Raw genomic sequence first — 72,089 nt, forward strand, 5'->3', positions numbered from 1 at the left:
ATTATGGCAGATAGCCTGTGACTAGATCAAGGGTAGGCTTTGATAATTAGTGACCTTTGGTATATCTGGGTAATAAAAAGAAATATCCTAATAGATAATCTCTTCAGCCCTCAAAGTAATTTGAGGATTGATTTTTCCGTTTGTTGTTTGGGTGACACAGAGTTATTTAAGGTCTCTACCTCACTGACTTTTCCCCTCAATAAAATAAACAATCCAACCTACTGTCATCCTCTAGCCTTCCACTTCCCCTCCCTTGACCTGAAAGAGTCACAAGGAGGTGAAAGATTATTTCTACTTGGTTGTTTATCATGCCTGAACTTGCTTTGAAATGGTGCAATCTGAATTAACTACCAATAGATTATTTGATACTGGTAACTTAGACTCTGCAGTTTGGGGCACATCTGGCAATGAATTTTATTAGTTGCCTGAAAGGTATTGCCCTATCCAATTATGCCAACCTTAGATGACATTTTAGAGCACATTGGGGAATTTGACTTCTTCCAGAAACAAGCCTTTGGCTTTCTATGTCTGCTATCAATTTTTTTTGCCCCCATCTATGTGGGGATTGTTTTTCTGGGCTTTACCCCGGATCACCGCTGCCTCAGTCCTGGAGTTTCAGAGCTAAGCAAGCAATGTGGCTGGAGTTTGGAAGAGGAGCTGAATTACACAGTGCCAGGCCTGGGCATACCAGGAGATGCTTATACCAGTCAGTGCCGGAGATATGATGTGGACTGGAACCAAACAGCCCTCAGCTGCACAGACCCGTTAGCCAATTTTACCAGCAACAGGAGCCACATTCCTCTTACCACCTGTCAGGATGGCTGGATATACGACACTCCAGGATCCTCCATTGTGACTGAGGTAATAAACTAGAATCACCATGCCTTTTCTGGTCTGCATATGGGGACCAGTGGGAGGGTTGGGTCTCCTGATAGAGGGGAAAATGAGTTCTATTTTCTAGTTTTGGTTTTGAGAGAGGTAGCCTGGTATAATGGCAGCCAGGTGGTACAATAGATAGAAGTCAGGAAGATTCATTTTCCTGAATTCAAATCTGGCCTCAGATACTTACTAGCTATGTGACCTTGGGCAAGTCACTTAACCCTGTTTGCCTCAGTTTGTAAGTGAGCTGGAGAAGGAAGTGGCAAGAAAACCCCAAAAGGAGTCACAGTCAAACACAACTGAAATGATTGAACAACAACAAAAGCATGGTGTGGTGGCCAGACAGCTGAACTTGGAACCAGGGAGACCTGGGTTCAAGTCCCACTTTTGACATATACTTAATGTGTAATCCTAAGTAAGTGACTCAGGAAATCAGTGTACCTATCTAAGGAATAAAAATTGCAGAAAAGGTTTTAATCTGCATTGGTAGACAAGTTCCCAATGTCAATGAAATCCTAGGTTCAGTTTCTATCTCTTCAGGGTCTTTTCCTCTCAATGAACAAGACTGGAAGGGTAAGGGTTATTGTTTCCATTTTACAGATGAGGAAAAAGAGGCTAGGAGAGAGGTTTATTGACTTGCCAACTATTAAGTGTCAGAGACAGATTGGAAAGCAGGTCTCTTGACTCTAACATTTTTTCCCTTGAGTTATACTGCTTTTCACTGTTAATAAGGATTAGTAAGAGTGAATATATATTCAGCTTGTTGCAGCACCATGCCGAGTCACAGGACCGAGTTTGTGTGTGTGTGTTTCTGCATCTGTGTGCATGAATGTGATTTGACTACTTGTCAAAGGGAGATTGCTTTAAAAGGGAAATAAATGCTGTAAATTTCAAAATCCCAGACAGCTCAGGCATAGAACTGAGATTTTTTTTTGCTCATTTGGAAATTTACTCCTGGACAGTAACTCTAATATTCATCACTTTGAGTTTCAAGGGAGTTTAAGGTTCTAAAATCTCATTTTTCATTTTTTAATCCACATGAAGCACTGGCCCAGTTCTATGAGTCAGAGCAGTTGCATACTTTGGTAACAGGTTTAGAACTCTGAGAAAAGCAGACAACTCAGCCACAGACTCCTCCACATGAAACATTACCTTAAGGGCTGGTGTTTTACCTGTTGACTCTACTGATTTCTGTTCTGATCTCAAATTTCCTAACTTGCATGTAGTTGAAATACTCAGCATAATGAGTGGTTCTCCTTGGGTATGTATGTCCAATCATTTTCAGTTGTGACTGACTCTTTATGACCCCATCTGGGATTTTCTTGTCAAAGACCCTGGAGTGGTTTGCCATTTCCTTCATGAGCTCATTTTACAGATGAGGAAACTGAGGCAAATTGGGTTAAGTGGTTTTCCCAGGGTCACGCAACTAGTAAGTATTTGATGCTGAATTTGAACTCAGGTCTTCCTGACTCCAAGTCCAGCAACTCTATCCACTTTACCACTTAGCTGCCCCTCCTTGTGTATGGGAATGTGTACCTCTAGACTTCTTGATACCTAACAAAGGTTCCACTTCCTTAAATAACTTGCTCTCAAGTCTTTTCCCTGATCAGAATGGATCCTGGCAGGGATTCCATACACTGAGAAAAAATTCTTCCACAATACTTTGGTAACAATAGATACTCTCTAGCTCCTAATAAACCTTCACATCTTTTGAAATGATCAGGCATTACTAAGATATGGCTAGCATTCTTACTATTTTCTTAAAGCAATAAGAAATTGATGAAACCATGTTTCAAAAGGCTGTTAGTGGTTTATTTTCTCCCAATGTACGGCTTAAGTTGGCAATTTTTTTTCTTTGTACAAATTAGGCAGAAGTTTCACACTTCTTAGTAACAACTGCTACCATCTCGGGCAGCTAGATAGTGTAGTGGTTAAAACACCATGCCTTCCTAAGTTCAAATCTGGCCTCAGACACTTACTATGTGACCCTGTCACTTAAGTGGCAAGTCACTTAATCCTGTTTACCTCAGTTTCTCATCTGTAAAATGAGATAGGGAAGGAAATGGCAAACTACTCCATTATCTTTGCCAAGACAATTCCAAATGGGGTCACAAAGAATTGGATACAACAGAAAAACCACTGAACAACAACAAATGATCTTGGGTCAGAAAAATCTGTTTTTTACTAGTTTGAAGGTCCTTTCTTGACCTACATGTCCAAAATATCCTATAGAAACTACGTCGCCACAGAGTGGCTTCCTTTGGACCCAAATTAGGGAACTTTTTAGGTCTCTGAGAGGGAGACTCCTTTTCTTTGCTTCTACATCTTGAAAAAATATTCCTGGGTCAATTAAGGTTGAGCCTTTCTTTGCAAAAATTATGGTGTTCCTTCATCTCTGTTAGTATTTGCCTCACCTTGACTAATTGCGGCAATGATACCCATCAGTCACGATTGGTGATGTGCAGTTATAGATCACAGTTGTGTATCTGCATATTTACTGCTAACTATATCAATTTTCTTAGGGACAACTGTACCTATCTACATTAATATTTGTAATTGACAATTTATAGTAGAAGGATTTTCTTTTTTCCTTCATACAGAACAATAGAATTGGTAAATATAGGGTATGCTTTTCCAAGGGTCTCACCATCACCACCATATAATGACTGTTGTTTAGTCTTTTTCAGTCGTGTCTGACTCTCCATGACCACATTTGGGGTTTTCTTGGCAAAGATACTAGGATGGTTTGCCATTTCCCTCTCCAGCTCATTTTACAGATGAGGAAACTGAAGCAAACAAGGTTAAGTGATTTACCTCAGAGCTAGTAAATATCTGAGGCTGGATATGAACTCAGGTCTTCCTGACTCCAGGCCAGGCACTCTATCCATTGCACCACCTAGCTGCCCCATATAATGATTCTAGGTTTTGCAAATATGTTTGCCATATAATTCAAATTATCTAGCCTTCACAAAGGCAAGAGCTTCCCTATAAGACTCTCCACTAATTTACTTCTCTTTTCTAATTCTGTGTCCTTCTAACGCTGTAGCATATCTAATACTAGGTTAATTTAAGCTTCCTGTGATTATTCTCCTGGATGAACAAATGAAATAATACTTGTAAAGTGCTTAGAACAGTGCCTGGCATGTAGTAGTCAATATGTAAACATTTATCACCTTCCCTTCCCCCTGGATAGCACAGTTCTATCCTAAAAAAGTTCCCTCTGGGCAGCTAGGTGATGCAGTGAATAGATCGCTGGCCCTGGATTCAGGAGGACCTGAGTTCAAGTCTGGTCTCAGATACCTGACACTAGATGTATGACCCAGGGCAAGTCAGTTAACCCCAACTGCCTCACAAAAAAGGTTCCCTAATTTGGATCCATAGTGTCTCACTGGCACAGGGGATGTGGTTTTGGTCTTACCTACAATGAAAGTGTTCCCTTTTGGACTGAAATATCACTCAATTTCTTTGTGAGAATGCTTTTTCTGCTCAGGAGACCTTCTCCTCTTTAAGTAGCCACCTCACCTGTTCATAGGATCATAGATTTAGGGCCAAAAGGGATCCTAGAAGCTTTTGAGTCCAAGCTCCTAATTTTGCAGATGAAGAAACAGACATGAGGGCATGAAGGGACTTGGTCACAATATCTGAGGAAGATATGAACTTGATTCTTAAAGTTCAGTGTCCTAACCAGTTCCTGCGACTATTGTCAGTTCATTAAGAATGTTTGAAAGAGTTAATGGTTCAGGTCCTTCACAGAGCATTTCCTGAGTGACCTTACATGACTTTGTTACTCTTCATCACTCTTCAATCCTCCAAGGATTCTTTACAACATTTTTATAATACCCTCCGTCTTATTTTTCTCCACTTATGTTAGGCGAGAGGCCTCTCTGAATCTCAGTACCTATAACATGACAATACCTTTTAAGCTTCAGTGCTCATTTTTCGAAGAGATTGCTCCATGTTGAAGATAGAGCAGAACTAGTAGCACTAACTTAATTAGAAAACATGTCACAATAAGCCTTTAATAAACAGTGAATAAACAAACAATACACAATATACCAATGGGTATCAATGCATCAGAAATGAACTCAAGGTAATGAAAAACATCTAATCAGAGAGAAATAACCACTGCCTGAGAACAGAGTCCAAGTGATCATCAATAATTGACTATGAGGAGAAAGAGAGATGACAGCACACTCAGACTTGAAAAGTATTTCCCAATGGGTTTTAAAAGGATTCTTAAAAACATATTTAACTTTAAAGAGCAAAACCAAATGACAACACTGATGATGGGAAGGTTGGGGAAAGTTTCCTATAGAAGATGGTACTTGAGGTATGGTAGGAAAAGGCAGAGGTTTGGAAAGAGAACCTTTGAGATGTATGCAAAGAATTCCAGCGATCATGTGTCTATCAATATCTTCTTGGCAGCTGCAGGGAAGATGGATTAGAGAGAGGCGAAGGGATAAAGTAGTGTCTGGGAGACCAATTAGGGAAATGTTTTAAGAGTCTTGGTGAAAAGGGAGAAGAGCTTGAGCTAAGGTGAATGGAGAGAAGGGGATAGATAGGAAAGATCTTTTGGAGGTAGAACTGGTAAGATCTGGCAATTAATTGGTTATATGAGAATAAGCTAGAACTTAGAGCTAAGTATGACAGGTTATAAATGGGGTAACTGGGAGCATGATGTGTGTGCAACAGAAGTAAGGAAGATAGGAAGAAGGAAGGGAGGTTCAGAAAGGTCAAGTTCATATAGAAATGGATCTCTGACAGCAATATCCTGACTTAGGAAACAATACATTAACATTACCTACGCTGTACTGTATTTGTTTTGTAAAACATTTTCCAAGTTTATTTTAATCTAGTTCACCACCCGCTTGCCCTTGGGAGTTTTACCTTGCCCTCAGGGTGACTTTGACATCTCTAACTAGTTGTTCAATCATTTTTCAGTTGTGTTCAGCTCTAATTCATTTTACAGATAAGAAGACTGAGGGAAACAGAGTTAAGTGACTTGCCCAGGGTCACGCAGTTAGTAAGTGTCTGAGGCCAAATTTGAATTCAGGTCTTCCTGACTCCAGGGCTGGTGCTCTAACCACTGTGCCACCTAGCTGCCCCTAGGCCCTTGCTTTCGATCATCCTGAAATTTACAGAGCATTGTTTTAGTTGAGTAGTACAATTGGAAGAAAGATTCAACAGAGATTAAGATGAGGGAGAGATGAGGAAGAGGAAGTAGTGAGTGTAGACAGATTTTTCTAGCAGTTTGGTTAAGGAAAGGGAGAAAAGATATTGGAAAATAGTAAAACTGAAAAGAAAGGACCAGATAGAATTGGTAGAGTTGGTGACCTTTGCCCTATTCCCACCAGCAGCCCAAATCTCTCTACATTTGTCCCCTGAATATCATTATGTCTAGTGCCACACTCAATACGGACAGAAAACAACATTATTATTTAGTGAATCATTTGTTATTAAGAATATGACTAGAAATAATAGAAGTGTAGCCCTTGGGGTGGGCGGGTTGAAGGACAGGGAAGGTACCCATAATCCCTCCCCAAATGTTCCCTGTTTTCCTTCTTTACCCCCAGTCTCACTCGGCACCTACACCATCCCCCACACCTACCATGTTATCCCTGAAAATAAAGGTTAGGTTACCTTCTGGTCTTTTATTGAATCCTAGGTTCTTTGACCTTTTTCCATAGTTACTGTTTTCCACAACTTGAATCAGTTTTGTGACAACTTGAAACCTGAAAAAATTATTTCTCAGGGAAAGTATTACAAACACTGTACCTACATAATTTCTCTGTTGAAAGCACTCCTGCTACTGTACCAGAAATGAGTAGAATCTAACACTGTTTCCACTTTGCCTCTGATATTATTGTCTTAGCTGATAGGATGTTTATCTGGATTATACTTTAAAAGAAATGTAGTTACTGATGTGAGAAATATTTCAGGAATAATAATGGCTAATATGACAGATACTGCTTAATGATGGTAAATCAATATGGCTTAATCTATCATTTTAATAAGCAGTAAGCCTTTGAATTATAAACAGATGTTATTCCATTTAGAAGCAGATGGTTTAACGGAAAGACCTTTGAACCAAGACTTAGGTCCCATTCTTGCCACTGACTATTTAATTGTATGGGAAAAGAAAGCAAGAAAGTGGGTTTTTCCCCCCAGGATACAGTTATTATGGAAGAGAATAAACACCAATAACACTAGTTTGATCTTAGCCTCTACTTCAGATTTCTAGCATCTCACATTTGTTTCCTCAATAACAAAACAATGTTCCATATGGCCAGAATTTAGAAATTGTCACTTCCTGATTATACACCAGTTATGACTATGGATTTAATTATAACTGTTCAGTTCAATTAGTTTCATTCAGTTCAATGAATATTAAGTGCTTACTACAGTAGATGGAAGACATTGTAGAGTTGTGTAGAAAGAGTCAATTATAAATAAAACACCATCATCCCTGTTCTGGCTACTCTCTCCTCCCTTCCCAATCTTCACTGTCAACAGAGTAATAGTTGGTTAATTATCTCAGCTCAATGCCACCCTCTACTCTCAAATCTCTTGCTTCCTTGTCCTATTGTGGTTCATGATTTACTAAATCCCAGCCTTAGGTTATTCCTGCAATCTGCCTTTTTGCTCCTGTGCTGCTGAGTAATTGATATGACTTGCCCTTTCAATCTCCACAACATTCCTTTAAATACATACTTTTTACTCTGTTCACCCAGTAGCTGTCCTAGTCTGGTCCCATATTACCTCTCACCTAGACTATTACAAGAGTCTCCTACTTTGTCTTTCTGCCTTCAATCTCCCTCCTCCAATTCACCCTTTAGATAACTGCCAAACTAATTTTTGTAAATCATCATTCTAACCATGTCACTCCAGTGACAATAAACACCAGTGACTCCCTATTGCTTGTAGCATCAAATATCATGTTTCCCAAAATTTCTAGCACAGGTTAAAGCTTTACTAGCTTTAAATGAAGCTTTAATCTGCACTAGAAATCTTGGGATAGTCTCCATATAATCTTCTATTTGGTTTTTAAAATCCTCTAAACATCTTTCTGACCTACCTTTCAATCTTATGCAGTACTCTCTTTCCCATATCACATATAGCTCTTCATCTCCTGACTTTGTACAGGCTGCCATCTGTGTCTGCAATGTTCTCCATCTTCACTTCTGCCTCTTGGAGCCCCTGGCTTCTTCTGGCATTCAGTTCATGTCACCTTATGCATAAGGCTATCCTATATCTTCCCAACTGCTACTGCCTTCCTAACTCTGTAAACCCTGCCTCCCACCCCGGTTACTTTGTATTTGTTTCACACTTGGCTTATTTATATTGATATGTGGAAGTGTTCTGTATCCTGGTAGAATGTAAGGGCATTGGGAGCAGGAACTCTTTACTGTATGTCTTTGTGTTCGTAGCACCAAGCTCAATACCTGGCCTAGAGGCATTTAATAAATGCTCGTTGGTTGTTATAATTTAGTCAAGTGGATAAAACTTGAACATAAATGACTATAATAAAAAGTAGATTAAAAGAACTCAGGGGAGATGAAAGCAAACAGAGATAGGTTCTGGTTCTTTAAAGATAAGAAGAACATGTTGAAATCCTGGTAAATATTGCAGAGGGAATAAGTACTCCATTGTCCAAGTGCAGGTTAGTTTATAGCATCTTTCTCTACATTTCAACTGAGTCCACTTCTCAACTCCTATTCTTAAGTAATTTTAATGAGGTTCTCTGATTGATTTGTTTCACTTATCTTTAGCTTTGTAGCTCTTAGACTGCTCTTCCAAAGCTTGGAACTATTTTGATTGGTTTTGAGTAACCCTTAATGCTTTCCTGCTTTTGGTAAAGACTGATATGAGGATAAACCCATACATGTGTAAACAGATTAATTTTCAAATTTAGATAATTGAATAAATTCATTAAATACCCATCGTATCCAGAGCACTATGCCATGCTGATGAGGGAGGATAGAGTTTAGATAAGATACTGTTTCTGTCCTGGAGGGTACAGAAGAGATATAAACTTGGCTATTACAATAATAAATCATAATTAGAGCAGAGAGATGGAAATGAGAGTGCTAAGTGAGGTTGGGTCATTTCATAATTTTTTACACTGTTGTTCTGGCTTTGACAGTCAGTCTCAAAAAGACATCCAGTGTCCAACTTTGGGCTAAGCTATATTTTAACTGAAAGGTACTCATATTGTATGTGTGGAAAGAGTTGATCAGAATAGCCTTGGTCAAATTGATTCTCTTTCAATACCTCAACCCATTTGACAAAATATTTTAAAATAGGGCACAGCTAATAGAGGAAGCAAAGATATTTGTTTAAATGAAGCATAAATTAGTGTAAATGAAACCTTATGCTTTGTTATTCTTGCGAGATATGAAGTTTTCTAAGACAAAATAGAATTAGAGGGCAGCTAACCATTGGTTGGTTAAAGATAGGTCACACTGCTATTGGCCCTTTGGAAAATAATTCATGCTTTCTCAATTTTCAGTTGAGGCATGACACTTCTCTGAGAAGCATAACCTCTGGCAGCAAAAGACAGTCAGCTAGATATAAATTAAGAATTCTGCTTTGGAAAGGAAAATTCCTTGCCTCTCTGGTGGGAAGCACTTTCTCTATCTTCCATTCTTCCCACTTCAGTCATAACATCTTTTTTTTTCTTGCAATTAATAGTATTTTATTTATTTTTCCAATTACATGTAAAGGTAGTTTTCAACATTCACAATATAAGATTTTGAGTTCCAATTTTTTTCTTCCCTCTCTTCCTCCCTCCCCCCTCCCCAAAACAGCAAGAAATCTGATATGGGCTATACATGTATTAAACACATTTCCATATTAGTCATGTTGTGAAAGAAGAATCAGAGCAAAAAAGAAAAATCACAAGAAAGAAAAAACAAAACAAAGGTGAAAATAGAATGCTTCAATCACATTCAGACTCCATAGTTCTTTCTCTGGATGTGGATAGCATTTTCCACCATGAGTCTTTTGGAATTGTCTTTGTACATAATTAGCCATTGCATTGCTGAGAAGAGCCAAGTCTATCAAAGTTGATCTTTGTACAATATTGCTATTACCGTGTACAATGTTTTCCTAGTTTTGCTCACTTCCCTCAGCATCAGTTCATGTAAGTCTCTGCAGGTTTTTCTGAGATTCGTCTGCTTATCATTTCTTATGGAACAATAATATTACCTTACATTCATATACTACAACTTGTTCAGCCATTCCCCAATTGATGAGCATGTCCTCAACTTCCAATTCTTAGCCACCACAAAAAGAGCTTCTATAAATATTTTTGTAAATGTGGGTTCTTTTCCCATTTTTATGATCTCTAGGCGATGCAGACCTCATAGTGGTATTGCTGGATCAAAGAGTATGCACAGTTTTATAGCCCTTTAGCATAGTTCCAAATTACTCTCCAGATCAGTCATGACATCATGCAGCAGGTCTACTCACGCAGTGGCAGTCTATGTACTTAGCAAGGAAAAGGTTCATGAGTTAAATAAAGTGATAGCTCTGAGGAATATGCCTCAACTGAACTGTGAGTTGAGAAAAGAGTTGAGCTTGTAAATGAATGGGTCCATAAAGTCTTACAGAGTGGTATGTCATTAGAGACACTGTATCAGGAGGAGATGTATGGGCATATCATGAAAAGGGAAAGGACATTGGTTCCCTATGGTGCCTTTGAGTTACCTTGGTCACATGTGGTTGCCATGTGTGTTTCTACTAGTATTCACCATATTTGTACCCACTGTTTCCAATGATTCTATGTGTAGTTGTGAGAGAGTGCTAATCCACAGTTTTATTAGAAGTGGTGGTGGTGATTTGTTGCTTTGTCCTTATTGTCCTTATAAAGCCGTGTCAATAAATGTCTTTGCTTTGAACTAATTCTTTCTACTAACTGACTATTAGAGGTAAGTGTATGGGTTGGGGCTCATGAACTGTAGTGTTAGAAATGCAAACTCATCTTAAACTTTGAGACAGTCACTCAACACAATCTTCCCTATCCTTTGGGACACATCCTGTAATTTAAGTTGAGAGATAGCCTAAATGGAACACTAAATGCATGCATACATATCTGTATATATGTATATGTATATATAGATATATACATATACATACATACATATGAAACACATTCAAAACAAATATAAGATAACATAGAGTAGGGGTGGGAAGGTACTAATAGCTAAGAAGGATCAAGAAAGGCCTCATGCAAAAGGTGGGACTTGAACTGAGTTTAAAGGAAACTAGAGATTGTGAAGATAAGGATGGAAAACACCACCAGGTGCTGAGGACATCAAATGCCAAGGCCAATTGTGTAACAGATATAATCAGGGCAATTTCTGATTTTCTGCTTTTCTCTTAAATCTTGTTCTTGTTCCAAATTTATTGTTGCTTCTTCTAATAAGGACACCATGTCCTTCCATCTCTGATAACACGTTTGGAAAATAAAGTGCTTCCTTCATGATAAGTGACATGACATAGTCAAAAGGTCAATGGATTTAGAGTCAGAGGACCTTAGTTTACTTACTAGTTATGTCATCCTGGGAAGGTCTCTTTGCTTTCCTAAGGCTTAATTTCTTTGTCTGTAAAATAACGGGGTTAGGTTAGAGGATAGCTAAAGATTCCTTCCAATTCAAAATCTTGTGGAAAATATTGTCTGGCAAATGTAAGATGTCATATATGCCGGAAGCAGAGAAATTCTTTAAACAAAATTTTAAAAATTTATGTAGCATTTTATTTTCCCCCAGTCACATGTAAAAAACAATTTAACATCCGATTTTAAAACCTTGAATTCCAAATTCTCTCCCTTCCTCCCCCCACGTTTGAGAAGGCAGGCAATTCAATATAAATTATATTTGTGTAGTCATGTAAAACATAGAAGTCATGTTGTGAAAGAAAATATAGGCCAAAAAAAAAAAAAATCCCCAACAATCCAACAACAAGAAAAATAAAGAAAGTAAAAAAAGTAATCTTCAATCTGGATTCAGACACCATCAGTTCTTTCTCTGAGAATGGGTAGCGTTTTTCATCATAAGTCCTTCAGAATTGTTGTGGATCTTGCTTTGCTGAGAATATCTTAGTCATTGCTGTTGCTTTGTACACAGTACATTTCACTTTGCATTAGCTCATGTAAGTCTTTCCAGGTGTTTTTGAGAGCATCTTGCTCATCACTTCTTTTTAGCACAATCATATTCCATCATGATCACATCCCACACTTTGTTCAGCCATTCCCCGATTTATGGGCATCCCTTCAATTTCCTATTCTATGCCCCCAGAAAAGAGCTGCTATAAATATTTTTATGCATATAGGTCCTTTTCCTTTTATTAAAACTCTTTTGGGTTAGTAATGGTATTTCTAGGTCAAAGAATATGCATGATTTTATTGCCCTTTGGGCATAGTTCCAAATTGCTCTACAGAATAGTTGGAGCAGAGAAATCTTAAAGAAACATTTTATAATATTGACAACAACAAAATCTAGTAACAAAAAGAGAAGATAAAGATAAGAATGGAGCCCACAAGATATGCACAAATGATGTATAACAAGATGGCTTTGTGTGAGCCCTGGGTTACAAAATGGTTTTCATTTCTTTGGAATTGTATTTCTTCTAACAATGGTTTGTCTCCTCAGTTTAATCTGGTGTGTGCAGATTCCTGGAAACTGGACTTGTTCCAATCCTGTGTAAATGTGGGATTCTTTCTTGGCTCGCTGGGAACTGGTTATGTTGCAGACAGGTACGTAGATGTTTCAGTTTCCTAATTCAGTTAAAGAAATATCTGCTTCATACAGTCATACTAGATGCTGTGAAGAAATGCACAAGAAATTTGACATAGTCCCTGAATTCAAGGATTTGTGGCTACTATGTTTTAAGCAGAAATAGTGGAGTTGATGGAGTATTGGAAAAAAAAAATAATGGATTTGAAGTCCGCAGAATTAGGCTCTGATATCATTACCATCTTGATATTTTATAAAATAGTGCCTCATAGTTAATGAAGGGCTTTTATTCTAGACTAGGGATTACTCAGATCACTTTGGTGATTCAGGCTTGGGACTTGAATGATATGAAATATTCGTGCACCAGAAGATATAATTAAAAACAATTTCATTTAGGATAAGGTTTTTAAAAACCCAAAATATTATTTTATTAGATCCTCACTATACTTCTTAGAGGTACATACTATTATTATTCCCACTTTACGTATGAAAAACCTGAGGTAGATGTATTAAGTGACTTGCCCAGGGTCATACCACTAGTAAGTAAATGATATTATATAATATATTTATATAATGTATCATAATATATAATTATTACACTATTATAATTATAAATTATTTATATAATATATTATATATTTTACATATTATATCTTATATGTAATATATGTTTATACAATATATAACATATGTAATTATACAATGTATGTTATACATTATAGATAATTATATAGATATCCAAGTTAACATTTGAATTCAGATCTTCCTGACTCCAGGTCCACTGCTCTATCCACTGTGCCAGGTAGTTGCCTACTTAGGATAAGATTAAAAAGATCACATTTCAGACTATACCCCTCTACTTTCAAATTCACCACTGCAATTGACAACACTGTCAGGAAGGCAAACCTGACTTATCGTGAGACGCAATATGGTGTGATGGATAGAGAGCTGGTCTTGTATCCAGGAAGCCCTGGCTTCAAGTCCCATCTCTGGCATGTATTGGTTGTATGATTCTGGTCAAATAACTTAACCTCTCAATATCCTATGCAACTCTTTAAGAACGTGAATTAAAGAGAAGGTGATGATCTGTATCTGTAGAAGTAATTTTCTTATGAGGGAAATCATGAGTCCTGTTCCTATCCCTTTTCATAAGCAAAGACCTTGACCCCTTTTATTACCTGCTTTCCAATCAATATTTCTTCATCAGTTCAATGGGTCTGTGATCTCATGGATTATAGGATCATAGATCTAGAGTTGAAAGGTATCTTACAAGGTCATCTAGTCTGATCTCTTTATTTTACAAATGAGGAAATTGAGGCTAAGAGATGATATATGACATACCCAAGAACACATAGGTAGTAAGTGACACAGAATATTTGAACACAGAGACAGCTAGGTGGTGCTGTAGTGGATAGCATGCAGGGCCTGAAGTCAGGAAGACTCTTCTTCCTGAGTTCAAATCTGGCCTCAGACACTTAGTAGCTGTGTGACCTTGGGCAAGTCATTTAACCCTGTTTGCCTCAGCTTCCTCATCTGTAAAATAAGGAAATGGAGAAGGAAAGGGCAAGCCAAGAAAACCCCAACTGGGATCATGAAGAATCAGATATGATTGAAAACTGACTGAACAACAAACAAACTTCTGAGTTCAGGACTCTCTCCATAATACCACTTTGGTTTGGATGCCCACCCCTGCCCTGGCATAGGCCACAACCTCATTCTGGGAGACTCTTGTCCCCATCTCTGTGCTAAGATCTAAGGATACGAAAAGACAGTCCTTGCCCTCAAGGAGCTTATAATCTAATGGGGCAGATAATATGTATGTAAATATCACAGAAGTGAACAAGAAAAAAAATCCCCCAGGTCACTTCTTGTGCCCCAGTCACCTGGGTTCATGGCAGTCATAGAAAAACTAACTAAAATGCATTCCTGGTTTCTTCCAGGTGAGGATGGGACATGTATAGATGTACACATGTATATATATATGCACATGTGTATATATACATACATGTGTATATCACTATATATACATATATTTATATATCGTATATCAATATATCAAAAATATGCATCACATATATCTTACTGATTTTAGTGGTTTCATGCATAGCAGTGACTAGCAGATCTAGGATTCTAATGGCAATCCCAAGTTCTGTCCTCTTTTCAATACAGTTTTGTTTATGTACCTTGTCGATGGGCTGAATGCTACTGAGATCAGAGCAAACCAATGTTTTTCTCAATGAGCTTAATGCACCTTTTCTAGATAAAGCCACAAAATCCCATAGAGCTGAGCAGTCCTCAACTCTGTTCATACATTCTGTTGTGGTCTGTCATATTGCCCTTGCTTGAATTTTCAAAAATCTTTTTTCTTGATCTTGATCTCATTATTGTGCTTATTTCATCCACAGATTTGGTCGCAAAGTATGTCTCTTAATTACAGTCTTCATCAATTCTCTCTCTGGAGTCCTCATGGCCATCTCACCCAACTATGCATCGATGCTCATTTTTCGTTTGCTTCAAGGACTGGTCAGCAAGGGGAGCTGGGCCTCTGGATACATCTTGAGTAATTATTGATGGTTCTATCAGCTCCAATCAGGACAGTAATTATAGGATAAGATAACTTTGGGAGCAGGCCAGAGAGATTATTGTTTCTGATCTTGGTGAGGGATGCTGAAAGAGCTCCTGCTTAGTACAGTCTGAGGGGTGGGGTTAAGATGAATACTGGAAAAGACCTGAGCTTCAATCCAGCTTCACACACATACTCTCTGTGTGGCCCTGGGTAAATCACTTAACCTCTGTGCATCTTTACAGTATTTGGGGACAGGACATGGGAGAAGATAAAGGGAAGGAATGTTATTAAAGAAGTTTTTAAAGTTTTTAGAAAACCCCACAACCAACAACTAAAAACTGAGGAATGGATAAATATCTGAGGAATACTATAAAATAATACTTTTCAAGTTTCTTTTAAAAATTGAGAGGGAAACCCCCAAGTCACAAGATTTTATAGGACTTTAGATTTAAATTTGGAAAGGATTTTAGAGACTATCAAGTCCCGTGCCTTCATTTTACCCATGAGGAAACTGAGGCCCAGGGAGGTTCAGTAACTTGCCCAAAGTCACATAGGCAGTAAATGATAGGAGATGAATTTGGAAAATTCAGTACTCTGCCCAATGTGCTATTTGTTCTCATTCAGTCGTTTTCAGTTACGTCTGATTCTTTGTGACACCATTTGAGGTTTTCTTGGCAAAGCTACTGGTGTGGTTCACCATTTCCTTTTCTAGATCATTTTACAGATGAGGAAATGGAGGCAAACAGGGTTAAGTGACTTGCCCAGGATCACACAGTTAGTATCTGAGGCTGGATTTGAACTGAGGTCTTCCTGAACCCAGGCCCAGTACTCTATCCATTGTACCAACTAGCTCTCCTACCCCTGTAGCCACTGCACCATAGTTACTCTCAAACTCAGCAAGGCTTTGGGGAAGGGAAACAAAGCAGATTCAATTTTTCTAGCTTCAGTCCAAGGCTGGTTGACAGTAGCAGACATGAATCATTTTCTAGGCGGCAAAGGATGAGAGATAATCCATGCTTTGTGTACTTTTCTAGGAAAGGAGGTACAGGGGTCTGCTACCTCCTGCAAATTCAGTTTGGCATCTTGACAGTCAGGGAAATTTCAGGCTTCCTAGGAGGAGGTGATCTAATTATGATCTTACTTTGAGGAAATAATAAAAAAAAAGATTCCAGAAGCCCAAGGCTTCTGAAAGCAGAGGGTCTAATATTGTCTTCTTGATTATATATGACCATTAGTGTTTGCAGGCAGCTAGATGGCACAGTGGATAGAGTACTGGACCTGGAGTCAGGAAAACCTGAATTCAAATCCAACCTCAGACATTTACAGGCTGTGTGACCCTGGGCAAGTCATTTAACCCAGTTTGTCTCAGTTTCTTCATGTGTAAAATGAGCTAGAGAAGGAAATGGCAATCTACTCCCATATATTTACCAAGAAAATGCCAAATGGAATCATAAAGAGTTGGACCTGACTGGAAATGACTGAACAACAACAAAGTGTCTCTATTTTAGTCACAGAATTTGTTGGCGCAGCATACAGAAGAACAGTGGGTATTCTCTTCCAGATGAATTTTACAGTTGGCCTTGTGATACTCTCAGGAATTGCTTATGTTATTCCTCATTGGCGATGGCTACAGCTGACTGTTACTGTCCCAACCTTCCTCTTTTTGCTCTATTACTGGTAAGTACCACCTTCCTCCTTTTCATTTTCAATGCCAATAAAGCAACTCACCCAGGATGAACAGGCATAGATGAGTTAGGATCTTCATTGTCCTTTCCCACAAACCTATACCTCCACTACCCTTGGCTATTTCTTTCAAGGGAAGAACTCTCCTTCCTTCACCAAAGTTCATAATTCTGGAGCCATCTTTAACTCTTCACTCTCACTTCACATATCTAATCAGGGGCCAATGATACACGAACCAAATACTGATAAGAGACCAGCACCAAGCCTTGGTCTTTGTACCTCCACAATATTTCTTACATTTATCCCTTTCTCTCTACTCATGCAGACACAACCCTAGTTTAGGCTCTCACATGTCTCTCCAGGACCAGTTCAATGGCTTCCAGAACGGTATGCTTTCCTTAAGTCTACCTTCTCCAAGACATCATCGACACAGCTGCCAAAATGATTCTCCTAAAGGACCATTCTGGCCATGTTGCTCCCTAGGCTGAATAAACTCCAAGGACTGCCTATTGAATATAGGATACAATGCAAACTCTTGTTGTTGTCCAGTTGTGTCCTATTATTTGTGACTCCATTTGGGACTTTCTTGGCACAGATACTGGCATGGTTTATCATTTCCTTCTCCAGCTCATTTTACAGATGAGGAAACTGAGGCAAACAGGTTTAAGTGAGTTGCTCAGGGTCGCTCAGCTAGTAAGTGTTGAAGGATAAATTTGAACTCAGGTCTTTCTGACTCTAGGTCCAGTGCTCTGAGCCACCCAGCAGATTCTCCCTAAATAAAAGATTAAAGGAAAAAGGTTAAGAAAGGATATGTATTGTTTTTCCTGGCAAGAAGCCTAAGACCAAACCAAAGCTGGTAAATGATTATAATAGACTAACATCTGCACTTTATTTGAACAATTCAGAGCCAGCGAGGTCAGGGGGAGAGGTTGGGAATGTACTGAAGTGATATAACTTTGATTTGGGCATAATCCATGGGAATTCTCTCTCTCTCTCTCTCTCTCTCTCTCTCTCTCTCTCTCTCTCTCTCTCTCTCTCTCTCTCTCTTCCTCTCTCTCTTCCCTCCCTCTCTGTTTCTATCTTTGTTTCTCTCTTTTCCCCCCATGCCACTCTAGATGCTTAAAAAAAAAAGCCCTTTCTTTGACCCATTGATAGGCTCAAGCTCTTACCTCTTCTCCCTCCTTCTGCTCCACTGCCTCGGAGATCATTGTCCTGTTCCACTCTTCCCCCTATCTGGCACACCTGGAGTGTTTTGTATAGTTCTGGGTCCCACATTTTAGGAAGGAAACTGATAAACTGGAGGAAAGTAACCAGGAGGGTGAAAGTGCTTTGGCTTCATGGCACATGAGGACCTATTGAAGGAAATGGTGGTTTTGCCTGGAAAAGAGGTAGGGGAGATAGGCTAGAATCACGTATTTTAAGAGAAGAGGACTATACTTGTTCTATTGGGTCTTGAAGGCAGAACAAGGCCCAGTGGGTGAAATTGACAGACAACAGTTGGGATTGTTGTCAGGTAGAGACTTCCTAATATCGCTTACAGGTGATGGAGGAGGGATAACTGTTCCTGTGTCTCTTTCAATTCTGAAGTTTCATAATTCTTGTGAAACTCCTGGAAAGAATACTGTCTATTCCTCCACTCATTGTCTGCCTCTATACGACTCCACTCCCTCGCTTCTCAAATCTGGTTTGTCAGAGCATCATAGATTGAGAGCTAGAAGGGACATTAGAGTTAGACCTTTCCTTTTACAGAGGAGGGTGGTGCAGCCCACAGAGGGATATAACTGAGGACACACAATTTGTGTCTGAAGTGAAATCTGAACTCAAGTCTTCCTAATTCCATGTTCAGAGCTCTATGCATTATGCCAAACTGCCTCTTGACCAGGAGGTAATAATACCTTGGTATCTTCTTTATTCTTAATTCGATTTAATTCATCTCACAGTTTAAAAACACTTACTATGTTCTAGGGATAGTATTCTAATCATTATTCTAGGTGTTCCAGATATCGTTCTACAGACCCAAAGACAAAAATGAATGAAGCTCTACCCCTGAGGAGTTAATATTCTAGCATCTGTCTGACAGGGTTGTTATAAGAATCCAAGGAGATAATATTTGCAGAAAGTACTTAGCACAGCATATAGTAAGCATTATAGAAATATTTATTCCCTTCCTCCTTCCCTCCTATGGGATATATCTAGTTTGAGGGGGTCTCCTTTGTCTCCATCCCATTCTAGGTTATATCCTATTTTATTTGTGTTCTAGTCATACTCCCCTCCTTTAGATTATCAGAGTTTTGAGTCCACGGAGGGTATCGTCTTTCATCTTTATCTTTCCACAGATTAAGTCCCTAATAAATGCTTGCTCAGTGGAGTTCTCTTAGGGTCTCAGGTGCACTCACTCTATATAATAGCAATATAGGTTATTATACTGTGTGCCTCTGGAATTCTGGTCCAGTGACCCTAAGCAAATCAACTAATCTCTTGATGCCTGAGATGATTCTCTAAGACAGGGGTCTTAACTTGGAAGGCAAGGACCCACCATGGATAGATTTCAGGGGGTCTGTGAAGCTGGATAGTTTAAAAAATTACGTCTTTATTTTCACTGACATCTAAATGAACTTCAGCATTTCCTTCAATTATTCTGAGAAAGGGTTCAAAGATTGCCACATGGGTTCTTGACAAAAAAAAAAAAAGGTGTAGAAACCCTTGATATAAGACTGTAAGTTGCAGAGCAGCTATGGATTTGCATTGATAAAGAGAATTTCTTCAATAGCAGTTCCCCACAACAATGAAATCACAGGCCTATTTCCTTTCTTCCCTCTGAAAAAAAGCTATTATTACTTTTAATTGATCATTGATTATAACTACAGGTGTGTGCCCGAATCTCCTCGGTGGCTGTTATCACAGAAGAAAAGTGCCAAAGCAATAAAGATAATGGACCTCATTGCTCAAAAGAATGGGAAACAGCTTCCTGCTAATATCAAGGTAATTGTTCAGTTGTGTCTGATTCTTCATGAACCCATGGTCCCCATTGTCCATGGGGTTTTTGTGACGAAGATACTGGAGTGGTTTGCCATTTACTGATCCAGGGGTTAATTGTGTTAACAGAGGTTAATTGACTTGCCCAGGGTCACTCAGCTAGTAAGTGTATGAAGCAGGATTTGACTTCTGGTCTTCCTGACTCCAGGCCCACCACTCTATCCTCTGAACCACCCAGCTGCCTCCAATCTCAAGGTAATAGAAATAGGGACAAAGGAGGTGATGGGCCTAGAAGTATAAAGCTATAATTGATTGTGTTGTGTAGGTTTGCTTCATATTGTGTTCTTGCCTTGAAATTTCCAAAGGCAATAATTATATTTCCTATTGAGTAGCAGTCATGTGTTGCACTGACCTCCCAGGGTGGATAACTTGGAGCATTTTCCTGGTGGAGTAAAGGTCCATTGGCCAATCAGAGAAAGGTTTGAAACTTGCCCCACACCTAAGCCCTCTACCACATGATCTTGTGCTTTCTATTCCCAAGCTGCTGATATGTCTCTTTCCTAGACCCTCTCTCTTGAAGAAGATGATGACACAGAAAAGCTGACTCCTTCCTTCAGTGACCTATTCCGAACCCCCCAGATGAGGAAGCACACTTTCATTCTGATGTATATCTGGTAAGGCAAAGTTAGTACCAAAGACTAAGTAAATGTTGATGACCCTTTGGCAGCAGGATATGGGGAGTAGAATTCTCCAGACTGAAGAGAAAGCTAAGTAGCGCTTTGATAAGTTGTATGTGTGAGCTATTTTGACAAAGAATACAGTAATGAGTTCCTCTGCATATTCTGTAAGGAGTGAACAAGAGGAAATACACTCATATTTCAGTGGGCAAAATATGTGAGTTATATATGGAACCTGTGTGGAAAGCACTCAGGGCCAACATGGAACTGATCTGCCCCCCATTCTCTCTTGGGAATTAAAGTCTATAGAATTCACAGTACCAGTGTGTGTTTGATCTTCCACATCATGACTTTCTCCTTTGCTCCTACTTCTTGGCACCAGTTCTGGTTTGATCCAGAAATTGCTCTGCTCAGTCCTCTTTCACCTGGGGCTGGTTGCTCAATACATATTGTTCCCTGAAGGGACTTCATGTATATTTAGGAAATTGAGTGCAAATCAATGGGGTCTCTCTCTCTTTTCTGTATTCCTTTGTCCCTAAATACCTAGTCTCTGTCCCCTAAGTCAAGTTGAGTAGCACCTACTATGTGCTAGGTGCACTTAAGCACTAGGAATGCAAAGAAAGGTACCCTGTAACTTTCCCTGTCTACACACACCAAAAAAGCCCCCCAAACCAGTCCCTGCTCATGAGGAGCTCACAGTCTAACCTGCAAATAATTTTGTACATGTAACAAGTCTAGTCGATGTGTTAGGCACTGGGATACAAAGAAAGGCAAAAGACGTTCCCAATTCATAAGGGACTCACGGTCTAATAGGGGAGATAAAGTACCAACAACTACACACAAAAAAGATATATACAATATAAACTAGAGATAATCTCCAAAGGAAGACATTAGAATTAAGGGGGATCAGTAAAGTCTTCTTGTAGAAGAGGGGATTTTAGTTGAGACTTGAAAGAAAACAGAGAAGTCACAAGTCAGGAGGCAGAGTTGAGGAGGGAGAGTGTTCCAGGTATAGGAGACAACCTGTGAGAATGCCTGAGTCAGGAGATGGGGGATCTCAGATCATGTGCAGGGAAGTGAGATATAAGAAGCATGGAAAGGTAGGATTGGGCTAGGTTATCAAGAGCTTTAAAAGCAACTTGTCAAGGTTCTAGTTTCTAAACTAGACCTGATCAGTCTGGCATTCAGACATACCAGGCATGTGGTAAGCCAGGAAGATACAAATGAAAGGCCCTGCCCTTAAGGAACTTTGATGATCTTTCAGTTTTCTGTGTTGACAATTTAGAGATTTTAAAATCTACCTTTTAAAATGTGTCGACCCCCGCTTTTTTCGTGAATAGAATAGTTGCCCAGTAATGCACAGAGTAATGGAGAGGCAAATGGTTGGTGTAAGCTGACTGCAACATATAACCAATGAGGGATGTCAAAGAAGAAATGGAGTAAAAAAAAAATGTTATCAGTGAAATGGAAAAAGAAGAGCTGGTCACATGATGAGAGTGAAGGATGATCGGTCAAGCTTTACTGGAATCTTGAATTACCAGAAGACTGAATGAATGACACAGGATTTATTAACTACAGAAGCAAATGCCAAACACTGTGCTAAGCACAGGAAAGACAAAAGCAAAGCTGAGAGAGTCCCTGCCCTCAAAGTGCTTATATTCTAAAAGGGGGGAAGAGCACATAGAGAAGAGTGGTGGCCAATAAAGAACATTTTGATTTGGAAAGTTATGGGTATGACAAATAGAGATGTCCAGAAGCAATAACAAAATTGATATAACTATGGTTCCAAAAATGGAAGTGGAAGTGTGATGAGTAGGTAGCATATAGTAGCCTAGCCAGAGAGAACTAGATCTAAATATAGCAGGTGACTTAGACAGTCACCAATCAGGAGAACAAGGCTGTATTGCAGGAGTCCCAAGGATGAAGTCTTCTGGGGTTTGATTTCTTGTCTAAGCAGTATGGTGACTGGTGAGAAGGTTGGGAACTAAAGCCATTAAGGAAATCCTAGCAGATTATAGGGACTGCCTGTGGTAATTTATGGGAGAACATGAACAAGAGTGATAAAGGGTGGGCAGGCATGGGTGGATTTTCATTTGTGTCACTGAAGGGAGCATCCACATTGATGAGATCACAAAACTACATGTATTTGAGTTGTATGAGAGGTGTGCACAGTGCTAGGAGAAGTATGAGGAAGAAAGAGATGATCCAGGGACATCACATAAGAAATCATGAAGAAGAAAGCATTTATGAAGAGCTTTCAAGGATGGGTAGGATTTAAACAAACAAAATAGGGAATTGGAAGGGTGTTCCAGGAATAGGGAAAGGATTCAAGAAAAGGCAGAGGTGGGAAAGTAATGTTATTGATAATAATAATGGCATTCATATAGTACTTTCAGGTTTGCCATGCATTTTAGCTATGTTAGCTCATCTAATCCCAACAACCCTGGGAGGAAGTACCTTTATTATCCCTATTTTAAAGAAGAGGAAACTGAGGGTGAGAGATCTGAAATGATTTGTACATGACCATCACAGCTAATTAGTATTTGTACTGGGCTTGAACTCACGTCTTCCTAACATCAGGTTCAGGGCTCTATCCACTGTGCCATCTAGCTGCCTCAAGGGTAGGAAAAAAGATCATAGACACAGAGCTCACTAGGTGAGATCATCCAGTGAGACCCCCCTCATTTTACAGATAAGAAAACTGAAGCAGAAGGTTGTTAAATGATTTGCCTAAGGTCATACAGATATAAAAGCAAGCACCTGGACAGACAGAGGAGGCCTTGCTGCACAGGTTCTTAGATCTGCTTTTCTAAAAGGAAAAACAACTTTTGAGGGGTCAACAATCACTTTAATCAAGCACATGTGTCATTCACTTAGTTCAAGGGAAAAAGTAAGCATCCCGAACTTCAGAGGAAATGTAGAGAAATACAGACAGGGCTGCCTGACATAAGCAATACGTTCATCATAGAGCAATAGACAGATGCAACTATCTGACCATACATACATAGTTACCAGAGAGAGAAGCACCAACATCTATCTGGGTTTTCTTTAGCGGCTGCCCAGAGTCTCCTCTGGCCAAACAAACACTTCCAGTGAGTTAGCCCCAAAGTAAAACCCCACCTCAGACTACTTATACATTTTTTCAGAGCCAAGGGGCATCACAACCCTTGGGAACCAGTGCCTCATTAACAAAAGGTGTGGGCCTTCCTACAAATCTTCCCAGGCCCACTAATGGGTGGGGAAGATCTTCCTATTAAGAAGCAAAATTATATTAACAATAAGCAAAAATACTTTATCAATATAACAGGTAATAAATGACAGGGGGATTTGACAGGAGTCCTCTGACTTCAGGGTCCAATGCTGAGGGAAAGCAAATGGTCTAGTTGGCTTTTAGCATAGAGTATTTTAAAAGGAAAAATTGAAGTTTTATGAATTTTTATAAAATCAAGGTTTCGGAAAATAAAGGTTATGTTAGATTGAAAAGGGATTTGCATACATGACTAAGAAGTCTGAACTTTGTTTAGCAGGTCATTGGTTAGTTTTGAGCCAGAGAGTAATAGGACCAGATCTATGGATAAATAAAATTATTTTGCCAGTGATATGAAGAATAGATCAGAGGTGGGAATGCTGGTTGGGAAACTCACATACTAGTTTGAGGTGGTAAATGGGGAGGGTATAATGGTGGCCTGTATTAGGGTGGTAGCCACAAGGAAGGGGACAGATTTTATAGAATTTTGAAGAATCAGCTTGATTTTATATAGCAGGGTAAGGAGAAGTCCTGACAAGCATTGGGCCTCCATTTGAGTGGTACATTGGGGAAGTAAGTGGTATGAAAAGGCAAACAGGTTTTGCTGACACTTGCTAGTTTCCTTCATAATATGCTCTCCAATTCACCATGTCCCTCTATTTCAGACTGCTTCTTTGAATTCTGCTTTTTCCTCCTTGGCTATACTTTGGTTTAATCTGGCATGCCCTATGGTTTACTTTGTTTTGATCGCAAGGTTTCAGGCCTTGATCTTTTATTTCCCTCAGGATCCCTTGGGTCCTGATCATTTAATCCACAGCCTATTCCACTAGCCCCTTCTCCCCAATCCTGGGGGCACAGATTTTGACCCTCTATTTTTTTTTCTCATTTGTGGCTTAGCCAATGATCAAATTGTTGACTTCCTTGAAAGCCCCATACCAGGAGCTTGTGGAGGTGACCTTGACCTTGAGCTACATACCTTGCTAATTATGTGTGAACATGAGAAAATACATTGTCCAGGGGATTCTGGACTCAAAGAGGTGACTGAATTGTCTCTGGTACCAAGTAGACCAACATCGTTTTGGGCCCCAAAGAAGGACATGGGAGCCAATGTGCCATGTGCATATCCTAAAGTGGAGGCCTTCTACTGATACTATCCTGCCAAACCATGGTCTTCAGTTCTTTGGAGGATAGTGTCTAGGTCAATGGCATCACCAATATGGTGAAGCCACATAGGGGTATGATGAGAATGCTCACCCACTGCAATGTTCACACGATACAGTGAACAGGAAAAATGTCTAGCATCTACTGTGTGCTACATAAGAGAGCTCAAGGTGTCAAATATCATACCTGGTACTTCAACCTCCCTCTGTCCTTCCCCCTCCCCCACTCCCCCATACAGGGTTGCTTTCTCCTTTGGGCGCTAGTGACTGTTCTTACCATTGATATGTGAACGTATTGAGTAGAATTAATATATCTGGTGAATGATGTGGGATGTGAGTAATGATATGGGATGTAGAAAGTAAGAGAATAAGAGTGAATAAAAAACATTTACTTAAAAGTGTTTACTCTATGCCAGGTACTGTGCTGAGCAACTTCAGCATTGAGAACCATTTTAAAATTTCTGAAGTTATTCTTAATTCTCCACTCTGATGACTGTTATGTTCTGAATAGTATCTAATACCAATTTTCTCCCCAATTGTTCTTGTAAATCATGTTTAAATCTCTCTCCTCTATGAGGAGACAGCAAGGTGGCATTCTAGAACACAGAGCATTGGGTTTGGAATTGAAATTATCTGAGTTCAAATGCCACTCATGCTTACTAGTCATGTGACCTTACCTCTTAACCTCTGTTTGCCTCAGTTTCCTTAACTGTAAAATGGTGATAATAATAGCACAGGGTCATTGTGAGGATCAAATGAGGTAATTTTTATAAAATGCTTAGCACAGTGCATGGTGCATAGTAGGTGCTTCATAAATGCTGATTCCCTTTTCCTTCCCTTAAAAAAAAAGCCACAAATTTCTCATCTTTCCAAAAGTCTAACTTTAACTTAGAGCATCTTTTTTGTTCAGGTTCTCAGGCTCTGTGCTTTATCAGGGTGTCATTATGTACATGGGGGCCACATCTGCTAACCTTTACCTGGATTTCTTCTACTCTGCTCTGGTTGAGTTCCCAGCTTCCCTGATCATCATGTTCACCATTGATCACGTTGGACGCCGTTACCCTTTGGCTATCTCAAGTTTTATGGCAGGGGTAATTTGCCTTGTCATGATATTTATCCCCAAAGGTGAGTTGTCTGTTTTCATTCTCTTCCCTTTTGTCCACTTTGGGAAATCACGCTATATCTTTGATAAGCTTTTGGAACTAGAACAGAGACACATTGTTGTAATCCAAGATAAATAGAGCCAGGCAAATTCTTCCCAAATTTAAGCCCAGCAAATAAACCTCCTCCCACATTCTTTGCCAATTCTAATTCTTTCAAATAAACATCAAGATAAATTTGTTATTTTTCTAAGTTTTCATAAACTGTTTATTGGACCTGGTAGCACCCCGGGTCATTCAATATAGTTTCTGTGAACACTATTTTAGAAACTGCCTCATAAAATTTGAATTCTTGAGAACTTGGTTATCTGGGGCTTCAGAAGGAGTGTGGTGTAGTAAATAGAGATCTGGATTTGAAGTGAGAAAGACAAGGGTCAAATTCTGCCTTTGAACATATAATGACTATGTGATCCTGTTGCCACAGACAACTTTGTAATGCTAAAAAGTTACAGAGCAGATGCTGATTGTCTGGTAGGAGAACTGGGACCAAAGTTCCCCAATACTAATGATATCAAAGGCATAGACAAAAAAAAAAAGGTAGACTTGGAGGTAAGGGAATTTAGCCCAACTCAATTTCAAGCCTTTCTGTGGCAGCTAGGTGGTGCAGAACATTAGGCCTAGAGTCAAAAAGACATGAGTTCAAATCTGGCTTTGCTGGCCATGTGACCCTAGGTAAATCACTTAACCTTGTTTGCCTCAGTTTCCTCAACTCTAAATGGGGATAATAGCATCTACCTCACAGGATTGTTGTGAGGATCAAATGAGATAATACTTGTAAAACACTCAGCACAGTGCCTGGCACATACTAGGTATTTTATAAATGCTTATTCCTTCCCTAAAAAAAGCCACAAATTCCCTTCCTCTTCTCTCTCTTTCAAACAGAAGTTGAAGGAAGCAATTCAGTAAGCATTTATTAAGCACCTCCTATGTACAAGACACCACAAAGAGGGGAAACAGAGCAGAGGGTGTCCTGGAATGGTGATTACCCAAGCAGAAGTAGTAGAATGACATTAAAGCCCTCTTAAAAAATTAGGAACTAATTTTCCCTATGTCATCTTTCTGTAGGCACTGTAGTTTCTCTTTGGAAATTATAGTTCTTGGATTCTGCACAATCAAACATTTATTCAGTACTTACTGTGTGTAGGTACTGTGCTAGGTGCTGGGGAAAAACCAAAGGTTAGTTGAGATGGTGCATGTTGCCTTTGTGGCCCTGACTGTCCTAGATGACAAATTAGTGTAGGCTTAGAATTGAATATACATTAGAGAACTCTGTAACACAGAAGAGAGTCTGCTTCTAGAGTTGTTTACTTCTCTAGTGCATTGGTTGTATTTTTAATTAAGGATCAGGGAGTTTTATGTTCTAGATGATACAGTCCAGAATTTCTAAACAAATATCTCCCTATAAATCCTAGATTTTAAATGTCTTATTTCTGCCACCTACATATGGATATAGTGGATTGCTGTTTGGGTCATTGTCTAGTCCCAATCAAGAGTTCTCAAGCCTTTGATTTGTCCATTAAATTCCTTCTTGGATAGAAAGCAAAGAAAAGAAGGCAGATGAAGTTAGAGTGTGCTGAATTCAGCAGAGTAAAGAAATTCCTTAGACACCATTTCCTCTCTCAAATGAAACGTTGAGCAGAATGAGCCAAGTTTTACATCCTCAATGGGTAGCTGGGGCCAAGGAAAAAAGGTGGTATGATATCTAGTACCCTCTCTATACCTTATGAACGGTCATACTCTCAGGGCTACTTGGCACTTGAGTCCTGATAATCATGATAATAATTTATTATTTATTGCTCTTATTATAATTTATTAACATAATCAATCTGTTATAATTATTATATGTTAATTAATTTATTACTATTATTCACATGCGTTATCTTATTTGGTCTTTACAACAGCTCTCAGAGGTAGGTGCTATTCTTATCCCTACATTATAGATAGAAACACCAAAATATGACTTACGTTAAGGTCTCTGCAAAATTTTAGTTCATAGTCTCGTAAATAATTGATCACGTATTTGAAATAGGATTTAACTCAGGTTTTCCAGACTTCACATACAATATTATTCAATGTGTTACTTAGCTACTTTGAATCAGTGGAGAAATCTTTCTGAAGAAATCAAGGAGGCCGTTTCTTAGTTCATAAATCCTTAGGTTCTCTGACCCAGTTATGAAGTATTCTTAGTAAAACATGATGAATATAACCCAAAGGGCAGAGTCCTTGCTCACCTTTCAAAGAATCTCTTTGTATTTTCTTTCCAGATATACACTGGTTAACAGTGACTTTGACATGTCTTGGCAGGATGGGAATTACTATTACAATTCAGATGATTTGTTTAGTGAATGCAGAACTATACCCCACATTTGTTAGGTGAGTAATTTTCTTTGAACCTGTACGGAGCGAGGTGTGGCTAGTGAAATTGTTGGAAAACCTGGGTGCTATTCAGATTTCATGCTTTGTACTTAGATTTCAAGGAGGACAGATGTCTTATGTTTAGTGCTTGCTTTCTTTCCATAATATATGTATATATTTGTGTATGTATACATATGTGCATATAAATTTGTTTTCTCTTCCACATATATGGTATTTTATGTTGTATGGTTTGTCTGTGGTTTCAATGGACAAAATAAAATTCACTTGACAAAATTTGAGGACCTGTTGTGTTCCAGGGCACCATGATAGGTATTCTATAATAAAGAAAACATGGTTCCAATTGAGGGACTTTATAATCAAGTATGGGAGAGAAAACGTTTACACAAATAACTGATCTCAGATCCATGATCTCTGATATGCAACCATTCTTTTCATTAATGCAGATAGCAACCCATCCATGTCTTCTCGAATCCTGTATAATCCTTGTCCATGTTCTCCCATAGGGTTTTTTAAATAGAGCTACTGAAGGCTCTTATGAAGGTTTTTTCTTTTTAAACATGTTGTGAGTATCAGTGCCACACTTGAGCTGCTCATCCATATCTCTTGATCTCAGTCCATGATTAGTATATCCCTTCTCCCATGTAGGTCATCACTGAAAATGTGCCATAGCCAGCTTATAGCTATCATACAAATACCTATAATGCATAGTAGATGACATGTATATAGTCCTTTACAGGTTATACAGTGCCCATAATTCATTATATTATATGTACCAAAATAAATCAATTCCTGTGAGGTAGGTTGTTCAAACATCATCCCCCATATTACTGAAACACAGATAGGCTTAGTGACTTCTGGAAAGCCACATAGTGAGCAGATGACTGGGCAAATGAACTTGGACTTGGTGCCAGAAAGGTACAAACAAAATCCTATTATTAGTAAGATTGTCAGTTTGGGGAAAGTCCATTTATGTCCATTTATTAAAGCATCGTTGAGTAGGCTCACATCTTCTGTGTTATGCTATCACTTTGTGAACTTTCTTTTAAATTAATATTTAGTTTTCAACATTCATTTTTAAGATTCTGAGTTCTAATTTTTCTTACCTTCCTCTTCTCCCCCTCCCCAAGACAGCACACAATCTGATATAGGCTACAATCATATTAAACATATTTCAACATTAGTCATGTTGTAAAAGAAGAATCAGAACAAAGGGGAAAACAATAAGGAAGAAAAAAAGAGAAAATAATATGCTTCGATCTGCATTTGGACTCCATTAGTCTTTCTCTGGATGGGGATAGCATTTTCCATCATGAGTCTTTTAGAATATGAGTTGTCTGGAAAACCAGAAGAACTTATAATGGTCAACTGTGATCGACTATCCCTGCTTTCAATTTTTGTTTCTATTAACCTTCTCCCCAGCTCCCCCCCTCATCTAGTACAGCAATAGCGTATAGTAGACCTATTGAGTCCATGTTCTGCTGCTGATTAGCCCTTTGACTTTGCGCATGTCTAATGAATAATATCTACAAGGCTTTCCAAATTTCTAAGCACCATGTAAATGTTATCTATTTTATTATTATTATAATATATTTAATTCATCTCTGAGTTTCAGTTTCCTTGGCTGTAAATTGGGAATAACAGTGCTGGACTAGCTACCTTGCAGAGTTGTAGGGAAGAAATAATGTCATAAACTATAAAGTATCATTTGAATGTGAATTATTATTACTAATATTTTTCTGCCTCCTCTCTATCCCTCTTTCAAGTGCTTATGAATGGGAGGAAAGACTGACTGGAAACTTACAAAGTTAAAATAAAAACAAAAAAATCTCTCTTGAATTCAGTGCCTCTCTTGCAGATCTGAGCCAGAAGTCTAAAAGTAGCAGAGCAAAACAATTTCATTGTCATAGACACTGGTCCCCAAGGGCTTGTTTAAATCCTAAAAATCCAAAGGTTCCTAGAGCTTAGTCTTATAAGGAGAAAAATCAAGTAATCCAGTCCCTTGAAGGACTTTAGAACATTTGTGAAGAAAGTATACTGATGTCTAGATTTCACGAGGATGCTCAACACAATGTGTAGTATTTAATATATAGGCTTTCTTGAAATGGAAATTTATTGCTATGTATTTTTAAACCTCTCACGTTCTGCTGTGTATATGATTTTTTCTTTTTCTTATTTTGTATATAAGCTTCAATATTTAAGTTTATAATGTTTCTTTTCTTATTATGTATTTAAGTTTCAGTAATAAACATAAATAAAATGTAGGATGATAATAACAGCTCATATTTTTTCAGCACTTTATGCTTTGGGGAATATATTACTTCTGTTACACTCTTTATTACAACATTGTGAATTTGGATCATAGGATGCAGAGTTGGAAGGGACTTTGAAATTCATCTAGTTCAATTGCTTGTCTCATTTAAAAATGGAGAAGGTAGTACCCAGAGAGAGTAAGTGAACTGCTCAGTCACATCAGGTAGTAAATCTGGGAACGGAGAATAGGTCCTTTGATTTCAAATCCAGTGCTTTTCTCAGTGCATTCTATTGCCTTAGTAACATATGTATTATTACCATTATCATTTTCCAGATGAGGAAACAGACTTATAGAAGTTTCTTGTCTTGTCCAAAGTTACATAATGAGGTACATAGCAGAATTGTGGAGTTTTTTTTGTGTAATTTTCCCTGATCATTAGGCAACCATTCTTTATTAAGCTTTCAGCTCATTTTAGTGGTAATTTTCTACCAATTATCATATCTGCTTTTCAAAAGTATAGATGGTTTCTTTACTATAGTATAAGTTTGACATCTGGGTAACCTAAAGGGCTTAATATTTTTTGTTCTTTCATTTTATCAGGAACCTTGGAGTGATGGTCTGTTCTTCCTTGTGTGATGTGGGTGGAATCATAACCCCCTTTATTGTCTTCAGACTGACAGAAATTTGGCATGAGTTACCCCTTATCCTATTCGGTAAGATTTCATTTAATGCCATGGGCTTTCTGTTCTACCTAGTATGATTGACGAAGCTTAGGGAAGTTTCAGGTAACCAGGATAGTCATCAGAACCATAACTAAGGTGAGGTGGCAGTGGCTTTTCCTCGGTGCACTGAAATTTAGAGGGTGCTGATAGCACTTGCAATACTGCAGCAGCATAGAAAAAAACAACAACCCTGAACTTAGCAACTAGTTAGCAAGAATAGTTTGTTAATATAGGAACTAACCAGATGGTACATGTCTCTATATGAATATCCTGAGGTTACCTCAACATCTCCAACTTCACAGGTCCAAGACAGAATTTATTATCTTCCCTCTCCTTTTTATTTCCTTATTTCTGTGAAGTGCTCCACTATTCTTTCAGTCTCCTAGGTTCAAAGCCTTGAATCTATGCTCAATTATTTACTCTTACTTAATTCCCATATCTATTCGGTTATTGAGTCTTGTCAATTCTACCTCCACAAGATCTGTTGTATTCAATCTCTTCTTTTCACTCACACCATAAGTAGCTTTATCCAGTCCCTCACTACCCTGACCATTGTAATGGCTTCCTAATTGGTGCCACCACATCCAGCCTCTTGTCTCTGAATGCCCTCTTCTGCACAGCTGCCAAACTGATATTCCTAAAGAATAGGTCTGACCATGTCATTCACTTGAACAAGAAGCTCCAGTAACTTCCTGTTACTTCCAGGATAAAATGCAAACTCCTTTGTTTGACACTTAAAGCCAAGCAATCCAACTTATATGTACCTCATTTTCCTCATCTGTAAAATGAAAATAATAGTTTAGTCTACCTCACAGGATTGTTGTGAGGAGCAAATGAGTTAACATATGTAAAGTGCTTTGCAAAACTTAAAATGTTATATGAATACTAGCTATAAAAATATTATTCTGTGATCTATTGATTTTTTGGGTAGAATTGGTCAATGAGCTAAAAGTCAACTTAACTATTCTCATTCAGCCTCTGTTTCTACATTTTGTCCACAAGCATATCATAAGAGAGTTGATCAAATGTGCTAAAATTAAGATAGCCTACCATATTCTCTGATTTGCCATTCTAGTAACCCTATCCAAAAACCAAAGGGAGATTAGAGGAGTTTGGCATCACTTATTCTTAGTGAACCTGTTCTGGGTCCTGAGAATCACTCTCTCCTCTCTTAATTGTTTGCCTATAGTCTTGAATTGTTTATTCTAGAATTTTCCCAGGAGCTGAAGTAAGATCTTGTAGGTTCTGAACTATTGTATACTTATTTCACATGTTTGAAAGTCAGGAAATTTGCCCATCTTTAATCTTTTTGCACCTCTTTCTGTATAATTAATTCCTCAAAGTTAAGAAGTAATAGATTTACAATAATATCATCTAGTATTTTCAGTCCCCTCTGATGTAATCCATTCACTCTCAGAGACATGAATATATTTAAGGCAGTTAGACCTTCACTGAACATTTATCTTTCTCATTTATCTTGGCAGAAAAGTCTTCTTTACCTTATTTGTCCTACTAAGAAATAGAAGAAACTAAAAAACTCTTGTTGCCCTTAGCATTTTCCACAGTCTTGGTTTATTTTGGAAAGCTCTCCTGGCATTATTTTTATAGGATTATGCCAGTATTCTGTCTTTGTCCTTGATTATATGAATCTAATATACATGTCCTTTCACAATTGGAGTGCATCAGATAGCAACCTTTATAGCCTCATTAGATTTTTCAGAATTCATCCCTCTATCCCTCTCTGTCTGTCTGTCTGTCTGTCTGTCTGTCTGTCTATCTATCTATCTATCTATCTATCTATCTATCTATCTATCTATCTATTTATCTGTCTGTCTGTCTGTCTGTCTGTTTTATTGGTGTCTTTTGTTTTATCACACTCATTTCTATGTAAATGTCAGCAAGAGAATGAGTTAAATAAAACTTAATATAGCAACCATCTGATAGCATGTGCCATTTTCTGAATCCATCATCCCCCACATCTCTGAAGAAAAAAAGAAAACATGTGCTTTTCCTCCCCTCTCCTTATAGGTCATTACATTTATAAAGTGTCCAACACCCCCCTCCTCCATCTTCCTTTCATTTACATTGTTGTAAATGATTTTCCTGATTCTGCTTATTTCACTCTCTATCAATTTATGTTTCTCTAAATTCTTTATGTTCACTTATTAATTAATAATACTCCATTATATTCATATATCACAATTTGTTTTATTGTTCCCCAAACAATGGATGCCAACTTTATTTCTAGTTTGGTTTTTTAAAAAATTCCTATACAAAGTGTTGCCCTGAAAATTTTGGTTTATTCTTTCTGTCTTTGTCCTCCTGGGGCAGGGAGTGGGGAAGGGGCTGGAGCAGGGAGAAATTGGATTATATGCCCAGATGTGGAATCTCTGGATCAGATCAACAGTTTTGTGACTTTTCTTATATAATTTCAGATTATTTTCTAGAATATTTGGACTACTTCACAGTTATACCAACAGTTTATTTGCGTACCCATCTTCCAACAGCTTTTCTGGAACTGGTTATTTCCATATTTTGTCATCTTTGACAATTTGCTGGTTGTGAGTTGAAACCTCAGAATTTTTAAATTTCTCTTGTATTAGTTATTTGGAGCAATATTTCATTTGGTTATTGATAGTTCACTGTTATTCTTTTGAAAACTTTTAATATTTCTTCTTATCATTTGGAAAAAGGGTCTTGATCTTATATATTTGTGTCATTTCCCTATATGTCTTAGATATATATATATATATACATATATATCTTAGATTTTTATCAGAAATATTTGCTGTAAAGATTTTTTCTCACAATTGAAAATTTCCTTTGTCTCAGTTGCATTTGTTAGTCAAACTTTTCTATTTTCTCTTTTATAACTGCTTCTCTTTCTCATTTGATTAAGAATTCCCCCTATAGTCAGAGATGTGAAAAATACTGCCTTCCATTCCCCTCTAATTTTTTAATGATATGACTTTTTATATTTAGATCACGTATCCATTTGGAATACTTTAGCATATGATATAAGATGCTGATTTAAACCCATTTTTTTTCCAAATTGCTTGCCAAATTTTCAAGATGTCCTTCCCCTAGGGATTGATTTTATTACATTTATTGAGCAATGGGCTCTGATATTACTTTCAAATTCCTGCTTATGTAGTCTGTTCCTTTTATCTGCTTTCCTATTTTTAATCTCCATCAAATAGTTATCATGTTTATTGCTCTACAACAAAATTTTAAGTCTGGAAGTTCTATGTCTCCTTCATTCCTACCTTTCTCATTATTTCCCTTAAGATTTAGGAGCTTTGGTTGCTTCAAATGAATTTTTTTTTTTGGGTCTAGGTCTATCAAGTAAGCTAAGAGTAATTTGGTATAGTACTAAATCAGCAAATTAATTGAGTCATTATCCTTCTTAAAAAGTACCACGTTGGTACAGCCTAACCATGAGCAATAAACATTCCTTAAGTCTGTAATTTAATTTGTCTTCCATTTAGGTTCAATACTGGTTTAACAAACATTTATTAAGAGCATGTCATGCTCTTGTGATACCTTGTTCTAGGCTTTACAGGAGTTAAAAATGTAAATAAGAAATGATTCCATTGCTCAAAAATTCTTATTTTTCTTTTTCTAGGATAATTTTTAAATTGTATTGCCAAAATCAATAAGATTTGCCAGTTGATTGGATATTGAGGGGTAAGGGATAGAGGGCACATACATGAGAGAAATGGTGAAATCAAAGATTATACACAAACTCTGAACCTGAGTGACCAGAGAAATGATGGTACCTTCAACCGATAGAGGGAAGTTTGGTGGAAAGTTCACTTGTAGCTTTACTTTGGACAATTTAAATTTGATTGTGATTTATACAGATAGAGATGTCTAACAGGAAAGTGGCAATGTGTGACTGGAGTTCAGAAAGTTCATGAGAGAGATTAGGGCTGGTTACCACAGATTTGAGAGTTATTTCAATTGAGAATATAATTGAATCGTGGGAACAGATTAGATTGCCAACAGAAAGTGTAGAGAGAGAAAAGGGGAGAGAACAGATTGCACGGGACTTGAATGTTTATGGGGTGGGAAATGGATGTCGAATCAGCAAAGGGCAACGAGGAATAGTTAGACAAGTAGATTAGGAGAGGAGAAATATAACAAAAACCAAGGTAGGGAGGATGGTTGAAAAATGCAAAGAATTCATGAAGGATGAAGACTGATAAAGGGTCACTGGATTTAGCTATTACAAGACTATTGGCAACTTTAGAAAGAGAAATTTCAGTCAGTTGGGGTTGGAAGCCAGATTGAAAGAGGTGAGAAGTAAATGGGAGGTAAGAAGGTAAAGGAAGCAAGTCTAGATATTTCTTTCTGGGAATTTAGCTGTTAAAGGAGGTTGAAGAATTGCTTGAGAGGATGGATAGGACTAAATGATAAATAGGTAGAGGGTTATTTTTTTCAGAAAGGAGAAGAACTGGACATGTCAACAGACATGGACATTGTAGAAGGAACTAACATATAAGAAGAGAGTGAGAAGGAAAGAAAGAGGGAGTAAGAGGGAGGTAAGGAAGGGAAGAGAATTATTGAAAGGACAAATACCTACAGGAGATGGAAGAGGCAGGGAACAAGGCCATAGATTGGCTATGGCAAAAAGGACATCTCTTCCTCAGAGACTGGGGCAAATGAACAGATGATAGGGAGGGGAGATGTAGAGAAGGTTTGAGATGCTTAATAAGGGAGAGGAGGAAGTTCAGGGCAAATTGCTTCAGTTTTATCCAGTAAAGTTGGAGACGAGGTCCTTAGGTGCCAGAAACGGGAAAGAAGAGCATTGATGCGACTTAAGGAAGTTTAGAACAAACCTTGTTGGAAATGAGAAATGTAGTCATTAAGAAGAAAAAGACCACAACGTAGCAGTGAGGCTCAGCTGAGGTTAGATGAATAACATTTCTAGTGAATCTAGTCCCAGTCTCAGATTATAGAACTTCGAGGTGTTCAGCAGCATGGGAATGGGAACATAAAAATAAAATCATGGGGGGTGAATCAGGGCACAGTGGATAGAGTGCTAGGCCTGGAGTCAAGAAGGCTCATCTTTCTGAGTTCAGATTTGCGTTCAGATACTTTCTAGCTGTGTGATCCTGGCTAAGTCACTTAACCCTGTTTGTCTCAGTTTCTTATCTCTCAAATGAGCAGGAGAAGAAAATGTCAAATTACTCCCATTGCCATCACTATCTTTTCCAAGAAAACCCCAAATGGAGTCACAAAGAATTGGACACAGTTGAATAATAACAAGAGTCAGGATTTGGATTCAGTAAGATGTGGATATGATAGGATAAAGGGAGGAGTTCGTGGGTGGAGGTTAATGCATAGTTGAGTATTTGGTTAGGCTATGAAGGAAGGAAATAGTTGTGAGAGTAAGGAGGGGTAGAAAGGGTGGCAAAGAGGAAAAATAAATTTAGAGGAATGAGGCAGAGGGAGTGTTGGAAGGATAGTAGATTATTACCAAAAAAAGAAATTTCAAAATTAAGGATGATGGGGGTATTAGCATGGTTATTTGTTGATTATGGTGCTGTCTAATGCATGACCAACCTTGTAGGTGACTGAGATGGAGTCAGGATCATAGAAATTGAGGTCATTGATGAAATGAGAGACTAGGACATTTGAAGGGACATCAGTGTGTTTTTGAAATCTCTAAGTATAAAGCCAGGATTTGGGATGGAGAAGTAGATTGTGAATCACATCCTGAACTTGAGAAAAGAGAGAATGACCTGGTAGATTACAGCAACAAACTGTAATGTTGCAAGTTTCCAATTGTTTCCTCTTCTAGGTGTTGCATTGGATAGAGTTCTGGACCTGAAGTTAGGAAGACCTGAGTTCAAATCTAGCCACAGGCACTTATTAGTTATATAATCCTGAGCAAGTCACTTTATCTCTGTCTGTTTCAGTTTCTGTAAAATGAGGATAATCATAATAATAATACTTGCCTCCCGGGGTTGTTGGGAGGATAAAATGAGATAATATTTATAAAGCGCTTTGCAAACCTTAAAGCACTCTATGTATGCTAGTCACGATAAATATTACTATTTTTCATCAACTTGGTTTTTTTTTTTTGGTTAGAATTAGGTACACAGTAACAGTTCAACACATGGATTGTTCAACCTTCTGTAGCATGTCAAATGGAGAATTTGTCAATGATCTACTTTTTTAGTGGGGTGAATTCCTAGTAGATATTCGGATGACTAAAGTCTCCTATCTCTACTTTCCTTTTTCTCTATGCCAGTTTGAATGAAGGAAGCATCATGCGTTTCCTCCTTCTGGCTTAACAGTTTCAAGTATACTCTGACATTAATAACAATGTTTCTCTTTCCTTTTATGCTCAGTTGCTTTTGCCAAGTTTGTGAATTTCCATTAGATATATTAATTCCTAAGACTGAATGCTGTTCTTCACCCCTTTAATTGGCCCTACTTATTTTGAATAAGGTATACTCTTTCATTGCCATATTCCACTCACAAAACTTAGTGATACCTATAAGATCAAATTTATCTTTTACTAAAATGTCAAGTTAAACTTGTAATTCTGCATTGGTTCAGAGACATCAGATGCCATGAGTGCTGTGTCCAACCTTCTTTCTTGTTATTCCTTCATGAAGATTATTATTTACCATTGTTCTTAAAAAATGAGGAAACTGAGGCTCAGATGGTTGAGTGACTTGTCCAAAGTCACATAGGTATAATTAGTAGAGTTAAAACTTGAACCCAGGTCCTTTGACTCCACGATAGGATTTGAGTATTGCTAGGTAGGCTCCTTTGTCACAAATATTTTCCCAGCTAATGCTTGAAATTTCACCGTGAACAATTCTTCCGTTTGCGTTTATGGCATCCTTTTTACAATGCTTCTGCCTTGAAGATGGGTGATGCCTTAATGACAGAAAAGATGGGGCAATGGATACAGAGATGAACTTGGCCACAGGAGCACTGGTTTCAAAACCTACCTTGACTACTTTCTGGCTGTAAGACCATGGGTAAATTCCTTAATTCTCAGAGCCACAGGTTCTTCAATAAAGAAAATAATAGGCAAATGAACATAGACAATTTTCCAGTGGAGAAACTATACTTTGGGTATTTTGTTGGGTACTCTGGAGTGCTGGCTTAACTCTTAGACCTGGGAGACCCTGGTTCTTAATAAGTGACTTGACAGCTAGTCCTTGCAGAGGGAAGGGACAATGAAGAAAGTACACTTTGCCCTCACAAACTTCATCATTAGAAATTTACCAACTCTAGTTGGGTAGGTATATGAGCTAGATGGATTTCACTGTCTTTTTAGCTGTTTACAGGGAGAAAGGGGTGAGAGGTGGGACGGCACCTCCTTCACCCTCTCCTTATTTCTTCTGTCTCCTTTCCCTGTGAAACAAAAGACAGAGTTGTCCCTAGGATATTGAGAAGTAAGATTAGAAAGAGGTAATGTATTATGGTGCAAAGAGTGATGAATTGGGATTCAAGAGACCTGGATTCATAGGATCATCAATTTAGAACTAGAAGGGAACTTATAGGTCATCGAGTTTGACTGTCTTCTTATACAAACCAGGAAACTGAGGTTGAGAGTTAGATGATTTGCCCAGTCATACAAATACTAACAGGCAAAGCCAGGATTTGAACTTGTCTGCTAATCCCAAATTTAGCACCTGTTTTCACTGGGTGACTCATCTATGTCACAAATTAACTACGTGACTTCAGGCAAATTACTTAACCTCTCTGGTTATGGTTTTTAGTTCAATCTCCTCAGCTGAAATGGAGGCCCCGTGGGCTTAAGTGAGTTGCCTAAGGTGACATGACTAGTAAGGGATTTGAACCCAGGTTCTTTGACTACATAGTATGATTGGGTTAAAATTGCATGATCTTACAATTACCTATATACACCTTGAACCTACCTTACTCTATTCCCTCCTTACCTGGGCAGTCATTCATCGAGGCAGTCAGTGCTGCAGGGAATATGGAAGCAAGCATTTATTAAGCACGTCAATCCCTTAACAAAGTCCTTTACAAATATTATTATCTTACTTGATCTTTATAAAACAAATAGTATTATCAACCCCTTTTACAGTTGAAGAAACTGAGGCAAACAGAGGCTGTGTGATATGCCCAAGATCATACAGATAATGAAGGTCTGAGGCTGGATTTGAACTTGGGTTTTCCTGACTTCTGATCCAGCTGTCTGCTTTACAGATAGTTGCACTATGCTGCCTAGCTGCTTCTAGCTGCCCTGCTCCCTGGTACTAAAGAGACCTGAGATTCATGTATGAATAGAACTAGCTAGAAGGAGCATAGGTCAGGAGTCATAGGAGTACAGATTTAGAGCTGGACAGGAACTTGAGGTCACCTAGTCCAACTCTAAAGGGCAATGAGTTGCTCAAGGCCCCTCAGGGAGTGAGTGGCACAAGCTACACTTCAAAAGAAGGTCCATCCTCTGTTGACAAATCGATTGATCTTTTGGCATCCCTTCCCTGCCTTTCCCATCCTCCCCACCTCCCCAAAGCACAGCTTGAAGGCAGATCTCCCCTTAACTGGTTCAGCCAGCTTTCAGACTTCATATAACCCTTACCTTACTTCCTTATTTCCCCTTCAAGTTGCCTACTGTTTTAACCTGAGTTCATTGACATGCAAACACTCCAGAGAAGCACACACAATTCTACAGTAAGCAGGGCCTTACATATGGCAACAGTGTTGGGATATTTTCCTCAGTTGTGCAATATTCTTGCTGTTTACTTCACTACATTCAAATATTTGGTAACCATAGTAAGTAACATTGCAGTGTTTTCTAAGACATCTATAAATTAAAATGCTAAAGCACTAGGATCAACTCCATGTTTAAAGAATTATTAACAATATGATACACAGTGGACTATGAATATATTCCAGTCTTCCCTACCAAGACTATTAATGGGTTATCATAATTTGTGGTTATTACCTTTATTATATTAATTTTTCCCTCATTAGCTGATGCTAATTTAGATTGAAGATAGAGAAGGGAGGATATTTAGCCAGAGACTAGAAGATGTGCTGGGTCCATGATAATGATGCTATCTGCAGGGTTCTTAGGGCACAAGAGAGATTAGCTTTATTCTGTTCATCCCTAGGGGGCAAAATTAGGATTAAAGAGTCGCATTTCATCTGGATTGAAGGAAAAACTCCACAGCGATTGCCATGATTCACATGTAGCACTGGCTGCCTTAGGGCTCTGTTTCTTGGATTTCTTTTTGCTTAGAGATCTTTAAGCAAAGGCTGGCTGGCCATTTCTTGTGTGTGTCACGGAAGGGATGGCTTTTCAGGTGTGGCCTACTCTAGATGGCCTTGGAGATCCCTTCTCCAAGCATCCTCCCCAGCCCTGATTCTGAAATTTACTGAGGGCAAATTGGAAAGTAAGATGTTTATAGGCTGTGGGCCATGTTCTGGAGCCTTGACTTTGTCCCTTTTTATTGCTTGCTTTGGTATCAGGGAAGGCCAGGCTGAGAGCAAGGGTGAGCCTTTTTTAGAGCTGTCTAAACCTCTTGGGTTTGAGCCTATCTAAATGTTAAGGCCAAGCATGCAAAGAACTTTCATTGGCTCAGACATGCCAGACCTTCTATGCTCAGCTGCCCTTGAGTGTGATGAATTATGTTGAGGATATTGGCTTATCCAGCCTTGGACTTGTAAGGATGCACAAGAGGTATCAGACTCCATGGTTTGATTTCCTAGCATTTAGGTTGCTAGAGGACTTCCTCATTATGTGAGAGGGAGAAAATAACTTGAAATTGCCTCTTCTAATCCCCAAACTGTCTCAGTTATCTCCTTGTATGTTATCATAAAAGTCCTCTTTTGGAGGGAAGGAACAAGTAAAACTTTCTTATCCACTACATACCCTCCTCCTCACACCTTGTTTCAGTGACTTTAATTCATAGGTAAGAGGTGAGGTTCAGCCCTCCTCCTTGCCCCCTTAATTAATTTAATGGAACTAGTGTAAGGGCCTGATAAAACTTTAAATGTCTAAATACAATAGTTCATATGTGATCCACATTTTTATCATCAAATCTAAAATGATTTCAGAAATATCTGCTGCTCATTGGTTCTCCTAAATGTGCTTTGTTTGAAGCTGCGATTGGCATGGTTGCCAGTGGAATGATATTGCTCCTACCAGAGACAAAGGGGAAGACGTTACCGGAGACCATTGAAGATGTTGAGAACCTGAGGTGAGATGCTACTACTGTGGTCCCCATGAACAGGAAGCCCTCATCAAAAATGCCATCTGCAAAGGATCAGACTTTAAGTTCTGAATCTTTGGTTCTCTGCTTCCTTTGTGGAGAAGGGAGACAAGAGTCTCTATCTAATTCCATTAGTGATATGGGGCAAGGGGTCGGGGAGAAGAGAGGGTGGAGCTGTCTTTGTGTCAAGGCAGGAACGTACATTGATGGATGGCAATCGTTTGCAATCAAGGCAACGGAGTGAGAAAGTTCACTGAGAATTTTTGTTTTCTCCAAGTGGGTAGGTTTCCTCCTGATTTATAGGAGGCTATAAATCTGTGGGAAAATAAAACAAAACAAAATCCCTCTGATCTGCTTTGAGAATGACCCCAAATGTTTGTGAAACTTCATATCTTTTTTCAAAAGAAGCTTATCTTTCAGGTCCCAGAAAAAGTAGTTGTGGTTTTAGTATTTCAAAGGAGAATGCATGTGTCAAAGTGGGGAAAGACAGTATTTATAATGTGAGTATGTAGAGAGATTATATCAATCAGTTAATAAACATTTATCAAGATGAATGTAATATTATTTATAATATTAATTTATCATTACTCATTTATTATTAAGTATGTGCCAGGCACTAGGGAGCTTACATTCTTAAAAGTTTTACTAAGTTCTGAGTTGGGAACATTTTTGAAATGACCTTCTGCTTCAATTTTTAGAGTTATTCCAATTCCTTCATCTATACTGATTGAGATCTTTTAAAAAGCTTCATTATTACTTTTTGTTTTTATAGCTATTATTCAAAAATGAACACCTCCTTGTAACAAAACATTTACTAAAACTCAGCAGATACAGTGACATCTGATAGCATATATCATATTCCACACCTCAATCCTTTACTTGTCTTTTGAAAAAGATGTATGTTTCCCCATCAGCTCTCTAGAAATGAGTTCATTCATTAGAACTGAGAGACTGAATTTATTGAAGACGACAGTAAATTCTCAACTTTTCTATCAGAACAATATATATCTAATGATATCATTGGAAGGTCATGCAAATTCTATGGTGATGTGTTGTGGGAGAATGAGAATAGAAGAATTTCTATTTTAATGATTAACTCACTTCTTAGCATCTTTCTTGTGTGTGACACAGAAGTGGGCTACTCTAGATGGCCTTGGAGATCCCTTCTGTGGTCCCTTATGGTGTCTTCCCCAGCCCTTGTTCTGAAATTTACTGAGGGCAAACTGGAAAGTAAGATGCTAATGCATCTTTCTTCAATTCATATGTCTTTTTGTTGTATGACCTAGAAATAATTTTTAATGATAATTGCTAACATATATCACTATGAGGTTTGAAAAGCACTTTCCATACATTATCTTATTCGGTCCTCATAACAGCTCTGGGAAGTAGTTTCCTTTGATAGATGAGGAAATTGTGGATCAGAGATAAAATGACTACCCGACTGCCTAGTTAGTGCTGGAGGCAGAATCTGAACACAGGTTGCATCATTGGTCTAGAGCTGGAAGCAACCTTAGAGGTCATCCAGTCACGACCCTTTATTCTACCGATGTGGTAAATCAGGAGTTAAGAGACAAAGTGACTAAAGTGACTAAGGTCATATAGACAGTAAACATCAGAACCAGAATTCAAAGCCAGGTCCTTTGACCCCAAGTGCATCACCCTTTCCATGGTACTGACCCTCCTTTAATGACTCAGTCGTTATTTCTTAATGTTTTAACATGGCCATTTCATCCGTTTCATTCTGATAGTCCCAAAGGATCAAATGAATGATTCAGAAATGGAATAAAAAATCCATATCAATTCTTCTCAACCCATGGCTAAAGAGATCATTTTCCATTTTCTTTCAAGGGAAAATGCCAAGGGAAAGGACATAAATATTTGTTGATTTGATTTGCTAGGGAAGTTAAATGAGGTTATGTTTCCTTTCCCCTTGAGTATGAGCACTTTCTATCAGTGTGACAATGTGCTGACATCCCAAGGGTTGAGTTTTCTAAATGTTGTCTTGGCTGTCATTCACTCATGGTAATACTTCTCCAATTGTTCCTCCCTGCACCCCCCTCCCCAATGACACAGGAAAACATGTTCAATACTCTGCCTTTCCATTCTTTCTGGACAGGTTCCAGCTGAAAATGCCTCATGATGTTTATAAAGGACAATGAAACATCTGGCTTAAAGATATTTCATGTGTTATTATTTGTCCTTCCGTTTTGGAGAAGACAAATGACTTCACAAGAATGATGTCTTGACTTTTACATGAATCAGATTTCAGTGAGGCAGAGCTATACAAAGGCATTCATCTCACTCTCTCCTCCAGAGTCATCAAAATCCAGTGACAAGACAAAAATCAAGATGACTGGTGATGGCTCAGGATGTAGTGGGTGACCTTGGTCTTTCTAAATTAAGGTCTTTAACTATTTAATAGGATGAAAGTAGATATCTATAAACTCTACAGAAAAATAGTTGAAAAAAATTGTGATTAGATCAAATGGGACTACATATAAAATGCCTTGTAAACTTTCAAGCTCAATGTTAGCTGCTATTATTATTATCGTTACCATTTACAAAGTCATTCTAAGAATTCTGCTTTGTCTGTTGTATTTTAGTTCTTTCTTTTTTGCTCCCTGAATGACTCATTCTCCTTTCCAATTCCCAAACTACTGCTTTAATGATAGGTTGATTGATTTTGTCTTGCTTTGTGTGTGATTGCTACAGGAAGAAAAAGCCCAAAGAAAACAAAATCTTCCTTCCGACAGAAAAATCCAAGGATGTGGACAACTGAAAGAGATGTGACCTTGTTGGAATGGTTTCTTGGGTCAAAGGAGTTTGACAAACCATCAGAAACACACAAGGAGAAGCACACATATCCTCTTAGTCTTTCTCCATTGTTGCTACTCTGACACTTGCCTGTTGGATTTTTGCTCAGCTCTCCAGAAAGCAGTGGCATTTTAAAAAAATCATTTCTGTTTTTGTTGGTGTTATTCCACTAACCCACTGAAGTCATCCCCGACTTTTTACCTAGTTATCTTTTTTTTTAAAAAAATCAAGATCTTGTGTTTATGATCATAACTTTTTATCAGTCAATAAGCATTTATGTATTAGACACTAGCTCTGTGACTCAGCAAACCACTTCTCAATAACCATCTAAGGCTATAAATTACCAGAGGAAATTACAATCTGCATTGGTAAGGAGAGTTGTTTTTTTCTAGAGATCCCTATGCCAATGATGAAATCACAAATCTAGTACTTCTTCCTTCTTCCAAACCCTTCTAAAAATGAAGATAATTTGAAATAAATGTAGTTAGATTATGAAATTTTTTTTTGGTATGAATAACTCATAGAGGTAGTGGAAATCATGATTCAGTAGTAATATGGTTCTTCATTTGAGGATATATAGTAGAATTTTCTTTTTAAAACTATTTTGTCTTTCAGACTCTAAATGACTCCTTAAGTTCCCTAAGTTTGTTATCCTAAACATAAATCCCATGGGATTACATGAAGGATATCCAAATATTTTGTTTAGTTTTGTAAGAACTGGGGACATCTCTTAAGCTGGGTCTTACAGTTATACATTGCTTCTGGATTTCTGATCTTTGATGATTTTCTTTCTTTGTTAGAAATAAACATTTGACTCTCAAAACTTTGGAGCCTTTTTTCTAACGTATAGAGAGTTTTAGCTTCCTTATTTCTTTTGCAAATATCTCTCTAATCATTTGTATAAATTTTTTTGTTTTTATACTCCCTTCATTTTCAAATATATCCCTTCCTCCTCCTCTCCAGTGAGCCATGCTTCTAAAAACAAAAAGAAAGAGAAAAAAATTAGTGAAGTAAAACTAAGCAAGATGACAATCAGACAAGAGTCTGATAGTACACGTTCCCCTCCTTTGCAAAGAGAGAAGGGAAGTGTATTTTCTTCATTTCTTCCCTAGGTCCCAGTCTGGTCATTATAAATGCACATTGTTCAAGTTTGTGGTTGTTCCTCCCATTTATATTGTTGCAGCAATATGTGTATGTTTTTCTGATTCTGCATGTTTTACTCTGCATCAATTGACATCAGTCTTCACTGAATTCATATTCATTTTTTGATAGTGCAATAATATTCCTTTTACGATCACACATCACAATTTATTTAGGTTTTGGCAATGTTTCTGAAGCAGACTTAAGCCAAGTGACCAGAGTATTCCTGGACATTGTTTTTACATTAGGATTTCCTATGCTTTAGCACATAACAAAAAAATGAGCGAGGTTCTTTGAGCTACAAAGAATGCACAGTACTTGCTAAAGTGTTTTCTTTTTATAAGAAGCTTTTAATCACGAGTTAATATCTGCCTGTGCAATCAAGAAAATATCAGATATATTATGCGTTAAAGCCTAAGGAAGCCTGTGGAAGTGAAGAAACAGTCTTGGATCCTTTCTAAGGTGTTCCGTGATTCACTTACCCCTGAAAAGGCCTTAGGTGCAAACTCAATCTAAGTGGGACACAGAATGATCTTACTTTTTCATCTCATTGTCTCTCTTTCTTGCCACTTATATCCCGTAGATTTGTTAGGGGCCAAAAGGGTCAAACCCTTCCAATAACATTGATGTGAAATCTGGCTCTCTGTAGTTATCAAGAATTATACACTCATGTGGTAAATACTTCAAGACACAGGCATCAGAAGGCATGAAAAACAAGCTTTAGGTAGAACCATGACAATGAAAAATTGCAAGGGATTTATAGAATAATAATGATGCTAATAACTAGCATTTATATAACCCTTTATGGTTTGCACAATGCTTTACAAATATTCTCTCATTTGATCCTCACAACAACCCTGCATCATATAAAACCACAGCAGAACCATCAGAAGTGGGTAGAGACTGGTCCACACACACACACACACACACACACTAACACACACACTAAAGTCATTGGAAAGAAGATTTTGTTTGGTGTTTGACAGGTCTATGTTCAGTTGAGGTAAAATGTAAAATGACTAATTAGCAGCTTTTCAGAGAAACTTACTGTATTTTGGTAAGGCTTGAATTATACTAGGTAATAATTATACTAGGTAATAAGCCATTGGATTCTGTGGTAATCATTCTATGACTTTTTATTCCTTAGTGTAAGGTGGATTTTAGTGTGTGTAAAGTGAAATTATGTTATTATTTCTTAGAGCTCAGTTTCCCAGGATCAATAACCATAAGAATCTCCTGTTCCCAGGTATTAGATATGAGCTCCCACAGTAATGGTCCAAAACACCTCCCCCATGCTTGTAAAGCATCATATAATGATAAATAATATAAATGTCCACTGCAGCTGTGCAGGGAGATACAGGGATGGGGTGATGTAAACTTGGGAGGCTACTGCTGGCAATATGCCTTCTTTGTCTGTTGCCCTGTAAAGCAAGTGGGCAGTGGTCAATGAGTGGGGAAGGTTGGGATTGAATGCACAAGCTGGAATGCTGTGTGTCCCTCAACTGGCCCCCATTGAAGCTGGAGGGGATTTAGGGGAAGCACAAGTTGTGCCTGTCTTGATTAATCCCATCAAAATGTAGGGGGAGTTGCCCCACACTTCTCACCAGCCCCGGTGAGAAGGGTGATTGGGGAATGCTATAAGGAGTTGTGCTCCCATTGTCAGCAATCCTCTTCTGAGAAAACTGGACTAAAATAAGGTAAGATTATTAACTCCTTTTTAGTGTCTTTCCTGTCTGATCAGATCAAGAAAGAACCTGTGCTAGCAACCCTCCTGTGTGCTATGTTTATCTGTCTTACACTTAGAATTCCATTTTCTATGTGGGAGTAAGCTACCTGCCCCATCTCTTATTTAAGCTTTAGCAGTTTAATACTGCATTAAGACTTTTGGGATGCCCTGCCCATACTGAATTTATTTCCCACTTTGGGGCACTTGGGACAAAGGTGGATTTTTTCATTGGGAATTTGAGGTGTATGTGTGTGTATGTGGGGTTGGAAGAGGTCAAAATGAAGTACTGGGGAACAAAATTCCCTTATGGAGAAGACTGGCAATCTCAGAGAAATGAATTCAGGGCATACTGAAAGGGCAGGTAAAAAACGGATTGGTGGATCCATCAACCCTTGTAGCCTCAATGGAGTGATTGCCTCTAGCAACTGTGATTATATCTATACACACATACACATGTATATAGACATACAGTATAGGTATGTGTGTATGTATATTATATATATACATTCATACGTATACACATAAAGCTTTTTGTCTATAGCTCTACATATATATCTATATTCCTTTCTCTATCTATCTATCTATCTATCTATCTATCTATCTATCTATCTATCTACGTAACTATCATCTATCTATCGACTCCAAGAGAAATTGGGGAAACAGGGATAGAATAAAGATAGTTTTCTCTGAGGGCTCTTAGATGTCTTTTTTCTTGCTTCATGATTGGTTCACCTCCCTTTTCAGTTATCCTTCTTCCATGTTTTTAGCATGGTGTTTTCAGCCATGTTGACAAATGCTTTCAATGAGGATGAACATGGCATCAAGGTCAACTACTGTACTGATGGCAAATTCTTCAATTTGTAAAGGCTACAAGCCAAGACCAAAGTGGAGGGACTGTTGGTGTATGATTTTCTGTTTGCAGATGATTGTACACTCAATGCAGCCTCTGAAGCTGAGGTGCAACAAAGTATGGATCAATTCTCTGCTGTCTGTGCTAATTTTGCCCTAATAATTAACACCAAGAAAACACAGGTGCTCCATCAGCCACCACCACACCATCCATACATGGAACCATTGGTTACAACAAATGGGAAAGTATTAAATGCTGTGGATAAGTTCATTTACCTTGGTAGTGTACTTTCCAGGGATGTACACATTGACAATGAGGTTGATGCACGCATTGCCAGAGCTAGCTCAGTGTTCGGGAGGCTCCAAAGAAAAGTTTGAGAGAGAAAGAGGTATTAGACTGACTACCAAACTGAAGGTCTATAGAATTGTTGTGCTGATCTCATTGTTATATGCTTGTGAAACATGGACAGTCTACCAGTACCATGCAAAGAAACTGAATCACTTCCATTTGAACTGTCTTAGGAAGATTCTGAGGATCACCTGGCAGGATAAGGTACCAGACACTGAAGTCTTTGCTCGAGCTGAACTGCCAAGAATTCAAACTATGCTTCAGAGAGAGCAACTCCTATGGGCTGGCCACATTGTTTGAATGCCAAATGTATGCTTGCCAAAAAGACTATTTTATGGAGAACTTGCATGGGGAAGGCGATCACATGGTGGCCAGAAGAAACGATACAAGGACATTCTCAAGGTCTCTTTCAAGAGCTCTGGATTTTGACTGTGCACATGGGAGACACTGGCACAGGACTGCTCAGCATGGAGTGCCCACATAAGAAAAGGTGCTGTGCTCTTTGAGCAAAGCAGAATTGAGACAGCACAAACTAAATGCAGGATGCGCAAATTTGGGATATCTACTCCAAATATTCACATGGACTATCTGTGCCCAACCTGTGGTAGAGCATTCTGAGCTCATATTGCTCTGATTAGATAGTCAGACACACTGAAATTTCACTTTATCATGGTGATGTCATTTTGGTCCTCTTCGAAGACAAAGGACAACAACCAACCATTTATTCCCAACAGAAATTGGGGAAAAAGGGATAGAATGAGGATAGTTTCCTTTTAGGGCTCCTTTATCTTGCTCCATGATTGGTTCACCTCCCTTTTCAGTCATCCTTCCCTTTGATGTCTTTTATGGTGTTTCAAATAACTGTAATATGCTATAGATAGTTTATGACCCTCGATGTCCTTGGAGTAATCTTCAGTTGAACTGATTATGTATATTTGTAATGTTAATGGGATATAAGATCTTTCTCCACTCATTAATGGGCCTCACCTGCAACTCTGGCCCAGAACCAATTAAGCTCTGAGCCACAGGAATTCCCATACCTTTCTAATTAAGTGCTGATTTCCAAGCTTCTCTGCAGTTAAGACAATCAAGTCTTTGATTGGAACCAGTATATATTGTATTGCTCGGACGGAAAGGTGTAGGTGGAGAGAGAAACAGGCAGAGAGAACTTGCCTATGGGAACTTGCTTGCAATGTCAGCACTCCCTGGATTAGTGATGAGCACCTTACTAAATAAATCTTGCCTTTTGGTGTCCTAACAGCAATGTTCTAAATAAATACTTTGGTTTTGTCTCGTAGGAGGAGTGTTTATTATAGTTTGTGAACAAACGTATGGGAATATGTGTGCATATTCATAGTGGCTGCTATGGATGTTGACGTTACAGTATTTGAGAGAGGCAGAGAAAGAAGTGGAAGGAGAGCAGAGTGGAGAGGGGAGAAGAACTGGGGAGAGAGGAATGTAAGGATTTCAGAGAAACAGCTGCTCCGTCTCTCATTTGGTCTTGCTTCCAGAGCATGCTTGCTTGTGATCTAAATAAACTTTCGTTTCCCTGTATTTCTATTTCTTAGTGCTATGTAGAAGAAAATGAGCTAAGGGTTCTCTTCTTCAAGGATATATTTTGTGAATTAAAAAAAAAAAAACAAAATCCAAAACTCTCAATTCCATTAAGGTTGAAGCAGAATATTACACTACACAGGAAGTGCTGGTAATCCTCTAGAGCCTGTCTTTAATACTCAGCTTAGTGCTGTGGAGACCAAATCACTTGATTGGCCTACATCCTATTCTGGTCATAAATATTCTTAGTAATTAGGCTAGATCAGGGCTTCTTAACCTGGGGTCTACATACAGATTTAGAGAGTCTGAGAACTTGGATTTTGGGAGGAAACATATCTTTATTTTCACTAACTTCCAACTGAAATTTGACATTTTCTTCAGTGCCTTAGAAGCATGATAGGGAGGGAAGAAAAAAAAAGAGAAAAAAGAAATTTACATGATGACATTATTATATATTTAAAAGGAATAGCCAAGTTGTACTTAATGGATTGGCAGTTTCATGTGTGATCATTTAAAAAAAATTATTATGCTATGTTATAGAAATGCTTGTTTTATTCCATAAATTAAAAAAATGATTCTGAGAAAGCATTCACGGGCTTCATGCCAAAGGCATCCTTGACACAAAAAAATACTAAAAACTCCTAGATTAGATAAACATGAATGCTCCTTTGAGCTCTAAATCATTTTTTTTTTTTTGCCAGTATGATATAACATGATGTGAGGGTATGAATCAGCAAGACCTGGGTTCTTTTGTCATCTATTAGTCACATAACCCTAGATAAATCAGTGTTGCAGTCTACTCTAAGATTGTAAGTTATTGAACATTTATAGATACAAGGGAAATCTCAAGTCCCATTTAAAAAAATTGATATGATTGAACATTTATATAGCTCCCTAGGATTTACAAAGTCTTTTCCTAACAAAACTTGATGAGGTAGGGAGTACAAATGCTTTTTTTTTTTTTTTAACAGATGAAGAAACTCAGGCTCACTGGGATAATGTGATTTGCCCATGATCAAGCACCTAATATCAGAGCCAGGATCCATCCCAAATCTCCTGTTTCCTCATACATAGTCCATTTGTCAATATGGTGAGGAAACACTGGGAAAGATGTACACACGACATTACATTTGAAAAAAACAAACAAAAGAATGGACCCTGGAAGAACTTTCCTGCAGAAAGTCGACATTCCTCAAAAAGCTGGCCTCTCATTTTCAGTGTTTTGTCTTTTTATCCGCACTTATAACACTTTTGTTTGAACTCAACTCAGTGGACTGTTTTCCAAATGAGGCAATGTTAGCGCCTGGTGTAGTTAAAACCTGTTTTTGGTCTTGCTCATTATTCATTTCTACCTTGACTGAGGCAATTTTGGTTGACGAGGGTCAAGGATGAATCTTCAATTAGATTTGGGTTATGTTCAGAGATCTTGAGATTGTTTCGAGCATCCTGCCCCCACTTGTGATTTGTTTTCTCCAGTCTTAACAAGTATTCCTGATCATACTCCAAGTTCTTGTCCGAGTTGTCCATCACTTTTTTTTTAGCTTTGCTGTAAAAAGAAAGCAGATATTTTAGATATATTCAAATAGAGGCTCATTTATGGGGTTGTTATTGGGTGCAAACTGTTCTCTTGGACTCAGTTATTTAGAGCTGTTAACTGTTTTTGTGTCATAGTCTACGTAAACCTCTGGACTCCTTTTCAGAATAATGTTTTAAATGCATCAAATAAAACACATAGATTTACAAGCTAAGCTAATTATATCTAAGTATAGTCATCAAAATATATATAAAGGCAGATCTATGGACCCAGTCGAAGAACCCTCGATTTAATGATTCAGAAGAATTTGCTTCCTTGGTGGTGCTGAAACATAGAGAGTACCCATGTGAAGGCATGTGCCCAGGGTTTTTGTAGGTGTTCATCTTTCTAAGGTGAACAAAGGAGACTTATTGGAGTAGGTATGAGAAGAGCTCTTCCCCCCACCTCTTGCCCCCCATGTCCAACTATGTGGGTAGGTATAGCAAATTTGGAGCCCTGTTTGTTATATCTTGACCTTTGTGAGGAGCCGTATACAGGATCCTTGATTTAGAGCCAGAAGGGACCTTATAGGCCATTAGTCCAATCCTATCATTTTACAGATGAAGAAACTAAGGCTCAGAGAGAGGTTAAATGACTTATTCAAAGTCATATAAGTAGGAAGTGATAGGAATGTCAGTGCTATGTCTATTGCACTATGCTGTCTCTGATCATTGTTCTCAAGTGATGTCTTCCTCATTTATTAGGAATAGTTTTATCCCATCCAAATGCCAAGGAGTGTGAGTATGTGAGTGCGTCCTTGAATATAACCATGAAAGAATGGGGGCAGCTAGGTGGCACAGTGGATAGAGTACCAAGGAGGACCTGAGTTCAAATCTAGCTTCAAATACTAACTAGTTGTGTGGCCCTGGGCAAGTCACTTAACCCTGATTGCCTCAAAAAAGCCCCAAAACCTGGGAAGGATGAAAAAAGTGGTAGGTGGAGAAAAAAAGAGAGGGAGGGAAACACAGTAGGGTAGATTTGATGCAGTACTGGGAAAAGAGATATCAATAGCCTAATTAGTCCAAAACCAAATTACCTTGTTCATTACAGATCCTAGTTGCTCATATCCTGGTACTGCCATTTATTATATGCACAATTTGTTGGAGTTTATGTTGATCCCAGTTCCCACTCTCAGAGGCCAATTTATTTGTTGGTACAACTGAGGGAGTATGGCTCTGGATAGTTTTAGAGTCATGTCTTTTTTTAATCAACCCTCTTTCTGAATAACTCCTGTTTTCTAGTTTGATTTTTTCAATTAATAAAATCTATTTTCTCTCCCTCTCATGACCCCCTTAAGGGGAAAAAAAATCCTTAGAATAATTATGCTTTAATTTCTTTCAATGATCAAAAATCTCCTTCTGTTTTTACCCATCCTATTGAGAGCATTTTCTTACTGAATCAAAAAGATTGCTCCCCTCTCTGACTCTCAGTTTGCCCTCACTTATCCATCTCAGTTATGTCTGTTTTGGGGGGTTTTTTTGCCTGAAATCAGTTTTCCCTGAGATAAACAGTGGGTGCTTGTAAAATCAAGGTCTGCAATTTATCTTCTGGCATTCACATCCAAATCCTTACTTAGCTGCTGAAAGCAGGTTTAATGTTTACCTGCTCTGGATGAATCAGTTCAGGCAATAACAACTGTCATTGACATTGGACACAATTCCTACATTTTTTAAAAAAGGAATCTTAAAAATGTTTGAAACTCTCTCACAGAAGAAAGTGCTTCTTGGTTCCTAATTTCCATTTTCTATCCAAGTTTGTGGGACAGAAAAGATTGTTAAAGTCATTTCCATATTTGGTTTCGTTGAACCTCATTGAAAAGAGAATAAGTGCAGGTTTTATCGGCCACCTGTGGCATCTATTTAAGGGTCAGGGCATTGACCAGTCCATTTAAATTACCTTTAAGGTATAGACACTGCTAAAGGAAATGGCATATTCCTGCTACTGTTTATTTAGCTTCCTGGGTTATTTAACTTCCTGGTTCCTTCTGTGCATTTTTGTCTTACTACTCAAACCAGTCTCCTTATGTTCATAAGCTTTGAAAAGATGTTAGAAGCTTTAATTCTCATGTAATGATGATAATAATGCTAAGTGCTCCAAGTTCAATCTGTCATTCATGCTATAGGACACAGGGGCCATGGCACTGAAGGAGGATGCCAGCCAGATTGATGTATGGTGCTCGGAGATTGAGAAATGTCTCTGAAGGCCTGGCAGGCACCCTGAAACATTGGTGAACTTGGCTCTAGTGAAATTGCTGATTGGGTTAGCCCTCCAAAGAAGTGTTATGGTCCTAAAAGTCAAGGAAATGGATAGGATGGAGCAAAGGGGTGTAGGATTGCACTGCTCAAAACTGTCCCAGTGATGTGCTTGATGTAGAGGATAACAGAGGGAGTGCTGCCTCTTTGTGTTAGAGCACCACAAAAAGGCAGCATACATTAAGAACAAATCAGAGATACCTCCTCCCAGAAATGCTTCCATCTAGGTGGTCATGACTTCTAAGGCTAACAACTCTCAAGTGTGCATGACATGGACTAAAGACATGAATACTTTATTATGGTTAATAATAGCTTACATCTAGTAGTACTTTAAGGTTTACAAAGCAATCATGTTATCTCATTTCATCCTCATAATAACTCTGTGAGGTAGGTGCTATTATTATCTCTATTTTACAAATGAGAAAACTGAGGCTGAGAAGTTAAGTGACTCGTCCAGGGTTATATACCTGATCAGGACACTGATTCTGAGGCAGGGTTTTAACTCACCTCTTCTTGACTCCAATGTTCCGTGCCAGGACTATGTTTTAGCAAAATTGGAGGCAGATTTTTCCAGTTATAAGCAAAGAATTAATAATGGCACCATCGGCTCCAAGCCATACAACAATATATTGCCAGTACAAGGCTATTGAAAGGAATAACTTCATCCCTAAAATTTTGTTGTTGTTATTCAGTCATTACAGTTGTGTCCAACTCCTTATGACCCCATCTGGGGTTTTCTTGGCAAAAATACTGGAGTGGTTTGCCATTTCCTTCTCCAGTTCATTTTGCAGATGAGGAAACTGAGGCAAACAGGCTAAAGTGACTTGCCCAGGGTCACACAGCTAATAAGTGTCTAAGGCTGGATTTGACCTCAGGAAGAGGAATCTTCCTGACTCTAGGCCCACTGCTCTAACCACTGTGCCAATCTGGCTGCCAGTACTAGGAGTGAAACAATACTGGGCATTTATAGAGTGCTTTAATATTTGCAAAACATGTTAAAACTATTATCTAATGATACAGTTATTCCTATTTTGTAGATGAGAAAACTAAGGCAAGTAGAGTTTAAGTGACTTGCCCAGGCTAACATCACTAGTAAATGTGTGGGTAGGATTTGAACTCAGGTCTTCCTCATTCCATATCTAGTATAACTAGTATTATACTCATTTTACAAATTATCTTGAATTCTATCAAGTATAAATACTTTTCCTTATCCTACCTTATTTTTACAACATTTATTAAAATAAAAGGAGAAGAAAGAGGGAGAAAATTCAGAACTGAAAAAAAAAATTCAATTTAAAAAATAGCAACTTAAAAAAATGTATCCAGAAACTAGAATACTGGATAGTGGAAATGTGGAGATGATAAGATTTGACAACTGGTAGAATGAATGAAACTGAAGAGTTTAAGATACCTTCAAAGTTGTGAACCTGACAAGGAAGATGGTGGTTTCTCTGACAGTAATAGATAAGTTCAGAAGAGAATTGAGGGGGTTTTTGTTTTTGATTTGATTTGTTTGTTTGTTAATTTTGATGAAGCAGTCAGGGTTAAGTCGACTTACCCATGGTCATGTAGCTAGTAAGTGTTAAGTGTCTTGGGCCAGATTTGAACTTATATCCTCCTGACTCCAGGGCCCATGCTCTATCCATGAGGGGTTGAATTTTTGAGGAAAGATAATGGATTTTATTTTGGATATATTGAGTTTGAGATGCCTTTTAATACTCAGTCCAACCACATAGGTGATTATGGAAGACTAGATCTCAGGAGTAAGATTAAGAATGGATATATAGACATGTGAGTCATCTCCATAGAACTGGTAATTAAACTCATGTGAATGGATGAGATTTAAAAAAAAAGAAAAAGAGATTGCAGAGGGAAAAGAGAAGGCCCAGGATAGAGCCTTTTGATATACCCACTTTTAGTGGGTAGAGCATAGAACAAAAGATACCAAGAGACCGAGAATATCTGTATAAATAGTCAGTTTTAACGAGACTTCATTTAATTGGGAGCACCTAGCTATTATTCCAGTACTTTTTTCCTGATATATTCAGGGTGTTATAGAAACAAAGGTTTTGCTAACCTTTGTGTCAGATCTCACCAAAGCCGAATTAGAAAGGACACCAGAAAATTCTCTCATTTGGAGATTTTTTCCTTCCTAAATTAGACTCCCCCCCAACATACCACCCAGAACAACACTTGATTTAGTAGACAGATATTCTTCAATAAAAGAAAAATATTTTGACTGAGACAATTGATGCGCCAGTGTCTGTTGATGGGGACCTGACCTTCAGCCATTTATTTCCTAATTAGGAAAATCAGAGCCTGCTAAGTACTATCCTGGTTTAATGCCAGACATGAATGTAGGAAGACAGTGTTTTGTCTCAGTGGTGTGGCATGTATTTTATGCTGACGTCACAGTTCACCGAAAACAAATCTTTCCTGTAGGCCCTCTGAGGGTACATTGTCTTACCTCCTCTGTTTTTTGTTTTTAAATTAAAACAGTCCTGGACTGAGATCCTGCATGGTTTATGAGTTACACAATCTTTCTTGCTTTATGTTGCAAAACACATGAATACAGATGCTGTCCATCTGTGTAGGTTAAGTGGACTGTGAGGATTCCAGCCAAGGGGGCTGCCTTGCTCATAGTCTCCCAAAGGATGGTAAGTCCAAACCGGAGTGATTACACAGTTAGTTTGGGACTTGGGTTTTAAACTGTTTCACACAGATATGTCATGAGGGAGTTTGAAGTAAGCATCATTAAAGCAAGCTGTGATGAGTAATTTGTGGTCCTATGTATAGATGAGTGTGTACACGTGCACAGGAGTTTCTCTAAGGGAGTTAAGCATCCCAGTCTTTTCTGGAGTGATGCTTATTTCTACTGGCCACCCAAAGACCTATGGGAGAGTATTGTGAAAGGCTCCCACTAAAGGCTTTCCTGAGTTCACACTTTGAGTGGTTCCAGTAAAATTGTATTTCACATTTATCACAGACTGTGATCAACTAGTTGTCTGCAGCAACCAAATGTTGTGCCATGAAGATAAAATTTCATTGGTTTGATTCCCTCCCTGTTCTGTGTCACTGCAAATGTCAGTGGATTTAACTCATTTCCTTCTCCTTTTGACTGAGACAATTTAAGGGTTTCCCTTCAACCCAAGGTGTGCTCTGTAGCATCCAAAGGGAACACAGAAAGTGACAGTTTAAAAAACCAGAGATTTAAAGACAGTGGTAGCAGATCTTTCCTTTAATGTTTGTGTTGGTTTTTCCCTCTGCGAGGAGAGTGAAGATTGCAGAAAACAGACCACTCCCTTATAACATCTGTGGTAAACGACATTTCAACTGTAATCACTCCAGTTTGGGCTTTACCTTCCTTTGGGAGGTTGTGAGCAAGGCAGGAATGCTCACACTCCATTTAACCTACACAGATGGACAGAATCTGTATTCATGTGTTTGGCAACATAAAGTTTCCTCTCAATCCACAAAGAGTTGCCTGGACACAGATGGTTCCTTGTCAGGTGGACATTATCATATTATAGGATTCTGCAAGGGTCTGAGGAATTCAATTTCAACTCCTGATCTGTCAACGACTTATTGACCCCCTATATGTATCTTAGAATGACTAGTTACCTCATCTGCTTCTCACAAAGAAGGAGCAGCTTCCTCAGAAATGTCAGCACCATCATCAATATGGAGCTAGTGTGGTACGTTGGAAAGAGCATCGGCAAAGACTGGTATCAAGAACTGCCTCTGATGCCATGTGTGACTCTAGGCAAGGTACTTAAATTTCCTGGACTTCAGTTGCCTCATATGTAAAATGAGGGAATTGGATTGAATAGCCTCTAAAGCTCTTCTGGGTCTAATACATCATGGTGTCAGTGAGGGGATGGAAGTGAAGGGACATTTGGGACAAAAATTCTCACAAAATTGCTTCCTTCCCTTCCCAGCATTATGATGTTGGGTGCCTAAGCCTCACTAGAGCCTATAAATATTCCCTTCTTTTTGAATTCTGATGCTTTCGGTGCAGATGGGAGTTTATCAGACTTCTTTTAGGTTTACTTATAGGCATCAGAGGTTGTGGAAGAACGGCAAAATTTATACTTATAAATTGTACACTAAACACTCCATTTGTTAATTCATCTGACCAATAGAATATGAACTCCTGAAGGGCAGGGACTGATTTACTTTTTAATAGCCTCACTGCCCAACACAGTCCCTAGCACATAGTATGTGTTTAACAAACATTTGTTGAATTGACTTTATTGAAGTCAGCAACATTTAAGTGCCTACTATGTGTAACCCCTTGGATACCAAGGTAAATAAGAAATGTTTCTTGCCCCCAAATACCTTATTATTTGGTAAGCTACTTAGAGAAAAGACATACCATGGAGTAGTGGATCCTGCAAGACATAGAATCAAGAAGATCAACAATGCCTCTGAACCTCAGTTTCCTCAACTGTAAAAATGAGGTAAAGAGGACAATTTGATGACTTCTAAGAGCCTTTCTAGCTCTAAATCTGCAATACTATTTACAGAGAGACATTCTGAGAAAAGCCACTTAGCTATATCTGGCATATACATGACAGAATTCCTTACACATCAACCCAGGTAATAAAGCACCTAGTGGGGCTTCCACCTTTCCCTCCATATGCCTTTCAGACTTCTAAGTAACATGAGAAATAAACAAGAGGTGAGTGTTGCCATCTTTTCCAGATTTTTTTCTTAAGGCTTATTTACAAGTTCTCCAAGATAAAATGAAATTTGCCTCCTAGATTGAATAACATCCAAAAGAAACTTGTCTTGACTGTTGGCTGATTGTTGACTAATGTTCGCATGCTCTGGCCTTTATCAGAGGCCTCTAATGCTCACATTTCTTTGGAATTCTTCTGGTTTGCTTTCAGAGCACTTCCCTGGTTCCCATCTCCTGACCATGGAATAGCTCTGGGGTCCATTATTTATGTTTGTCTCCCTGAAGCTCTAATTCCCCCAGAATGAATCGTCAGAATATTTATTCATCTATATCACCAGAATAAACTTTTTAAGACCCTTTTACATCCTTTTTTATTCTGTCTAGTTCCTGGGGTTTGAAGGATTGTTTGCTATCTTCTGCTAAATCTCATTGATGTAGTTAAAGCCCAGCTGGTGCAGGTCACATTTCCCTCTTGCTGTAAATACACAAAGTTTTGTTTTCTGTAAATATCTTGAAGAAAGTAAGTACATGTTATTTTGAAGCCTGGTTTTCAAATAATGTTTAGCCAAGCATAGGTTATCATCAGCTGGCCTGAATGAGTAATCACTCTAGGGCAGCCATTAAGTGGAGCTTGGGTAGGGACTTATTGTTGTCCAACCTATGGGCTTCAGAGTGCACTGGATTTAAGATTTTGGGAATGACAAGGGAGGAAGGAAGAAAGAAAGAAAGGAAAGAAGGAAGGATGAACGGACAGACGGACATCTAGCCAGTAAACCCCAAAGGACGGGGAGAGGGAGACAGAAGGGAGAGGATGAGCTGGCTTACTCAGGTAGCTGGGTCACTACTCAGGCAGCTCATTCTTTTCACAAGTTGTGTTCATCCTTTGTTTTTGAAGAAGGCCATGACATCAGAGAAATGATGACATGACTTGCACTTGACTTTGAGTGAGGGAGGGCTGTGCAAGGTCACCAGCCTCACTTTCTCCTTCTGATCCCAAACAAAAACGAGAGCGTCCCTTGGCTAACAAACTCAAACTCAAGTAGCATGTGCTTCCTTCATGAATATCTATCTGTAAAGTCACTTGCATGGGAACTCAGTGTCTTTGTTCAGTGCATGTAAGGAAAGGAACCCTGCTGGGTACTTTGAATGGAGGCAGAGGAAAGGAGGTTTTGGACTATTGTTGTAATGTCCATAAATTTTTTATAATCCTCTAATTATGGGGCATGGAATGGGAAGAATTGTGCTAATGTAGCTCAGATATAGCCAGTGGAAGTTCTTCCCTGGAAGACAGGCAGAGATAGAGGGGAAAAGACAAGAAGTCAAGTATGAGACAAGAAGAAAGGAGCATATATTTGTGCAGCCACCTGATATCATAATGATGACAGTATGATTCAAAATCCCAGAAATAGGGCAGGTATTTTGCTATCTAACAGGTATATTACCCTGCCATTATCCTGGATTCCTCATCCTGACCCCACGCAATCCAATCTGTTACCATAGCTTGCCATCTTGACCTTCAAATGTCTCTTGTATCTGACTCTTTTCCACACACATAGCTACCAGGCTTTCATCACCTCTAGCCTAAATTATTGCAACAGCCTCCTTTCATTGGTCTCCATGTCCCAAGTCTCTCCTCACTTCAATTTAGTCTACAACAATAAAGCCAAAGTAATTTCCTTTAGGCACAGATCTGATTATGTTGCTCTCTTAATGGAGCAATGCTAGTGGCTTCTTATTACCTCTAAAATAAAATATAAACTCTTCTGTTTAGTTTTTAAAGCCCTAAATAACCTCACCCCAACCTATCCTCCCCATCTCATTGGAGGTTACTCCTCCTACCACTCTGTAATCTGACAAACCTGGCTTTTTCTCTGTTCCTCACTCATGGCATTTCATTTGCCACGGCCTTTGCTGGGTGGCAGATACAAAAAGGAGTCATCTCCTTGCCCTCTTCCAAAGAAGCCAGTGTGACTACCCATTTGTTCAAATTTAGCTAAAGTGTCAGAGGGAAACTGTGAAATGAAAATGGACTCACGATGGTCTAAGGATTCCTGATATATCAGTATTAAGAGAGTGGGCAATCAAAATGGGAATGCAGTCATCAGCAGAGGGCAGCAGCTCCAGCTGTGATGATCATATAGAGGAATCTTTTCACATTTTTCCTCACACTAACACTGTAAAGTGGCCAATTCAAGCATCATCAGTTTCATTTTTTGCAGATGAAACGAATGGTTAAGTGATTTGGCCAAGATCATCAAACATCTTATAAGAGTCAGAACCAGGATTTCAAGGATTTACCACTTGCTTCTAAAGACTTTTTTTCTACTGTACCTTGCCTCTGACTTATTGTTTGAAAAAGATGGGAAATTGAGAATGAGAGAAGGGAATTTGATGATTTAATGTTTCAATTTTCATTAGCTCTATGTAGGAAGGATAAGGGCAGCAAATCCAGCCTCAGACATTTAGTAGCTGTGTGACCCTGGGCAAATCACTTAGCCTTGTTAGTCTCAGTTTCCTCTTCTGTCAAATGTGCTGGAAAAGAAAATCAGTAATCCTCGTCAAGAAAACTCCAATTGAGTTTATGAAGTCGGATATTACCAAAATGACTAAACAATGAATTTAGGAAGAATACTCTGTGGTATCTTGTTTCTGGGTGCATTAACACACTATACCTCTTAAAAAATTGTTAGGATCTCTGGTTTCATGGGTGTAAGGAACTACAGTCATGGAAAACTCCTTTTATTTATCCAGATTAATAGCTCTTATGTGACTTCTGGTGTTAGAGAGCTGCCCTAGGGCAGTGATTTTTCCAGGGTCACATAGCTAGTGTGTGCCTGAGGTGGGCCTTGGACTCAAGTCTTATTAACTTAGTAAGAGTTCCTTCCTGAATCCAGCCAGGCTGCTTCTCAAAAATACTTTTTGGACTGGACAAGTCATTTCCTTGATAACCTCCAATAAGGAAACTCCCTCTACCAATGCAGGTTGGTGCCCTCTCTGCCAACTCTCTTACACAGTAGCCTGGGACAGTCCTGTCTTGCTCAGGGCTACGCAACCAGTGTATGCCACATACTTAAGCAGGCAGTCCAAACACCTTCACAGTTAAAATTAGACTCATGATGTACCACAGCTATTCCTAGTGTAAGAGACTGATTATTTGTAAGCTGTTCAGTTTTGATTTTTTGTTAGACATTTTTCTCCTAATAAAGAATTTGAAAAATTAAGTTCATAAGGTCATGGCTTATGAGGAGGCTGAAGCAAAACATGTAATACCTTTGTCTTACTCCCTCAGGGAAGGGTAAGAGGAGGGAGGGAGGGGTAGAATTTGGAATTCAAAACTTTATAGAAAATAAATGTTAAAATTGCATTTACTTGTAATTGGGAAAAATTAAATATATAATGTGTACATATGTATGTACATATTATGTATACACAATATATGTAATGTGTATAAAAATATGCACACATATGTGTATGTGTGTGTATGTGTGTGTAATGAGACTGAAATAAACTGCAAAGTGTAGGGCCTTTAAATAATTCAATGACTTTGCCAGTATTCAGCAAACAACCTAAACTGTTCTGTGTCCAAGTACTTTTTCGTTTTCTTTTAAGGGCTAGATGTCCCTAGATGGAAATTTGAATCCTGTGTCTCTGACATTTATATTCAACTCCCCAAAATGTTATTTTGTGAGAACTGTCAAATAATCTTTAGGAAACTTTTCACGTACCTCATTTTCTGAGAAAACAGGCGTTTGTTTTGCCAAAGGGCAAAAGGATGAAATATCAGCTGGTACCAGTTTGAAATGCCCAATCTTCATGGAGTTTACCCACTTCCATATGACTTCAGGCCTTAGCTCACAGTTCTCATCTTTTCTCCCAATCTCTACCATTGTTGTCACCAAGAGGAAGAGTGGAATAGCATTTACTTAATACCGAGTCAGAAAACCTGGGTTCACATGCCATCTCTGCTGTACAAAAAAAAAAATATTTTTTAAAAGATGTAATGGTAAATTGCCACAATGGGGCTCCCTGGTCAATAATACTCCTGATTCCTAACTTAGATAATTCATAGCAGGAGCAATCAGCAGCAGCTGGACAGCAGGATCAGAACAGCAGTGAATCGGAGCATGTCATGAAGTAGTAGTGGTATTTCTCTGTGTTGATATCACATGTTGAGTCTTTGAACCTCCTTGTGCTTACTCATTGGTAAAATGAAGAGAAAGGAGGGGGAGATTGCCTTATTTTCTGCAACATAGATCTTGTTATCTTTTACCTCAAACCTATTCCTACTCTGAACTTTAATTTCTTTTTTCAAGGGAACCATTTTTTCTAGTCATCCAAGTTTCAAACCTCAGGGTCATCCATGGCCATCCACTCTCATCCAGCCCATGTGTTCAATTAGTCATCAAGCTTTGTGATTTCTATCTCCACACCATCTCATTATCCATCTCCTTCTTTCCACTCACACAACTTAATTAAGGCTTTCAACACCTCTTGTCTGAACTTTTTCAGTAGATTCCTAATTGGTCTCCCAGCCTCAAGTCTCTTTCCACTCCAATCTGTACTGTACAAAGGAAGGAAGGAAAGAAAGATGGAGGAAGGGAGGGAAGGAGAAAAGGGAGAAAGGAAGAGAGAAAAGAAACATTTATGAAGTATGTGCTAGATACTACGTGAAGTGTTTTGTAAATATTATCTCACTGGATCCTCACAACAACAACCCTATGAGATAGGTGTTGTTATTATTCCCATTTTACAATTGAAGAAATTGAAATAGATAGATAAGAAGTGACCTACTCAGGTTCGCAGAACTAGTAAGTGTCTGAGATTGGATTTGGACTCAGGTCTTCTGATTTCAGGCCTAGCACTATTAACTGCCAAAAGAATTCTCCTAAAGTGAAGATCTGACCATAAAACCTCTCTCTACTGACTCTAAGATCAAATACAATTTCTTCTGTTTAACATTTACAACCTTTCATAACTTGATCCTTCCCCATCTTTCCACTCTTCTTCTATGTTACATCCCTACACTCAACCATTCTGGCCTCCTTGCTGTTTCTCACACATAACATTCCATCTTCCATCTCCATACTGGCCATATGTCATTCCTGGAATGCTCTGTCTTCTCACCCTCTGAGGATCCATAGCCTTTTTAAAAAAAAAAAATTATTTTTCAGTTCTTAACATTCACTTCCACAAGACTCTGAATTCAAAATTTTCTCCCCATCTCCACCCCAGGACAGCATGCACCCCATTTCCCCTTTCCTCCAGTCTTTCCTCCCTCTATTATCCACCTTTCTTCTACCCCCCTTCCCCTCTGTTTTCCTGTAGGGCAAAAGAGATTTCTATACTCCATTGTCTATGTAACTTAATTTCCAGTTGCATGCTAAAAACAATTTTTAACATTCATTCTTAAAGCTTTGAGTTCCATATTCTCTCCCTCCTTCCCTCCCCACCCTCATTGTTACATGTGCAACAATGCAAAGCACTTCTATAATAGCTGTGTTGAAAAAACTAACCACATTTCCCTCTATCCTATCCCTCCTTTTATTTATTCCATTCTCTCCCTTGACCTGTCATCCCACAAAAGTTTTTGCTCCTGATAATCCCTTTCCCCAATTTGCTGTCCCTTCTATCATCTTCCCTCTCCTAACCCCTTCCCCCTTGCCTTCCTGCAGGGTAAAATAGATTTCCATATTCAATTGAGTGTGTGTTATTTCCTCCTTAAGCCAAATCTCATGAGAGTAAGGTTCAATTATTTCCTTTTATCACCACCCCCCCTTCCCTTCCATTGTAAAAGCTCTTTCTTGCCTCTTTTATGTGAGATGATTTGCTACATTCTACTTCTCCCTTTTTCTTACTCCTAGTACATTCCATTCCACAGTAAATTTTATATTTTATTTAATTTTTTAAAGTATTCTCCCTTCATATTAAGCTATCCTGTGCCCTCTATATGTATATATATACATACATACATGTATACATATACACATACACATATGTACATATACCTACCTACACACATATAATATATACATACATACCTACCCATACATACCTACATATCTATATATCTATATATATATATACTATCCTCTAACTACCCTAATACTGAAAAAAGTCTCATTAGTTACAAATAATATCTTTCCATGTAGGAATGTAAACTGATCAACTTTAATGAGTTCCTTAAGGCTTCTCTTTCCTGTTCACCTTTTCATGTTTCTCTTGATTCTCGTATTTGAAAGTCATATTTTCTATTTAGTTCTGGTCATTTCAACAAGAATACTTGGAAGTCCTCTGTTTCATTGGAATTCCATTTTTCCCCCTGAAGTATTATACTAAGTTTTGCTGGGCAGGTGATTCTTGCTTTTAATCATATCTCCTTTGAACTCTGTAATATCATATTCCAAGACTTTCAGTCCCTTAGTGTAGAAGCTGCTAAATGCTGTGTTATCCTGATTATATTTCCACAATACTTGAATTGTTTCTTTCTGGCTGCTTGTAATATTTTCTCCTTAACCTGGGAACTCTGGAATTTGGCTACAATATTCCTAGGAGTTTTCCTTTTGGGATCTCTTTCAGGAGGTGATCGTTGAATTCTTTCCATTTCTATTTTACCCTCTGGTTCTAGAATATTGGGGCAGTTTTCCTTGATGATTTCTTGGAAGATGATGTTTAGGCTCTTTTTTTGATCATGATTTTCAGGTAGACCAATAATTTTAAAATTATCTCTCCTTGATCTATTTTCCAGATCAGTTGTTTTTCCAATGAGATGTTTTACGTTGACTTTTATCTTTTCATTCTTTTGGTTTTGTTTTCTAATTTCTTGGTTTCTCATAAAGTCATTAGCTTCCATCTGCCCCATTCTAATTTTTAAAGAACTATTTCCTTCAGTGAGTTTTTGAACCTCCTTTTCCATTTGGAAAATTCTGCTTTTTAAAACATTCTTCTCCTTGTTGTCTTTTTGGACCTCCTTTTCCATTTGGGTTAGTCTATTTTTAAAGGTGTTATTTTCTTCAGCATTTCTTTGAATCTCTTTTAGCAAGCTGTTGACTCTCTTTTCATAATTTTCTTGAATTGCTCTCATTTCTCTTCTCAGTTTTCCCTCCAACTCTTTTATCTGATTTTCAAAATCCTTTTAGAGCTCTTCCATGGCCTAAGATCATTGTGTATTTATTTTGGAGGTTTTGGATGTAGAAGCCTTGACTTTAATGTCTTCCTCTGATGGTATGGATTGTTCTTCCTCATCTGAAAGGATGGAAAAAAATACCTTTTTCCCAAGAAAGTAACCTTCTATAGTCTTATATTTTCCTCCTTTTTTGGGCATTTTCCCAGCCAGTTACTTGACTTTTGAGTGTTTTATCAAGTGGAGGGTATACTCTAAGGATCTGTAAGTTTTCTGTTCCTCCAAGGTGGCACAATCAAGGGAGAGGAGTTTATTCCTTTCTGTCCTGGAACTACAAGTAGGATTCCCTCTCTAGAGCCTCTACCAGTTCCACCACGCTAGTGCTCCTCTTCATCCCATGGCCGCTACTCAGGACTGAGACCCAGTTTGGCTGCTGGATGCCCCCAAAATCTTTAGGCTGAGGGCTCTGACACTGCTGCAGTGACTGCCACTGCCCTGGGGCTGGGACTGTGGCCAGACCATGCTCCCCTCTCACCCAAGTGAAAGAGCATTCTTACTGACCTTTGAATATGTCTTTGGTGTTTGTGGGTTGAGAAATCTGGGAACTGCAGCTGCTGCCTATGATTCTGAGCCCTGGAGCCTGCTCCAGTCTTATCTTTGCCTTATGGCCCAGGCTTGGCTGTGCTCTGCTCCAAGCCTGATGTGATAGACCTTTCCTGTTGGCCTTCCAGGTTGTTTTGGCCTGGAAATCTCTTTCACTCTGTCATTTTGTGGCTTCTGCTGCTCTAGAATTTGTTTAGAGTCATTTTTGACAGATATTTTATGGGCCATGGGGGGAGAGCTATAGCAGGTCCATCTTTCTACTAGCCATCTTGGCTTCTCCTTCTTTCCCCACCATCCATAGCTTCTTTAACACCCAGCTTAAAGCCTACATTTTGCAGGTCCTATAGGCTCCTAGGCTCTTGAAGGCAGGAATTTTTTCACTTTTTATCCCCAGCACTTTATATAAGTGTATAGCACATAGTAAGTGATTAATAAATGGTTGTTTTTTGATTGGTTGATTTAGACTACATCTCCCAGAAGCCTGTGAGTGAGCTCAGTGGGGACACGTTAGGCAGACACACTTTCAGCAGGATAGTCTTAAGAACAAGAATTAGTTTTGCAAAGTGTGATGAGACATGGGGGTTGTTTTAATTGAGAGTCATGGGTACACCTGAGGTAGATAGCAGTGATGAAGAAATATCTACCACAACCAGAAGCTCCTAAGTGTCTTTTGTAAACTATAGAGCCAAACTAACAAAGGGAATGGAGTGGTGGGATTGGTAGAGATATGGAGAATGAGCTAACTTGGTTGGATAAGGAATTACTTTGTCTGATTCTCAGTGTCTTAATCTGGAGTTATTTGCTTAGAGCTTGGTTAGACAAATTGAAAATGCCAAGGTCATCCACAGCATCCTGGGCCATCACCAGTTATCTTGACTTTCTTCTTGCCATTGGGCTTCAATAAATCTAAGAGAGTGAGGCTTGGTGCAATTCTGTCTCACTTAAATCTAAGTCAGATGTGAGTCAAGCTATCTTCCTATGATGTCATTGGTCCTTTTTGAAACAAAGGATGAACAAACACTATTCAAAAAGATAGAAGCTTCTTGTCTAGACTCCAAGAGAAGTCAACTATGTTTCCCAAACTGCTATTGTTTGGAGGTCAGTGATCTAGGAGCACTGTGTCCAGATGTAAAAGAAATAAATTTAAAAAGAGATGCTTCACAAATTAACTGTTCTTTTCCCACAGTATTAGGGAAGCAGAAAGGTTATAAAAGAAATCTAATGGCAGTCATTTAGGCCTCAGTGTAAAAATGTCAATGTGTTGTCCCTTTTGTGACTCATTTTGGATTTTGGAATGAAATACCTTGTCTCCACTGTGAAAATTCTAGAAAACACCCAATCATTAGATGGGGGAGGAGAAGATAGAGGAAATTTTCTGGAATTAGTGAAATCATAGTAAATGGTATATCTCTCCTTTGCCTCTGCATATAAATGATCTAGATTTGTAAGGGGTCATTATTAAGAAAGTTTGAGAATGAAAACTAGAGCCATAATGTTAGAAGGGGCCTGAGATATATTCTAGTTCAGTAAGGAGTGCCCTCTACAGGTGTTCAGTTAAACTTGACTTGAACACTTGGAGTGGCAGGGAGCTCATTCTTTTGACAAGAGATGAAGTTTCCTTTTTTTAGATTGAATTTAATTTTTTTATAGCCCATGTACTCTGTGACCCTAGGGGAAATATCTGCATTACAGTGAAGAACTACAACCTGACAAAATGCCTTTGTTGATTCTCATATTGTTTACTGTGATGAGCTCATTTCTTCTACAAGAACTAATGTTAGGGAATAGTAGCTAGTGATTAAGAAAAGAAAAGAAAATCATATAAATCCTACAGGCATTTTCATATTGGAGACTCAAAACATTTAAAAATATTCTCAATAATATATATTATATATAATAAATATATTTATATATAATAAATATTATAGTTATTTTTATAATAGGTATTATAGATTGTATTTTTAGGTCAAGTTCAACACCTCCTGAGGCAATATTATTAGATCTTGTCTTTGTATCCTCAGAACCTAGCAAAGTACTTGATACGTAAAAATAATAAGAGCTAACATACCCTTTGAGACTCACAAAGCACTTTATAAACAATATCTCACTTGATTCTCACCAGAACCCCAAGTTGAGGTTACTATTATTTTCTCCATTTTTTCAGATGAGGAAACTGAGGCAGACAGAAGTTAAGTGACTTATTTAGGGTCACATAGCCAGTAAGTAACTGAAGCCAAGTTTGAGCTCAGCTCTCCCTAACTCCAAGTCCAGTACTCTGGCTACTTTACCACATAGTTGCCTAGGAGTCAGTGTTTAATAAATGCTTGTTGAGGGATTAGTTGATTGAGGCAGCTAGGTGGTGCAGTGGATAGAGCACTGGACTTGGAATCAGGAAGATCTGAATTCAAATTTTGCCTCAAACATTTACTACTTGTATGAGCCTGGTCAAGTCTTTAACCTCTCAACCTTGATTGCCTCATCTGTAAAATGGGGTTAATAATACCTCCTAGTTGTTGCGAGTTATTGTGAGGATGAAACGAGACAATCTTTTTAAAGCAGTTTGTAAAATTTAAAGTGACATATAAACATTGATTATAATAATAATAACTATTATTATTATTAATTCTCATTATCCTTTCTGTGATAGAGAAAAAAGAACTTGGGGAAGAAAGAGCTCTGATAGGACCAGTCTTTCCACACTTAGACACCAAAGAAGATGCTGGCATTACTATTGTCAACTTAGAGGTTGAAAGGTCATTGACTACAATGACTTCATTTTATAGAAAAATAAAAAAGAAATGAGGCCCAGAGTTTTAAGTGAATTGCCCAGGCTCACACAGCTATAAACAGCTAAGGTGGAATTCAAACCCAAGTCTTCCTGATTCCAAGCTCATTGTTCTCTCTACTACACTATGGTATTGTCTTGAGGTAATTCTTAAATGGATAGAAAAGGTGTATGAGAGGGATTATGGCTTTGATAGGTGGGACACATGAAGGTCATAGGCATGAAGAATGAAAAAGTAAACCCATAGCAGGAACAGACTCATACCCCTCAGAAGTACTATGAAGAGATCAGAGTGAATTTATGAAGCCTAGGAATGTGAAGGCAAAGAAAGGATAGAAAGAATGACAGGTCCCATCATAGTTGGGGATCCCAAGACTCCTCTTTTTCCCTGAGCCTCATATTCAATAATCCTAATCTGAGTCCTCTTAGAAGGGGCTCCTACTTTAGTGCTGACCCTGGCAACCTGTACTGAGCTTCCCATTTATTGTCCAAGCTGAGCCAACGGACACACCCTGGATGTACATTAGGTACTTGTTCCTGTTCTCGTGTTCTGGTTTGAACTAGTTCCTTATCTCAGGACGTTGCTCATGCTTCTCCCAGGGAAAACAGGTCATTAGAATCCAGGTTTACAACAGGGAAAAAACTCTTAAAAAGATAGTACAGACTGATGGAACATTTTTATCCTGTCTCCTCATCACCTACATAGTGGGATCTGGTACATAGAAATTATACTTGTCATAGAGAGACTTAAGATCCTGGATTTAGAGCCAGGAGGGATGTTGGGAGTGATCTAGCCTGTCAGTCATTCAATTGGCTAATAAACATTTGTTAAGCACCTACTATGTGCCAGGCACTGTGAGCTCTGAGGATACAAAAAGAGGGAAAAGACAATCCCTGCCCTCAAGGATCTCACAAACTAATGTGGGAGACAACAAATAAACAAAAATATAAAGTAAGTTAATACAGGATAAATAGGAAATAATTGAGAGAGGGAAGGCACCAGAATTAGAAGGATCTGGAAAGGTTTCCTGTAGAAAGTAGGATTTTTAACTTTCAGGAACAGAGATGAGAGAGATGGGGGACAGCCAGAGAGAATGCCTTGAGCCAGGAGATTGGAGAGTCTTGTTCAGAAATACCCAGGAAGCCAGTGTCACTGGATTGAAGACTGAGGCTGAGAGTAAGGGAAGATAGGAGGGGGTTGACCTTTTTATTGCACAGATGAAGAAATGAAGGCTCAGAGCAAGAGAGTGATTTGCCTAAGGTCACAGGGGTAGCAAGTGACAAGACTTAGGATTCAGACCCAGCTCCCCCGACTCTAGGTCAAATGCTTTTCCCATATCCTAGGGTAGCTCCCCAAGATATATACTTGGAGCTGGGTTGAAAGGGTACCATGAATTAGTTGGTATTGACTTAACTTACAAATCTGAAATCTTGGGTTAGGCGGGTAAAGCTACTTGTTGAGGATTACCTGGGAACTAAGCAGTAGATGATCAAGGATTCAAGCCTTGGTTTTGACTCAATATCAAGTGTTCTTTTCACTATCCTGCAACAGTTCTGTAATCTTTTTTTATACTTAATAGCCTTCCCTAGTTTTGCACTGAGCAATGATCTTTTTTTCCCTCAGATCTCACTTAGCACTTTTTTTGCCTCTCTCTCTTATACATTGGTCATATTATGGTGTGTTGTAGTTATCCATGTTTAATATCTCATGCCCCTTCTAGCCCCATGAGGGCAGAGACTGTCTGTTTTTACCTATCTCTGCCTTATCTGTGACCTACACCTTATATTTCTCCCAGCTGAGTGCCTTGTACTTAGATTCTTATTAAAATTTTTTGAAATTGAAGTGGGATTTACTCTGCCCTTATTTAGAGAAAGTTAAGGGAGAAAGATGGATTGATATTGAAGATTTGAAAATTAAAACAGCCAAGAAAATGGTAGGCTAAATTTAGACTCTTCAAATTATCTTTGCTTGAAGACAATCACATTTTAACTTAAACACATGGCCAACGCTAAGTTGTCCAATGAGGTAATCGCAATTATATCTGCTTTGAAAAGGGCAACTTTGCTAAGTCATTTTCTTTTTTAAAACATAATTGAGGTCATTCAATTTCATAATATAAAATAATTCATGGGTCTTGTGTTAAATCATTGTCCAAGAAAGCAGGAAAAAGATGGAGAACACCATTCTTTGTGTTTGGTCTTCCTCTTGAAGAGATGGCAGTATTTATGCATATCATCCTTACTGTAAAACTCTGCTTCAGACCTTTATTACCTCATTCCTGGATTCCTGCTATAGCTTCCTAAACTGGCCTCTAGTTTCTCCTTCTTTCCCCTATCCCAAATCTGATTGATCTTCCTCAAACATGGCCTTTATCATGTCCATCTCCTGTTCAAAAACATGCATGTACTCATCAAATATCTGTGTGTCTACCATGTACAGGGCATTGTCCGAGATAATGAGTGGGACACAGACATGTACGTGATGAAGTTTCTGACTAAAGAACTTACTCTAGTTGAGGAGGTATGACTTACATAAATAGCTTTAATGTAACCCGAAGGGTCACTACGATAAGCTGATGGGGCAGATTTAAAAGTTTCAAGTTTGTAGTAACTCTGCCTTTGGAAGTACAGTACAATGAAACATTGTAACAGCACCTGCAACAATAGTTGCTGATGTTTATATAATATCTACTATGTTTCAGACACTGTACTAAGTACTTTGCAAATATTATGTCATTCAATCCCTACCACAATCCTGGGAGATAAGTGCTCTTATCAGACCTGTCTTAGAGTTATGGAAACTGAGGCAAACAGAGGTTAAATGACTTGCCCAAAGTCACATGGCTAATAAGTGAGGCTGGATTTTTAACTCAGGTTTTTCTGACTGAGTTTCAGCGCTCTAGGCATTGGGCCACTTAGCTGCCCGACAAAACTATGTCTCCAGTCAGAGAGAGAAAACTCTAACAACAGAAGTTGGAGGCTGCGATCCTAGCTCTG

General features: G+C 38.4%; 1 protein-coding gene across 1 annotated transcript; it reads left to right on the plus strand.

Moving 5' to 3' along the window:
- Positions 1 to 237: 237 nt before the first annotated feature.
- Positions 238 to 45,283, plus strand: LOC140522359 (solute carrier family 22 member 1-like). The gene is made up of 11 exons (XM_072637707.1): positions 238 to 861; positions 12,531 to 12,634; positions 15,020 to 15,174; positions 16,689 to 16,857; positions 19,731 to 19,845; positions 20,404 to 20,513; positions 25,834 to 26,048; positions 28,348 to 28,456; positions 31,311 to 31,423; positions 41,538 to 41,634; positions 44,359 to 45,283. The coding sequence occupies exons 1-11, from the start codon at positions 451 to 453 to the stop codon at positions 44,423 to 44,425; spliced, it is 1,665 nt and encodes a 554-aa protein (XP_072493808.1). The 5' UTR covers positions 238 to 450; the 3' UTR covers positions 44,426 to 45,283.
- Positions 45,284 to 72,089: the final 26,806 nt, after the last annotated feature.

Source organism: Notamacropus eugenii, chromosome 2 (assembly GCF_028372415.1).
Source record: "Notamacropus eugenii isolate mMacEug1 chromosome 2, mMacEug1.pri_v2, whole genome shotgun sequence".
Classification (NCBI taxonomy): Eukaryota; Metazoa; Chordata; class Mammalia; order Diprotodontia; family Macropodidae; genus Notamacropus; species Notamacropus eugenii.

Bases quoted from the DNA above. Each gene is read 5' to 3' on its own strand.
- LOC140522359 (XM_072637707.1), top strand. From the start codon at position 451: ATGCCAACCTTAGATGACATTTTAGAGCACATTGGGGAATTTGACTTC. The intron at 862-12,530 runs GTAATAAACTAG...TTGTCTCCTCAG, and splicing joins GATCCTCCATTGTGACTGAG to TTTAATCTGGTGTGTGCAGA. The intron at 15,175-16,688 runs GTAATTATTGAT...TCTCTATTTTAG, and splicing joins GGCCTCTGGATACATCTTGA to TCACAGAATTTGTTGGCGCA.